Source organism: Colossoma macropomum, unplaced genomic scaffold, assembly GCF_904425465.1.
Source record: "Colossoma macropomum unplaced genomic scaffold, Colossoma_macropomum, whole genome shotgun sequence".
In the NCBI taxonomy this organism is placed as follows: domain Eukaryota; kingdom Metazoa; phylum Chordata; class Actinopteri; order Characiformes; family Serrasalmidae; genus Colossoma; species Colossoma macropomum.
The window spans coordinates 46,503-108,324 of record NW_023494873.1 but is presented as its reverse complement, the minus strand read 5'-3'; the positions used below and the strand labels follow the sequence as shown (position 1 = coordinate 108,324).

At 38.5% G+C, this 61,822-nt stretch overlaps 2 protein-coding genes across 2 annotated transcripts in view; both read left to right on the top strand.

Moving 5' to 3' along the window:
* Positions 1-1,698: 1,698 nt before the first annotated feature.
* LOC118800356 (scavenger receptor cysteine-rich type 1 protein M130-like) lies at positions 1,699-43,996 on the top strand. Its single transcript, XM_036560557.1, has 20 exons — positions 1,699-1,939; positions 3,062-3,370; positions 4,624-4,926; positions 5,091-5,399; positions 9,996-10,024; positions 10,480-10,777; positions 25,857-26,171; positions 26,850-27,164; positions 29,499-29,640; positions 29,753-29,889; positions 32,725-33,039; positions 33,365-33,670; positions 38,024-38,338; positions 40,950-41,108; positions 41,238-41,306; positions 42,684-42,746; positions 43,233-43,310; positions 43,490-43,552; positions 43,671-43,733; positions 43,947-43,996. The coding sequence occupies exons 1-20, from the start codon at positions 1,699-1,701 to the stop codon at positions 43,994-43,996; spliced, it is 3,879 nt and encodes a 1,292-aa protein (XP_036416450.1).
* A 15,275-nt stretch (positions 43,997-59,271) lies between these two features.
* Positions 59,272-61,822, top strand: part of LOC118800355 (putative DMBT1-like protein) — a 3,360-nt gene continuing 809 nt past the window's right edge. The window contains exons 1-3 of the mRNA XM_036560556.1: positions 59,272-59,335; positions 59,535-59,845; positions 59,986-60,328. Coding sequence (XP_036416449.1) covers positions 59,272-59,335; positions 59,535-59,845; positions 59,986-60,328 — 718 coding nt within the window. The remainder of the gene's footprint in view (positions 59,336-59,534; positions 59,846-59,985; positions 60,329-61,822) is intronic.

Here is a 61,822-nt window from a genome sequence, read left to right as displayed (position 1 = left end):
TAAAAAGTCTTTTATTTTTTTTTCAAACCCATATCTGAGTCTGTGCTAAACCATTATATATGTCATACCATTACTTGCAGAAACTATTTAGCTTAGTATGATATGCCAGCTGGTGGAACTTCACGGTGAAGATGATGAATGCTTAAACTTCTCTTTCCTACTCTGGGAGCAACCAAGTATATTAGATGTGGGGGAGGGGGCTGCCAAGTTATTTTCGTGTTTATTATATATATATATATTAAATTAATATATATTTCTGGTATACCATTTGTAATGGCAGTAAAACCAATACTTTTGTCATTTCTATTGTAATATAATTATATTATTAAAATAACTATTTTAATAATATGTAAATTAACACATTAATATCAGTACTAATAGTGCCTTCCATGTTCTCTGTTTTTCTAATTTTAGAAGTCAGGCTAGTTGATGGTTCTCGCTGCTCTGGGAGAGTGGAGGTGCTTCATGGAGAGACCTGGTCCACAGTGTGTGATGCTGACTTTGACCAGCAGGATGCAGAGGTTGTGTGTCGAGAGCTGGGCTGTGGGCTTCCTGTGGAGGTGCTGGGAGCAGCTGCTTTTGGCAGAGGGGAGGGTCAGATGTGGTCAGATGAGCTTCAGTGTAGAGGAAACGAATCTCAGATTCGCTTCTGTCCAACATCATCTTCACTCAAACACAACTGCACCCATGAGAATGATGTGGGTGTGGTTTGTGCTGGTAAGCACTGAATTTACCTTAATAAACATCTTAATTTCATTTTCCCTGTGTGGTTAAATCTAACATTTTACTCCCTGAGGTATTTAATATCTTTCCACTCAAAAAGATTTTTTAAATCAGGTTTTGATTTATGAAAATGTTCTGAAGAGAATTTTGAGGAAATTTTAAATTTAATTCTTATTTTCTCTTCTAAAGGGGAAAATCTGTTCTTAACCAAGCATGCTTGTGACCTCATTCATCCTTTCTAAATTTCAACTGAATCACTGAATTTGGCAACTTTTCAGGTGATCCATTCAACTATATTATTATTATTATTATTATTATCATTATTATTATTATTATTATTATTATTCATAATAACTATTTAATCAATTTGTCAGAGTCGTTAACATATAAATTGACAGAGGCCTAATAGAACAATATTTGAAAAATGTAAAGACTAGAAATGGTTTGACATGAAAATGAGACAGAGATCTATAAAAGCAGATAAGATCTTCTTCAAATATGATGCCTGACAAGCAGGAAATGAAGCAGGATGCATATGTGTGTTTATCATAATCTATTGAAAATAACAGAAGAAAAATGCAGGGAAAAGAGAATCTAAGAAAACAACAAAGAGTGAAACAAAACTAAAGAACCAAAGTAAGGAAACTGAAAAATAATAAAACAAAAAAAAAAGAACAAGATAATTTGCTAATAAACACAAGAATAAACAAAAGGGCAACTAAGCTACAACATGAAAACAACAAACAATGCCAAGCAAACACAAGACAAAAACAAGGGTTATACATACTGGCAAATACCAACAAGAAACACATGATAGTGATTACTGGGTTACACAGAAGAAACAGGTGAGCGGTGCGACGACAGGACAGAGTTAAGTAGGGAGCATGAACCCTGAAACATACAAAGGCACATGGCAAAAGCATGAAGGTTAACAAGAAGGGAAAACAGACAAAGACAAGAACATGGCAAGACAGGATGGTGGAGCAATGCAGCACTGGGTCTGAGAGCACCTCTCAGTGCTCCGGAGCAATGGGACCAATAGCTACTTTGCAGGTGCTCTCTGAAGCACTGGGTGGCACTGTGGGGCCAGAAACAGAGTCCAGCAAGTCAGGGAACTCAGAGTCTGGCAGGTCAGAGGCCTCAGAGGCCAGCAAGTCAGAGAAGGCTGCACAAGGAGCCGACTGGAGCTGTCTTCGGGTGCAGGTGGAGAAGCGTTGTCAATAAAAATAAAAAACATTTCTTGTTTCAAAGCAATAGTAACATCAATAATTTAACAGTCATAAACTATATTGGCCCTTTTAACACATATTCTTCAAAAATGTTCTGTATTATTCTCTACTGTACATGTATTGGTAACATTTTACACTCTTGTGCAAAAAACATAGGCCAAGCCCAAAATGGCAAAATACTAAGATATAATGGTCTTAACAACAAATCATTAAACAAACAGATAAAGTAAGTTATTATGGTGTAGCTTTTCCCTTTGATTTCTTTAGAAGTGGGTAAATTGGAACAGTAAGAACTAAGCACTAATGAACAATTTATTTACGTCTATAATAATATTTTAATCAATGGTGCTAAATCATTTGCAAAAAATAGGACAAATATTAGAATTAAACCTCTTAGCCGTTAACTACTAAAGTCTCATGTTAACATTCAGTAATGGTTTAAATATTATTTGAGATAACAACTGAATCTCTTGATAAAAGTGGCAGGCTGTCAGATACCTGTATGATTCAATGGTTGCCAAAATTGCTCCTGGAATTTTCCTGCTCCCTATGTTTAGGTGTTATACTGTTTCGAATGTTCAGGGCTGGATTGTATGTTTTTTTCAAGCGATGCCATGGAAACCCACTCTTGGTTGTCTGGTTGTTTAGCATTCTTGCAAAGCGATCATTAAACGACAAAAGTAGTTTAAGCTAACAGCTCCAAAATGAAATACAGATTTAAATGTTCAGATTTGAATATTTATTCTCTAAATTTATGTCATTGATACCTGAGTGAGCCAGAATGAACCTGTGTGGTTGTGTGTCAAATTGTTTAGACTTTCTCACTAAGCTAACACTAGCTTTCAGGGCTAATGTTTAATGGGGCGGCCACTGGACCACGCTAATGTTCAACCACATTGGCATTGCCGTGGGACGTGAGGACTGATGTAAAAAGTTCTCTTTCTCCCTTTTATCTCACCCTTATCTGCCCAGCTGACACTGGTTTGTCATTGACAGCTTGAGTTCAAAACGCTTACCATGGGTGTAGTCAGCCCTTAATGTAAAACACTAGAGTCATTTACAGATGACAACATAACAGGGAGAAAATGTTTTTTCTTTCTGTTGTATAGCTGGTGTGCGGCTGGTGGATGGAGACAGTCGCTGTGCTGGGAGAGTGGAGGTTCTTCATAGAGGACAGTGGGGAACAGTGTGTGATGATTACTGGGATATGAGAGATGCTGCAGTGGTGTGTAGAGAGCTGCGCTGTGGAGAGGCTGTAGATGCACTGAGTGATGCTCACTTTGGTCCAGGATCAGGACCAATCTGGATGGATGATGTGGACTGTAGAGGATCAGAGTCAACACTGAAGAACTGTAAATCACCAGGATGGGGTAAACATAACTGTGATCATTCTAAAGATGCTGGAGTCATCTGTTCAGGTATGCTGCTATATTTTCTTATATTTTTAATGGTGTGGGAGTTGTGGCTAAATTATTGCTATTGACTAAGGTAAAAATAATTTGTGATGAAAGGGAAACAAATCCAACAGGGCAAAAGAGTATTGCATATATATATATATATATATAATATATATATATAATTTTCTTGGTATCTAAAGAAAATTTGATTACTTACATTCGGTGGAAGTCTGTCTCAGCTGTCTGTCTCAGCTGTCTGAACTTCTGTGATACAAAATATAAACAAAAACATTTACAAAGTTTAATAATAATATAAAAAGGCTTAAAGGAAAGATATCAAATGAAAACCAAGAACAGGAATAATTCTCACCACATATAAGATCACAAACAACAATGATAAAACCTGTCTATCTGGAATTTACACCAAATTAGATTCTTGAGAGTTTACAGCATCTCGAGACTTGCCACCATTCCAACATTGCAAGAGAAGCTGAAAGAAGCTTATATTAACACTCAAAAGTGTGTCCTTGTGTTCAGAGACTTTGCCCCAGCTGGTATCTTGCTTTAAAAAGGCTCCACTTTGTGAATCAAAAAAGGCAGAAAGAGCTGCCAGTCCAGAAGTTTGCATACGTTGCCTCATCTTCTGATGGGTAAGAACTGCACTAAGTTCAAATTGGGGTCAGCTGAAAGGTCAGAAGCGAGCGTTCTGACTCCAATGACTAGAAGTCAGAAAGACCTTCAATTCGCAACTTCAAAGAAAGCTTGAGGTGCTGTCACTATTAAGAGGATTAGGTGTGGGACACTCCTTGTCACACTTCTTCCACGTGGGAGAGTCTGGGGTCATCCTCCAGTCTTTACTGTGACCCTTAAGGTTTCTTTGTGATACTGGAAAAAAATTGTAAGGCCATATCATGCAAGTGGTGTGTCCCACAACTTTGAAGATCATTCCAATGTCTCTGGCATGATTTTACCTTTAAATTAAGACAAAAGATGGCATGTTTTGTATATTACACACACACTTAAGGGAAAAATAAATTACACATCCCTACAACATCATCCCATTTCACATTACATGATATGTCAGATGATGCTCTAAATATCCTTTAAAATTTTTGCTTCGGTGCTGCTAATGGGAAATTACTTTTTTGTTAAAATGAGACATTCATGCTTTTTTCCCATTGAACTCTTTATATCCTTGAATCGCTGTGTCCTTTCGCACTTTCTCCATCTTGAAACTATGAATAATCTGACTCTGTTCTCTCATAATATTTCAGGAGTCAGGCTGGTTGGTGGTTCTCGCTGCTCTGGGAGAGTGGAGGTGCTTCATGGAGAGACCTGGTCCACAGTGTGTGATGCTAACTTTGACCAGCAGGATGCAGAGGTTGTGTGTCGAGAGCTGGGCTGTGGGCTTCCTGTGGAGGTGCTGGGAGCAGCTGCTTTTGGCAGAGGGGAGGGTCAGGTGTGGTCAGAGGAGCTTCAATGTAGAGGAAATGAATCTCAGATTTACTTTTGTCCAACATCACCTTTACTCAAACACAACTGCTCTCATGATAATGATGTGGGGCTGGTGTGTGCTGGTAAGAAATATATTTTTCATAGTTGCTCTTGTATTCCTCTGACTGACCCCATGTTTGAAATTAATTTAGGATATTAATTTTCTGTCCGCAGCTCTCTGGTTGTGCATGAATATAGCATCTTTCTGCACCTCTCTGCCTCTTTCCCATTTGTCTCTTGTGTATAGGCAGCATGCGGCTGGTGGATGGTGGCAGTCGCTGTGCTGGGAGAGTGGAGGTTCTTCATAGAGGACAGTGGGGAACAGTGTGTGATGATGGCTGGGATATAAGAGATGCTGCAGTGGTGTGTAGAGAGCTGGGCTGTGGAGAGGCTGTAGAAGCACTGAGTTACGCTTACTTTGGACTGGGATCAGGAAAAATTTGGATGGTTGATGTGGACTGTAGTGGGTCAGAGTCTACACTGAAGAACTGCCACTCAACACTTTGGGCTAAACATGCGTGTAATCACTCTAATGATGCTGGAGTTTTCTGCTCAGGTAAGTTACTCTAAACCGCAATTACTTAACACAAAAACCAGTCAGTCACACAGTTATAATGAACATTAATTTACCCCTTTTGCGCATCTTTGAATTTATAAATTATTTTGAAATCTTATACGTAAATATACTTACAAACTTGTAAGGTGTAAAGGAAACACCAAAGTAATATATTATACATCTCTGAAACTGTACTGGAGAGATGGACCACCATCCTTTCAAAAGATATGTACCTCAATTTGTGTTTTGATGATGGAGGGGAGTCTGTTTAACACAGTCTGAAATCTCCCATAGGTGTTCAGATTTAGGTGACTATGCCATCAAACCATTTAGTGACCCCTCATGCCTTGTGGATGGGAGCATTGTCATCCTGGTGGAGACCACTGCCATCAGGATTAAAATGTTTCTTCATAGGATAAAGGTGATTAGCTTAGTATTGACTTGCAGTGACCCATCTCTCTGTGGGGACATGTGGACTCAAATCATCCCAGCAAAATGCCCCCCACAGCATAACAGAGTCACCAGATCCCCTCACTTAGTGGCACGCGCAGACTTTGGTGAGGGCAGGGGCTGAGGTGTTTCAAACGGGCATTTTGTTAGGGGGCACTTTTGGAATAGTGCATATCAGGATTTTTTTCAGTATATGAAAATACTGTATAAAGTCCTGTATGCAGATCCAATTTTAATTATGCAAATTCAAGAGCATTTTTCTTGTTGTAACAACCAAGTAACAAACCTATGTCCAAATAAACATAATCCCAATATAATATTCAAGATTATTTACAATTTATGATCATATTTAGGTCACCAGTAAAATGTATTATTATTATTATTATTATTATTATTATTATCATTATTATTATCATTATTATTATTATTTAGAAAAAGAAAACGTCCTGGTTTTATTTTCTGGCTCAATTACTACTTACCCAACCAAACTGTGCCTGCTCTCCTGCGACAATTATAAGTATTATAAAGGTTTTGCACAGTGGCATATTAATCATTTAGGGCACCAAAAAGGGCACCATTCATTTTGAGGTCTGACTCTTGAAGAACAGGGTAAAAGGGGGCTAACAAAGTATGAAGAGAAACAGATGGACAGTTTGTAATTGTAGAACTATAAAGTCCACCTAATTGGTAAGTGGACCCTATAAAATAGACAGTGAATGTAGAAACAAGGCATCTTACAACAAAGGTATTGTTGTATATATACAACACCAAAAAGAGTTGGGGCTGTAGGTAAAATGTAGATAAAAACAGTGAAGAAAGCAGTGATTCTTAAATTTACTTTGACCTGTAATTAAATGAAAACAGTATAGAAATTATTTAATGTTTGAGTGTCTAAAACACTGTAAATTAGGCTAAAAAAACATCTTCAGCAGGTGGTGCAATCATGTTTGGGTATAAAAGGACCATCCATGAAAAGCAGAGTTCTTTATGACAGAGGATGGGTCAAGGCCCACCCCTTCGCCCAAAAAAAGTGTTAACAGTTTTAGAACACTGGGACTCATTCACCAACTGTTCTTCAAACTCACTTATGCAGTTTTCATGAAGATTCTGACTTTCATCAAGGCTTTCTAATTTGGGATTTGTTCTTAGATAACATACTCTACACACACTCAACAGCACAAAAGTGCAAAATAGTGTCTGTGAATCACAATCAGAATCACTTTATTTCACCTTACGCATACATGCATGTGCAGCTGAGACATATAATCAATGACCAACAGTTGTTTTAATTAATAAAATGCCAAAATCTTCAACCATGTGTCACGATAGGAGTAATTTAACCTATTTTTACACTCGTTAAAAAGGGGTCAAAGAAAAAACAAAGTTTAGTTCAGTCTCAGTTCTTGGTTCTAAATTGATGGCTTGATGGATCAGATACATAAAATTAACCAGAAAAACACTGTAAAATAATTGAGTATGATGAATTAATGGATCTGATAACCAAATGGGGCACAGATATGAGGGAGTCACCTGATCTGAATTTACTAAGAGGAACAAAAACCCTGCAGAGAACTAACCAGGCACCAAACTGAGCATATGTGAGAAGTGCTTTGCCTTACTTTCTCAGTGAGTGGTCAGTTGGAAACACTGTCCTTGGTGTGGACTTGGAGTATCTGCTCGTTTGGTACTTCAGGCAGTTACTTCTACCCTTTGCACAGTGAAATATGGACTATAAAAAATGTGAGATAACATGACACAACTGTGGTGGTCAAAAGGGCGGAAGGACACTCTCCTTTTAGCTGCCTCTGAAAGAAGCTGCAGTAGACATGGTTTCAGCAGATTCTGAGAGGACCGTTTTAGACTCACTCTGCTCCACAGGCAAACTTCTCTGAAGAGTGGACACCAGTTTGTTTCCACTCCCTCTCTCTCACTGTCCAGACAGAAGGTTCTGCACCTGAATTACCTCTGGCCAAACAATAAAAATTCTTAACTCTATCAACTTGTGATAGAGTATAGAAAGAAATACGATGAGTACTTTCAACAAAAACAGGCAACTTCAGCTTCACAGATCTGGAAAAGAAACGCTCAGTCTCTTTGTTCTTAACTTCTTGACTTTCTCTGAAGTTCTTTTGACTTTTTCCAAACTTCTTTTTGTACTCTTCCTTCTGAACCAAGTAAAACTCTGGATTCTAAGTTGAAATCTACCTGAAGCCACTCTTTTGGGTGGAGACAGGGCAGGGATACAGAGGTTCTCGTGCATCATGTTAGTGAATATTTAATTTCTTTGTTTAACCACGTCAAGTTGAACAAGTTTTGTCAGTGACACAGTCTCTCCTTAATTCAGTATTACAAAACACTGAATGACTACTTCTCTGTGCAGTGATTAACAAAATAGACTAAGACAGTAGTGCAAAGACAATAGACAAAAGCACAAAGACAATAGGTGCATACACAGTGTGTACAGATATGGGCATTAGCAGTAAATGTAGGTCAGAAGGCAGAATTTAAATCACCAACTATAATTATAATACTATAATAAATAAATTATAATCAATATGTAAACGTGTGCAGTTTACAGCTTAGGTGTTTATAGTGTATTATGGAACATAAATGGTCATAAAGATCGATGTGGTGTCAGTCTTTAATCCTTTGATGGTCTGGTATGCTAGACTCTCTGGAGACTCTCTGAAGAAGTCTTCCCAAAACAATGTGACAAACAACACTGTGGAGAGTGTGTTTGTGTGTGTGGGGGGTGATGAACAAGAGGTCAGCACTTGGAGTGTAGAGGCTCTTACTGAGCACAGGAGAAGATCTCTGTTGTTTGAGCAGCAACAACTTGACTGTTGCTCATCTCTTTGGATTTTTAGACTCTTTTAAAGCTAGGCTATCTATCTGCTCTGGGCTTAGATCATGCTTAATTTTAAGCTTTCCCATCTGTCTTTGACTTTGATTCTTTGACTATTACTGGAGCTGGTTTGATAACAGTCAGCTTAATCAGAGCTGTCTTCACTGTCACTGGAAGAAGACTCTGAAGAGGAAGACTGCTCCTCTGAAAGGATGGGGTACAATCCTTTCTACCTGGTTCAGCAAGTAATTTTTCTCTTTCTAAAGCAAGTCAGCTTCAGCTTGGAGGACTGATAAGAGGCACATTTGTAACGGAGCATTACTTTGTTGATTAAATTATGTTTAATGAAGAATTTCTTCAAACACAATTTATATAACGTTTGCTTTAAGTCACCTTCAAATTAGCACTCAGACTAGTCAAATGATCAACCTAAGAAGAAAAAGAAAATTAAACAGGTGAAAGATTAAATTTCTCGTCTTTGTGCTGTTTTCAATTGAATATACAGATCAATATACAGATCTGCTTTCAGTTTTCATTTACATTTTGCTTACTGTCCCAGCTTTTTTAGAACTGGGTTTGTACAGATTACATCTCTTTATGGGATTTAATTTTATGTTGACAACTGCACCAAGAGATATTCCTTGTATACCTGGTACAAAGCAAATAAAGATTTTGATTCTGATTCTAAAGTAACAGTCATTGAATGGCTGCTTTTTACTACAGTTTCCAGCCCAGTTTAATGTCTTTATCAGAGATCTAAAAGCAGATATCACTTTAGTTACTGTACCTTTTGAAACACTAGTCAGTCTTTGTGAGTTAAGCTCCTGCCATCCATGCCTCTTTCAAATTCACTGAGATCAACTGCATCTGCTAAGCATTTTAATATGTTACAGAGCATGGTAGGATTTGAACTACTGGGGTGTCTGATAGCCTAGTAGTAAAAAATGTGAACCAGCAACCAAAGGCACATGTTTAATTACCAGGACTGATTAGGTATATCTGGTTGTGCCCTTGGGCAAGACCTCCCTTTGCCCCAGGTGGTGCTGCTGTAGAGTCAATATGGGACATAACATTATTGCATCATACAATACACCAGTCTGGAAGCATCTGCGCTTGTTATGGGTTTTCCTTTCATTTGTCATCTGTCTGTATGTCCCAGTATTTGCTGTTTTTGTTAAAGTTCATTTCCCAATATATTTAGGGTAAAAAAAATCCACTAAATACTTTGTCATTAATTTTATATTAGTTGTCATTGATCATCACTGTAAAATGTCCTCTTTTCTCCCTTGGTAATATTGTAGGAGTCAGGCTGGTTGGTGGTTCTCGCTGCTCTGGGAGAGTGGAGGTTCTTCATGGAGAGACCTGGTCCACAGTGTGTGATGCTGACTTTGACCAGCAGGATGCAGAGGTTGTGTGTCGAGAGCTGGGCTGTGGGCTTCCTGTGGAGGTGCTGAGACCAGCTGCTTTTGGCAGAGGGGAGGGTCAGGTGTGGTCAGAGGAGCTACAGTGTAGAGGCAACGAATCTCAGATTTACCTCTGTCCAACATCATCTTCACTCAAACACAACTGCTTGCATGACAGTGATGTGGGACTGGTGTGTGCTGGTAAGAAATGCATTCACAATTTATCTATAAATTATACTTTATTTCTTTCTTTTATTTGCAAGCAATTTTTCTTTGCATTATTTAAAGGTGATACTGTAGCATTATAGAGCTGTCTTTCAGGTTTTGTATGGTGTTCTCTCTCTCTCTCTCTCTCTCTCTCTGTTGTACAGACAGTGTGAGGTTGGTGGATGGTGGCAGTCGCTGTGCTGGAAGAGTGGAGGTTCTTCATAGAGGACAGTGGGGAACAGTGTGTAGTCGTGGTTGGGATATGAGAGATGCTGCAGTGGTGTGTAGAGAGCTGCGCTGTGGAGAGGCTGTAGATGCACTGAGTGATGCTCACTTTGGACCAGGATCAGGACCCATCTGGATGGATAATGTTCACTGTAGTGGATCAGAGTCTACACTGAAAAATTGTTCATCATTAGAATCAAGTAAACATGACTGTGATCATTCTAAAGATGCTGGAGTCATCTGCTCAGGTAAACTATATTCACATATTAGAAATAAACTGACTATAGAAAGATTTTCAATGATTAAATTCACATTTTCTACCTATTAAACTGTTACTATAGTTATGAATCATTCTTACTTATAACACACTTGTTTTATATATATATATATATTATTACAGAAAAGCATTGCAGTATTGTTTGCAACTGTGAGAGTAATGACCAATACAGAAACAGCAAATCACAAGGTGTAACTGTAGCCGCTACACACAGTACAGGCCAGTGAAAGAAGGTTACTTGGAAATGCTTCAGTCAAAGTTTCAGTGAACTCACAATATTGAATAGAATTGGAAAGCAGATCATCCCAGTTAAATAATCCAAGTACAGGTAGCAGCAGGAGGACAGTCACACTTGGTGGACCTCCCAAGGGTCCACCAACCGGAAATAGTGCATAACACAGATGGGGAAACTGGTTCTCCCACTGGTATTACTGTGGAACACGTCATTCAAATACATGCAGTCCTGATCCTCTGAATAGTGATGGTTTTTTGTTACAAATTTGAAGCCAAAAAGTTTTGAATAAAACTACCATACAGAAAACAATCACATACAATGTGAAAAACTTTTAGTAAGTGGCTTTAAGGTAAATTTATCTTATATTTAATTTATTGATGTCCTACCATAAATACATTCAGTGTAAAGATCAGAAAGGTAACTAAGTTGTTTTTTCAAATCTGCTGACAATTAGCTGTTGAGTCAAGTCCTCAGCATATAACACTAATAGTTCCACTGTTAGCTCTTCTGAAGGGGCACCCCTCATCACTCAGAGCCTCTGCCTGCCTCATGCATCTCATAATGTGCAATTACAAAATGGTGTCACTGGTTGGACAGATGTAAACATGATTTCCAGAATCAGTTTGTTTGGAGGCAACAAATTAATTTTTGCTTATGGTACCAAATAGGCAAGATACAACAGTAGCCACAGTCACTGATGCACACTGCTCAGTTGTCTCTGGCACTTCTATGTATAGATTTCTATATTCATACAGTGCCCTCCACAAATATTGGCACCCCTGGTAAACATGAGGAAAAACAGGCTGTTAACATCATTTTTATTGCTTATCATTTCTTTCAAAATATTATCAAACATCTAACCTTCTTTTGAAGTTCAGTGACTAAAAAAAGAAAACCTAAATCTTATCTGGAAATAAATATTTTTGTTCAATATTTGTGTGCCACAATTATTGGCGCCCCCTCACTTAATATTTTGTGCAGCCTCCCTTTGCAAATATAGCAGCTCTGACTCTTCAGCTGTAATGCTTAATGAGACTGGAGAACACATGACAAGTTATCTGAGACCATTCCTCCATACGGAACCTCTCCAGATCCTTCAGATTCTGAGGTCCACACTGTGGACTCTCCTCTTCAGCTCGTTCTGCAGGTTTTCTGTAGAGTTTAGGTCAGGGGACTAGCTTGGCCATAGCAAAACCTCAATTCTGTGGTCAGTGAACCATTTTGTGTTGATTTTGAGGTGTGCTTTGGATCATTGTCCTGCTGAAAGGTGCAAACTATGGCCCAGTTGGCTGAAGCAGTCAGGTTTTGATTTTTTTTTCTGCTGATACCTGTGATACCATGTATTTGAATGAATTGTCCAGGGCCTGTCCCACAACATCACAGATCCACCGCCATTCTTCATTCTTCACAGTGGCAATGGGGTACTTTTCTGCATATATAAACCATTTTTACAGGTTGGTTTGCTCATGATTACCAGGGATGCCAATATTTGTGAGGAGAACTTTATGTAATGTATGTATTACAATAGCTAAGGTCAGTTGATATTGTAAAAGTGGGATAAGATGAGATAAGGAGAAACACTTTCAGAGACTGGATATATGGCAACAGTTCTCTTTAATCAGCTTGAATTTCATGCACCTTTTAAGTAATACAGCATTACTTTTAAGGCAGTATTTTCCTGCATTATGTATATAGTAGTATGTATGTAGACACCTGACTATCTTGAGCTTTTTGGTCATCCTATTCCAAAACAATGTGAATTAATTTGTAGTCAAAGCTATAACTGCCTTTACTGTTCTGGTAATGTTTTCAACAAGATTTTGGAGTGTTTGTCTGTGGGAAGTTTTTGCTCATTCAGTTAGAAGAGAATTTGTGGATCAGGCACTGTTGTTGGACAAAAAAGCCTGGCTTACAGTCAACATTCCAGTTAATCACAAAGGTGTTCGGTACAAGTTCAGGTGCTTTTCACCACTCCAGCTGATGCTTGGCATTGCGCATAGTCATTTTAGGCTGGTGTGCATTTGTGGTAAAGGACATCTTATGACAGTGCCACATTTAAAGTCTCTGGTCTCTTCAGTATTACTCATTCCATTGCCAATATTTGTCTATAGAGAAGAATGCATTATTATGTGTTTTTATAGACCTTTCAGTGGCAGAAACACCTGAACTGATGTCAGCATCATTTTGGCCATGTAGTGTGTATATATGTATAATTTGAACATAAAGCGTTGTAAAAAAAAACAAAAAAAAAACGCTCACATCCAATACAGTTGTGTCCCGGGAGGGGGAGTGATAGGGAGGAGCTAAAAACCTGACCTCAGCCCTCCCAGTTATTTTATTCGCCCCTGGTTAAAATACAACCCCATTTACAAAGAAGTTGGGACGCTGTGCAGAATGTAAATAAAAATAGGATGCAACGATGTGCAAATCAAGTGAACCATATTTTTAAAGGAAAATACTACAAAGACAACATATCAAATGTTGAAACTGAGAAATTTTATTATTTTTTGAAAAATATTTGCCTGTTTTGAATTTGATGCCGACAACATGTTCCAAAAAAAGTTGGGAGGGGGGCATGTTTACCACTGTGTTTTACCACCTCTTCTTTTAACAACACTGAAAGTGTTTGGGAGCTGAGGAAACCAACTGCTGTAGTTTTGAAAGTGGATTTCTCAACAGTTCTGAATCTCCTATTTTGTATTTTTCATCTCATAATGCGTCAAATCAGTGAGTGACAGGTCTGGACTGCAGGCAGGTCAGTTTAGCACCTCGACTCTTTTAATACGGAGCTATGCTGGTGTAATACATGCAGAATGTGGTTTGGCATTGTCTTGCTAAAATAATCAAGGCCTTCCCTGAAAAAGACGCAGGTTTTGGCAGCATTTGTTGCCAAAACCTGTATATTTCGTTCAGCATTAATGGCACCTTCACAGATGTGCAAGACACCCGTGCCATGTGCACTAATGCACCCCTATAGCATCAAGAATACTGGCTTTTGAACTGTGCACTGATAACAAGCTAAGTGGTCTTTAGCCCGGAGGACACAGTGTCCATGATTTCCAAAAAGAATTTAAAATGTTGATTTGTTGGACCGCAGGACACTTTTCCACTTTTTCCACCTCAGTCCATTTTAAATGAGCCCAGGCCCAGAGAATGCGGCAGCATTTCTGGATCCTGTTTATATATGCTCAGTCTTTCACCGAATGGTGAACCCCTCCCCATCTTTACTGCTGAAAGACTCAGCCTCTCTGGGATTCTTTTAAATACCCAATCATGTTACTGACCTGTTGCCAATCAACCACCAGGTGTTATTTTTAAGCATTACACAACTTTACCAGCCTTTTGTTGCCCCCGTCCCAACTTTTTTGGAACGTGTTGTTGGCATCAAATTCTAAATGGGCATATATTTTTCAAAAACCAATCAAATTTCTCAATTTCAACATTTGATATGTTGTCTTTGTACTATTTTCAATTAAATGTAGGATTTAAATGATTTGCACACCATTGCATTTTGTTTTTTTTTACATTTTACACAGCGTCACAACTCTTTTGGAAATGGGGTTGTACTATTAATTATCAGTTACGTGCATATTCTGCTTCTGATGGATTCCATTATCTTAGTGACAAAATCAGTTACTTTCCATTTGACCTTCAGCTAGTTTCATTAAATCAAATGGTGTTGCAGAAGCATTTATTTTGAATGTGCCCAATCATTTGAGCTCTGAGGCCACTAGAAAATGCTGCAAATGATTTCCTTTGTGAAATCACTTACCAGATACAAAAGCATAACTTTCCTTAGGCGGAGTGAACTCTCTCTCAGGTCCAGCACACTCTCCAACAAGGACAATAGGTCTATTTCATATTTCTGGGTCTTAACCCATTTAATCCCGATTTTTTCCCTTACATGAAAATATCCAATAGTAAACCTAAGAAATAACCAATCACATTTTTTTTCTAATTTTCACGCAATTGTTACTGGTGGTAAAATGTGTTGTATACTGAATTAATATATATTTATTCTATGCAGTCATCAAAAATCTTATATATCTCAGTCTGGTTATTAACACATTTAAAACTCTGTCACTGGCAGTTCCCAGCATTGCCACTAGAATGCAATATCACATCCTAATGTGACTATTTTACATATCAAAAACGCTTATACAACACCAGTTTGAATACTGACAGCAAAGACAAAAAAACAAGTCATCAATGTATTTCAACATTATTACTTTATTGTAACATACACTGTAACATTGTTACATTAGTGCAATGTGTATTGCAATATCAATATTGTAACTTCATTGTAACATTTGAACTTGTACTTTTGTGTAATATCCAAGGTAACATTATCATTGTGACATTTTTGTGCATTTACTAACACTTGTATAGCAGTCATGTGACTCATTCACACTAAGGTAACATAAAGGTAATATTTAGGATAGAGACAGACTGTAGAAACATCAAATAGGGGCCTACACTGAACAAAATAAAATCATAGAGGTAGGCTTCAGAACTAAGTGCACAACTAGTTTGTGCATCACTATTTTGAAATTCGATCAAGTCAGACCTACTGTCATACAGTATGTCTTGAAACAATTGACCTTCTTTTCCAAAAACATTTCAGTCATTTTGATTGTCTTTTTCCCTTCTTTGTTAACGTTTCTCCCTGGAGTCCATTGTACTGCTTCTCCTCACCCTTTATTGACTTTTCTGTTTTTCTTTTATTTCCTGTTTCAGCCCCTTTTCATTCACCTCTATCTCATTCTCTACTGTCCATGGTATATCTTGAAACGCTCAATGTGCAGTGGCACTTTGCATTTCTAAAATGCATAGGTAGTGCATTTGTCACAATGACAGCATCTTTGGTGTTGATGGGCCAGTGGGAAGCTTTGCCATATCTTGTCTGATCTTCAACAGTAGCAGCCAGCAGAGATCTCCTTCAATTGCTCAGTGGTTTTGTGCCAAACTTTAATTCTTCTCAAAGAGAGATTTTTCAGCATGAACAAACCAGTGTTGTTAATATTGTTAATCTTCAGTCTGTCTTACTTCTTGTTAGCTCACAAACAAATTTAGCTTAATTTGCACTGGGAAGCTTGGAAGCAGCGCTAGCAAAATGAATCAAAATACAGCAATTTTAGAGATTTATCATCACAAAAAACAGCTGGAGAAACAGAGTCACATTACATGTACTTCATTTTAAAATTACCATTAAAGTCCATCGTCTTCAGTGGTCTGTGCCACGATGTCAGGGCAGAAAATAGAAACTCCCTCACAGCGTCCATTGAATTCCCACATGTTAGATCACGTGATCACCACGCACTACACCACAGACACTTATAATACTGTGTGGGGACTTTACTTACATTTAACTGAATTTTGGCATCACTCATGATTATTCTTTCATGATATGCATTTTTATGAGTCCATTGTGCTTTTATTGTGTTGCACACCCCACTAAAGTTTATGAAAAGCTAAAACAGTTCCACTAGGAGCTGCTGATTTTGATGAGTGACACTTGTTGAGCCAACACAAATGTATTGGAATTCCTTATAGAGAATACAGAGATTATTGTTTTGATGAGCTGGGAGCAGGAAAACACTAAAATGTGCAGGGCAGGTGTTCTCCAGGACTAAGGCTGGGAACCACTAAGTTAATCCAATCCTGTTATTAACATAGTCATTAATGTGCATTTATTAAAAGGCTGAGTGTATTACAGTGTAAGATTAGTAGTTATTCTAAGCATGTATTTGAGTACAAAAATGGTCCTGCAAAAACTGTACAGTGTTTGTAAATATACTAATTATGTACCAGGACTATATTAACTGATATACTATTTATGTGATTAAAGAGCATTTAGGCAGTACTACAGGAACAATTTTAGAACAATTTTAATGTATTTTTAGAGTTCAGTTTAGCAGCAGAGACTATATAAATTATATCATAAGATTGGCAAAAATAACACATAACTAATATACCTAGAATAGATAATCTATGAATATGTATCAAGTACTCACTCGCAAATTAGTGGTTTCAAATTAACATAATTTCAGTATATAATCAATTAAGCACTACTTAAGTGTACTTTTGTCACAAAGGAAAGTCATTTTTCAGGTAGTGTAAAATGTATTACCTTGAATAACAACATATTACAGAGGAATCTCTTTGATGTAAGTATTCAGACTTCTTATTGACATGAGGTAATGTTCTTTTTTCACTGTTAGATCTACATTTGATATATAAATTCTATCATACTATTAACATCAAATTAGCACAAGGAAGATCATTTTTAAGCTTTTTTAAAGTATACATGTATTTTTACATTTACACATTTCAATATGGCCAGACCTCACATTTATCACTAATACCATGATACTGCTAATTGTCAGGTTCAGACAGAATTCAGATGCTTGCAGACCAAACTGAAATAAAATAGGTTTATTGGGAAAAGGAGTATCCAAAATCAAGGTAAACCAGTCCAAAGTCAAAAGCAAAATCCAGAAAAGAAGGTCAAACCAGAAATACCAACAATACTAAGAGGGATAGGCAAAAGACAAGGTCAAAAACAAACAAAGAAATGGTCATACACGGATAAGCAAACTAACAGACTGGAAGGCTCAGTAAGTGTATAGAAGCGGAGGGGGTTTATGTAGTGGAGGTCTAAGCAGAGGTCTAAGAAAAACTATTTCCATTTACAAACTGAACTGGAAGAGTCAGCATCCTGGCTCAACAGACACACTATTACCAAGAAGGTGTAAAAGGGCTGGTAGAGTAGCAGAGAAAGGAGTCATAGCACTAGTTTAAGTGCTGTCTTTATAAACTGTTCTAGAAATGCATTTATGGATCTTGTGCACTACTTGCTGTGTACACTTGCTGTGTTGTACAGTATTAATTACATTAAATCAGACAGTGACAATGTTCTCCTAAAAACATTAGTATAATTTCTAAAATTTAAACTTGTCTACTTTTAGACGTCCTTGAATGATCTTTTCTTGCAATATTTCAGGAGTCAGGCTGGTTGGTGGTTCTCGCTGCTCTGGGAGAGTGGAGGTTCTTCATGGAGAGACCTGGTCCACAGTGTGTGATGCTGACTTTGACCAGCAGGATGCAGAGGTTGTGTGTCGAGAGCTGGGCTGTGGGCTTCCTGTGGAGGTGCTGGGAGCAGCTGCTTTTGGCAGAGGGGAGGGTCAGGTGTGGTCAGAGCAGCTTCAGTGTAGAGGCAACGAATCTCAGATTCACTTTTGCCCAACATCATCTTCCCTCAAACTCAACTGCTCCCATGACAGTGATGTGGCACTAGTGTGTTCTGGTATGTGATTTATTCATTTATTTATTTAATGCATGTAGAGTGGTATCACATTTTAACACATTAAACACATTTCATTTTCAAACCAAGTTGTATTATGACTCCTGATTTGGTCTTGTCATCAGTATACTCCTATATTCTCTCTCACTCTTTCTGTCACAGACAGTGTGAGGTTGGTGGATGGTGGCAGTCGCTGTGCTGGGAGAGTGGAAGTTTTTCATAGAGGACAGTGGGGAACAGTGTGTGCTTATATCTGGGATATGATTAATACTGCAGTGGTGTGTAGACAGTTAGACTGTGGGGAGCCACTGAGTTTTGATATTGCTGCACCAGGATCTGACCCGATCTGGATGAGTAACGTGGACTGCAGTGGATCAGAGTCTACACTGAAAAACTGTGGATCACTGGGTTGGGGCAAACATAGCTGTGTTCATTTTATAGATATTGGAATTCACTGTTCAGGTATGTTTCAATCATTTTTAATACAAAACCTTACTTCTCAAATTTTGAAGTTAGATCATTCTCTAATAGATGTATCTCTTCGTCCATCAATTTGGCCATTGCATGTTCAGCTCACTCAAAAAAACTGGCTTTAACCAGTTTTTACCAGTCTGCTTTACCTTTCAAGGTCAACTTGCCTCTCTCTTCACTGGGTCAGTAGGTACACACAGGCCTCTCTGTGAACCCAGGGGCTTTCCAGTGTCTAGAACAGGGGTGGGCAATTTATTTTCCCAAGGGGCCACGTGAGAAATTGGAACGGTTTTAGAGGGCCAGACTTATATACTTAACTCAGTTCTGCCCAATGCATATATACTGTATACTGTCAGATTGTCAGACTGCAGATCAATGAGTTCAAGCTGGACATCACTGGGTGCATTATCTATGCTGCATGTAAAGGGAGAAGAAATCATTTGCATTTCACTCTCAACTGTTCTGAAGTCTTCAAATCTTCTTGAAAACTCACCATGCAGTGCCCCGAACATGGATGAATACCTGTCGAGGTGATCAGCTAATGGTGTGACTTCTTTCAGGGTTTGTGAGTGAGAATGTTGCCCTCCAGTTGGCTTGAAAGAAACTTCAACTTTCTCATGCAAGTCATCACCAAGCTGTACATTTCAAGTGCAAAGAGGCCCTTGCCTTGCAGCTTGGTATTTAATTCATTCATTAGTGTAGTCACATCAACAGCAGAAGCCAGATCTGCCATCCAGTGTGTATCTGAGAGCTCTGGGATGTCCTTGCCTTTCTTCTCACAAAACTCCTGAATCTGTGCTCTCAAGTACCATACTCTTTTAAGCACCTTGCCAAGGCTGAGCCAGTCTGAGCTGTCTGGTAGCCTATGTCACTATGTTCACTTTCATGCTCCTCCAACAGTGCAACAAACTGTCTGTGATTCAGTGCTCTTGCCCAGATGAAATTAACTATCTTAGTTACAACATCAACAACATGGCTGATTTTTAGCACTGACTTACACAACAACTCCTGATGAATAATGCAGTGCAAAAATATCAATTTCTGTTCTGGGTTCATTTCTGTCGCTTTATCTTCAGAAGTCCAACATTTTTCCCTGTCAGATTTGGACAGCCATCGGTTGTAATACTCACCGGTTTGTCCCATTTTAGTCACAGCTGGATGCATTTACCTCTGTGAACAAATCACTCCCTGCCGTAGTCCCTTTCATTGATGGCATAGCTGCCAGCTCCTCCGTCATCTCCAGGCAACTTCTTAAAAGCTGTCCAACACATTTGCTGACACATTTGAGTGAAGGTGCATAAGCGCACTGACTGGACAGACACAAATTTTAAAACAAAACAGTTGCCTTCAAAATAAAAGCAGTGTAGTCACAGTGTAATAGGTGTCATAGTTACACATTTACTTTTGACTTCTAATTTACCAACAATCTCACATTGGCCGTACAATGCCCAGGTCTGGTCTAGAATCTCCTATGCAGGCAGACTACGGCCTACCATTTTGTGAGAGAATTAGTATTCTCTGTTAGCCAATACTACCTATTTGGTTACTGATTAAGGGAATATTTATTCAAAATCTCTGTCAGTTTCCATTCTTTATTGCTTTCAACTTTTCAAAGAGATGTGCAAGTAGGAAGGACTTAACAGACTGAACGTTAAGAACCAAGTTAGATAGAAGTTAGAGAGAGGGACACAAAAACAAGTTAGAGAGAATTAAGATATCAGTAACTAGTCAAGTCTTAATCATGAGTTTGTAGTATAACTAATAGCAAGAATAATCACTTTACTGGGAGAGACACAAAGTGACATTTAATTAATTAATTAATTACATTAAATCAGAAGATTACATATGTGATAATTAACAGGGTTGACACATAAGTACTTGTTAGTTCTCATGTTACTAATTTATATGAAAAAACACTTATCAGTTTATTATCTGTGTATTATACAACAGTTCTGGCCACGCAAGGTGATTGGTTGAGAAGCGTTCTAACCGTGCTGTTATGGTGAAATAACAGCACGGTTAGAAAGCTTCAGTTTTTTTTCACAAACACTATATCACTCCGCTGTCTCTGAAGATGAGACTATACTAAATTCCGAAACTGTCATTACCACTAAGCAAGGTTTTCAGTCGGCAGCTGTGACAGAAGAACACCTAAACAACCTTCAATCAGCCAAAAATGAACTGAATACCATTCACCAAAGAAAATGTACTGTAAGATGCTTTACAGACTGGTACGAACAAACCATAAATATTGATCTAGCAAAAATGACTGATCTAGCAAAAATGACAACACTGAGCTAAACTTGATATTGTGGCAGTTTTATGGCTCAGTCTGTACTTTAAAAGGCGTGGCTTACAGCATACTGTGCAGCAAGTGAGTGGAGTTCATTACTCTGATGCAGCAAAAAGCTGCTTGTTAAGGAACAATAATTTGGCGGAAGGAACTTGTCACATTAAAACATACTGAATGCCACGTTGATGGCCCAATTTATTTATTTCTTACTTACTTTATTTATTTAACTGTTGTATAAAAGCAATAGAACACTGAGGTTGTGTGCTATCGCGAATAACATCACGGCTGTGATGATCTTCGGTACTTGCCTTCAGCTCATGTCTGCGACCAAATCACAGCGGTGATATCGTTTTGCGATAACTCACTCCCTCTCGTGTTCTATTGCTTAAATAAACAGCAGTTAAAACACAGTTAATGAGTAAAAAAGCTGTGTACAAATGGCAAACTAAACTATCAGTTTAAAGTGTACTCAACTACTAATTACTAACTAATGATTAATGAGCAGTGAATTACTATACAAATAATATTCAAATATTTATTAGCATATAATTATCAACTAATTTGCGACCCTTCATGTAAAGATTTACTGTTTGCTTTTGTCAGTAATGGCTTCTTAACAGCTACACATCCTTTCAGACCTATAGTGAGTCTTCTCAGGATGAACAAAAATGTGTTTCTTATATCTGAAGCTGGAGCTGGATTTTCACTGATGTCTCAAAGACGTAAGCTTTAAGTACTGTTTATCTGGAGAGTTTTGGAAGTCTGCCTGGCCTTGCATGGTTGTTAGGATTCCTACCTTCTCTATAACTTTTCCTTCCTTATGGAATTGTATTATTTTAGATCTAATTTGTTCAGAAACATCTCCTTTAGCCATTTTGACGAACAAGAGAAAGAAATTTGTGGGGCAGCGAAGGTGTGTTTGGGTAGTTTCTTCTCTGAAGGAGAACATAAGTAAGAGCTTTGGGAACAGCTTTTTTTGGGAGGACACAGCTGTAATGGAAAAGTTAAAGTGGCAATAAGGTGCACAAATGCAAAAGTGGACAAGTTATTGTATCATTTTATGTAATATGTATAATTTTAGCGAGAGAGAGAGCGAGAGAGGCAAGAGGAAAAAGAAAAGGTCCCAGTGCTCTGTGAAGCCCCACTGGGCTTGGGTGAGATAATAGACCTTCACTGGCCTCTCTGGTCACCAGATCTGAATCTAATAAACTAAAACTACACTAGGAGTTATACTGTAATACAGTGAGAAAGTTTTGCTAGTTTCTTTTTAAGTTTAAAGTGTGAGGTGTCCACTATGGTTAACAAAAGCTACAGCTCTGGGGAAAAAGCTGTTTTGATGGCTTTGATGGCCCCGATTGTCTATACAGAGGGAAGTGACTGGACTAGGTGATGTCTGGGATTAGAGGGGTCAGCTGTAATTTTACTAGCATGCTTCATCACACTGCTGCTATAGATGTCCTGAAGCACTGGCAGATTACTTATGTTGATCTTCTCCACTGTCCTGATTATGCACTGAAGTTTGGAATGTTCTTGTGAGGTGGAGAAACCAAACCAGATGGTTATGGATAATGTGAAGATGGACTTGATGATCGCTTTGTAGAGCTAGATCATCAGGCTCTGTGGCAGGTGGAATTTCTTCAGCTGTCTCAGGAAGAACATTCTCTGCTGTGCTGTCTTAGTGATGAGGAACATGTTCCTCTCACACAGGCTCCTGGATATGGTGGTGTCCAGGAACTTAAGTGAATCCACATTGGAAACAACAGAGCCATTGATGTTGAGTGTAAAGCCTGAGGTCCACCGTCATCTCTAATCGTCTTTTGCATGTTGAGGAGCAGGTGGCTGCTGCTGCACCAGGAGATGAGCTGCTCATCTTCATTTCTGTAGGCAGGTCACCATTGGCTATGAAGCCCAACATGGTGGTGATGTCTGCAAAAGTCAGGATCTTCACAGCTGGCTCCTTGGAGGTGCAGTCACTGGTGTAGAGGTTGAAAAGAGGGAGTGAGAGCATACAGTCTTGTTGTACTCCAGTACTGAGCAACCAGGTGTCTGATATGTGTTTTCCTAGCTTTTCTATATATGTATTTATTTGTGCTGGAATGATGATAGAGGTTCAAAGCATGTGGGAACAGAGGATGGATGAAGAGGCTAAGTCTGGCCCTAGAGCTTTTTTTTTCGCCTAGAGATCTAGGATAGGGCAGGGCTGGGTACTGGGACAGAAAGATTGATAATTATGACTTCCACTTTCAAATCTGCAGTACAAGAGGTCTTTGATGAGCTAGCAGTAGTTCAGGAAAAGAGAATTTTTCTAACCTTGTAGTTGGTGATCTCCTGTAAGCCTTTCTAAGCAGAAGTTAAGACATTAACAGCCAAGCTGCCTTTTTGCTTAATTGGGTATTTTTTCTTTGCTACTTTAATCCTTTTCTCCAGCCTGTATTTGGCCTCTGTATAGAGAATACTGTGCCCTCTCCTGAATGCTGCATCCTTTTCCCCCTGAAGCAGTCAGTTCATTATTGGACCAGTATGAGCTTAAAATACATTACACCAGCAGATTTGCACCACTCCAGCCACATTATTGCAATTGTTATCATTTATGACCACCAAAATAGCAAATGGCCACAAATGGGCTTGCATTCAATCAAATAAGAAATTCAGTGTTTATATAGTAAAAAGACTGCACTTATGCAGGCATGACAAGGCCTAAATAAATAAATAAAACACATGCGCACACACACACACACACACACACACACACACACACACACACACACATTAACTATGCAAAACAGAAATAGGAATGAATAGGAATTGTATTAAACATTTAAAAGTAACTTAAAGTAGCATGAAGCATAAAGTCTCATTTAAAACAGAATAAATGCATTTATTACCAATTTTAAAAATTATTTACACAGAATTACACAAGTATTTTATATAATGTTTATCAAAGTCATTATGTGCAGGTATGAGTAATGACACACATAAAACCCATTAACACAGTTTTCTACATCATTTTTTCCATAATCTATAAAAATATAATTCATTCAAACATCAGGCCCCTAAATACAATAAATACAATAAATCAAATAACTAACAATAGTGTATAGTGTATTTTTAGTATAATAATTGTCATTATTATAATAATAAACTTATTATTATAATAGTAAACTTATAATAATGACAATTATGGTATCATACACAAAAGATAGAAAAGTAATATTTACAGTAGTCTCTCCTGAGTACTTTCCTTTTCTCAAAAGTTGCCATGGAATGATGTGTCTTACTCAAACGCTAAAAATTAACCTTAAAGAAGTCATAGCTACTTTTTTAATTTATTTGTTATTGAGACATAATTTTCTTAATTCAGAAAAAAATGTTTGAATGAAATAGGATTAGTCACTTTTAAGAAAATATGCAGTAAATGGGTGAAATGGATTTTAGTTTCTGAACAAACGCTGCATGCACAATTTAACAATTCAGAAATGAGGAAATACTAAATATTGCATAAACAGTGCATAAATTCATCAAAAATGTTCACATTATAAGATTACACTTAACAGAGGAAATATGCTCTGATATGAATCCATTAACCTGCTGTGGGAGTTTAGTATCATGAATCTAGTAAATTATTATTCTTATTGCAATATTATTATTGTTGCGTTTATACCCATTGAATATTTCAGTTCACTTCAGTCATTCTGTAAGCAGTTATATTCAATATTTAAAATGTGATTTAGAACTAAATTGAGCAAATTAAAGAAACATTAAATTAAACAAGCCTAGCAGCTGTGAAATTTTCTTAAAATGTTTTGGTTGAAGTGTTTAATGGAAACACATGACCTGCTAGGTACTAGATGAATTGATACTGAATGACCCAAGTGAAAAATTGCAATATTGCTTTGATTTTAAAAATACAAACTGAAATAAACTCAACATAGAAAAGTAAGAAGTCTAAATAATTTCCCTGAATTTAGGGGAAAATCTCTGTCCCCTGCCTCTTCCCTATTCTCTGCACGCTCCTCTTCCCCTTACCATATCACTACCCCATACTTTCACTACTACTCAGACTTCTATTAATGCAAACAAAATTCTCGTTATATGTAATTTTTTTTCATGCAAACATTTACACAATGAACAACTGTGCCAGTGTGAATGTGGAATGAACATTGCCGACTGACAAAAATATAACATATGATTTGCATTTCATAGTTGAATAAGGACTGCGTCTATGCGATGTTGTGTGTCCAATGTTTTGCTAATTGTGCTCTATCAATTCTTTCCAGACACATTAATGTAGGGTTTTGAGGCAGTATATTAAAACTGAGTTCAGACTTTTGGAAAGTGCAATTGACAAAAATGATAACATTTCAAGCCCAATTTTGAACAAACATGGAAATTAAAATTTCCCTCCCTCCTGATAACTTCTGATCAAACTGACTAACAACATAAAATCAAAACCTCAAGTTACACAGATATGAGTCACATGACAATTACAATGTATAACTATTGCTAGGAACAGTTTTTCCTAAAAATAAATAAAATAATTGTTCATTACTGCCCTTGTTTTTTGGCACATAAAGTCAATGCCTATTTAGAATCTGGATATCCACTATAATGTCAAAATCTACTGGACACAACCTGTAAACTTTAAGTAGATTCATGTGGAATAAAAACTGTCTAAGCAAATATCTCCTTGTGTACTTCTCACTTTTGTTTGTGTTATGCACATGTGTTTTGTGTTACATCACACACAGGTCACAGAAAGCCCAGGCTTACAGGTGGTCCTCATCTCTGCTCTGGGAGAGTGGAGGTGCTTCATGGAGAGACCTGGTCCACAGTGTGTGATGCAGACTTTGACCAGCAGGATGCAGAGGTTGTGTGTCGAGAGCTGGGCTGTGGGCTTCCTGTGGAGGTGCTGGGAGCAGCTGCTTTTGGCAGAGGGGAGGGTCAGGTGTGGTCAGAGGAGCTTCAGTGTAGGGGAAATGAATCTGAGATTACCTTTTGTCCAACATCATCTTCACTTAGACCCAACTGCTCCCATGACAATGATGTGGGACTAATATGTTCTGGTTAAGTATAATATTTGAGCTTTTCAATGTTGGATATTAATCAGAGTTGAAAAATGCAAAAACGTTGTCACACATGCTAGGAGAAATTAATCCTGTGTGAATGTAAATAAGATAACAGTCACACATGTAGTTGACCTTTATGTGTATATTTTGTTGTGTCAAAGTGCTCATGGAAATTATCATCAGTTACTCAGTCAATTCTTCATGAACTATTTTAACTTTATGTGAGCAATACTGAGGAACATTTTCTGACTGCCGAAGTGATCTGCTCAGTGTAAATCAAATAGCAGTGAAGAAATGCAGACGTTTGTAAACAAGGGGCCTTGCGAAACTTAGTTTGTGGTTGTTATTGTCATACTTAGAGGCAGTAACAATTTAGGATTTTCCGTTTACCTGCTGAAAAAAAGGTCTCTGGAATCAGGAGTAGAGACACACATTTCCCATGACATTTTTTTTTCATATTTCTTTAGATTTATACTTTTTGCATTATTTTATGTAGTTTTTATCTGCAATAAAATTTTTATTTGTACATCAGTACTTTCATAACACCATCACTACATGTTCAACAATTTTTAACAACCTGGCCCTGTTACTTACTTACTTCATGTTGTGCTATAGTTATTACTGTACCTGCATTTCTGTTTAACTGCTGTTTTAATAAACTCTTTGTGTTCTCAGGTCACACTCAGGCTCGGCTGGTGAACGGCTCTGACTCCTGTTCTGGTCGAGTGGAGCTCCAGTACCTCAGTGAGTGGGGCACAGTGTGTGATGTAAGCTGGGATATGAGAGCTGCCAGTGTCCTCTGTGGTCAGCTGAAGTGTGGGAGTGCTGTGGCTGTGTTGGGATCAGACTGGTTTGGGGAGGGGAGTGGCCAGATCTGGGCTGATGTGTTTGATTGTCAAGGGAACGAAACACACCTGTCAAAATGTCACATTTCATCATGGAGTCGAACTGCATGCTCTCATAAACAGGATGCTGGAGTCATCTGCAGTGGTGAGTTTGTTCAGCCATGTAAAGAGTGTGAGTGAAAATACAGATATTTTTCACATGAGAATCTAAAAATGGAATATCATGAAATTTGTAAAATCAAAAATCAAAAAAAAAAAATCCTTTCAGGTTCCTCTCTGGCATTTCATGAGGGGCGAGTGCGGTTGTCTGGAGAGATGGAGTGTGAGGGGGAGGTGGAGGTGTACTTCAGGCAGGACTGGAGGAGAGTTCTGCTGGACTCCTGGAGTGAGTCTGAGGCCTCTGTGGTCTGCAGACAGCTGGACTGTGGCTCTGTGATCAGCTTCTCCAGCTCCTCTACATCCAGTCCTGAACACAGACACATGTGTGTGATGGGTTTCAGTTGTTCTGGGAGTGAAGCTCATCTGGGGAACTGCAGCAGCGCACAAGCAGTCAACTGCAGCTCCAGAGAACAGCTCTCAGTCACCTGCTCTGGTATGTATTTTGGAATTAGTTTGGAACACATTAATAAAACTGGCAACCTTAAGCATATTATTTTATCGTCTACTGTATGAAATTTACATTTTTGATGATTTATATGTTTATCTAACATTTCAGTAAGCTCATTTTAAAATATGCACAATAATTTAGCACAACCTGAAGGGAAAGTAATGATCGATACTGCACTAATTATCCTACTACTATCAGTGATTCACTGTGTGTAATACGTAAATACACTTACATGCCAAAAGTCATGGGATAGCAGTATGTAAATTGGTGTTGCCTTAGGGGACAGCCTGGGAACGCCCACACTGGTTTAAGTTGTGAAGTGTTATCTTGTGAGTGAGACTGAACACTGGCTAGTGTGCTGATGGCAAGGCAACATGAATTATTAGAGTTCGAACAAGGCATGATAGTGGGTGCCAGACGGATGGGAAATTTAATTTCTGAAGTTGTGCGGGTATGTAACATTCCTCGATCTCGTGTCATGTGTGTACCGGGAATACATCATAGACAGCATTTGTTAGGGGGTCTGAGGCTGGCAGTGGTAGTAAATTAAAAGATGACTGTAAAGGAATTAAAGGGAGAATTTTATTTATTTAGTGTATAACATTAAGAACTTCAATAATAAAAGAATAACCAACTGCTAGATGGTCATAACTCCCCAAAAAGCAGTTTTACACCACCAACCACACCCAGTACAAATATTAAAATACAAGTTCGACTGGGGGGAAACAGTTTCGGTCCAGTTACTCGACAGGTGGCAGAGGCTGATTCGAGAGGATTTATTACCCTTCTTTAATAAAGTTTAAAAATCATTAAAAAGAAATAAAAAGAATATTCAAAGCAACAAAAAATAAAATAAACATAAAATAAAGGCTTAAAGTCCTGGGAGCATTCTGAACGATGCAGGAAGCAGTTACAAGCAGTCCTTCACAGCTCACAGCATGGGTGCAAACACCTGCCCAAAACAAGGAAACAAACTGGCAATAACAAATTCTTTAAATCAAGACTCCCCAACATCTAACTTCAAAGTCTTAGTAGAAAGTAAAGTTCTCAACGGCAGCTTAACAAATAAGAAATTGGCCCATCATCGTTTCTTCACTGTTACTACACACCACTACATTCAGAGACTGTAGAAATAGACCACTGTAGTCATGTCGTCATTTTGTAGTCGGCGCAATGTTCTTATGCCCATATTAGGAACTCCGGGTCTAAGCCCCATTTCTCTATGGCCAGAATGAACAGGGTTTTTGAAAAATTGGCTCTATCACCCCCTGTGTTAAATAAAAATGTTCAGAACCCGATACGTTTTGTCCTGTGAACATTCTTCTCCCGAATACCACTGGATCCTCTGAATCACGAGGTCGTTAAAGAGGTGAAATATGAATATTGCTACATGTGAGCTAAAGCTACTGCGCACTGAATTCACATCATTAGACTGGCAGCCCCCTTAAGCAGGTTATCACCCCCTGATAAACTGATAAAAGATTTAGGCTCTCAGAATATCCTAATTTTTATTTGAATGCTGGAAACTCTGAGGACATTTGCCAGCTTTTTGTTTGACTTTTCCTGTTCCATCGTAAATGGCGTAGTTTTAACACGGATAGTATTTTTGATAAGGAGTTTTAGTCTATTAAAATATCCTACCTAGAGATTTTATTTACGAGTATACCTGTAAATATGCGCTACGGCACAGCCCACTCTGAACATTTTTATTTAACACAGGGGGCGATAGAGATGATTTTTCGAAAACCCTGTTCATTCTGGCCATAGAGAAATGGAGCTTAGACCCGGAGTTCCTAATATGGGCATAACGAGGACTACAGAATGACACAGGACTACAGTGGTCTATGGCTGTAGATACTCACGCCTGTCCAGGTAGCGATCGCAACCGCCACCCGGAGCCTACAGCAACTCGCCAGTGGTGCGTTGCCTGGTCCTCGGTCCTCTATTCGTCCCGCTCATTGGCGCTGCTGTCGTCGCCGCACGCTGGTGATTTCATCGAGGCTCTGGCGTTCAAGTGCGTTCCTCTCTCCTCACCGCTGCTTTCATCGAGTCTCTCGCGGTGCCGCGTTTAACCACTTTCACTCTCTCTCTGTCTCGTAACCGGGCCTCTCTGTTGCATGTGGCAGCTCTCAACTTCGTTCACGTGCTCTCCACGCCGCAACTCTTGTCGCCGCCCGCTTCCTGCTCTTCTCGCTGCACCGTGCTCTCGGGAACTGCCGCCGACAATCGCTCCCTGGCAATCGCTGCTTTCACACTCTCCCGGGTCCCCTTTTAAAATAAAGGTCTCCACCTTCGTCGCATCTCTCTCTATACTGAATCATCCGTCGTTAATGCAAGGTCCGATTTGGACATAATCATTTGGTTGGGAGCGAATCAGTCACACAATACACCTAATAACACAAATCACTCAAATCACACGTAAAGCACCCTGCACAGCAATCCACCACAAAATGACACTACAATACATCCAAGTTTAAACACAAATCACAGCAAAAAAAAAGGAAAAAAAAAACAACCCAGCGTTCACTCCACCAACGCATTACTATCGTAGGAAGCATTAAACTGGCTCCCGAGTGGTGCAACAGTCCAAGCATTGGCCCTATCATTAGGACATTGTGAGTTCGATTCCTGGTGATGCTACAGCCATCTGTGGCTGGGAGTCCAAGACAGCACAATTGGCCTCACTCTCTCTGGGTGGGTAGGCTGGCCCCACCTCTCACCCCATCACTCAGCGTAATGCTAGTCGGTGCAGGCGTCTGTTAGCTGACGTAACAGAGCTGGCAGGTGGTGCTTTATTTTGAGTGGTTCAGCTGTCCAATGCAATGCGTGAGCGACAGCTCGAAAACATGGTGGCGCTTCACAGGTCTCAGAGGAAGCCTGTGCTACCCTTCGCCCTCCTAGTGCTGGTGGTAATGTGTGACTGGGGGAGTCCTAACTAGCGGGTGGAATTGGATATGACTAAATTGTGGAGAAAATTGGGTGAAAAAACAGGTGCTTAATGATCGTGACCGGCTGTGTCTGGCTAGAATAGTCCATGCGAACAGACAAGCGACTCTGGCAGAAATCACATCCACATTTAATGCAGGAGGCCACACATGCATATTCTGCATGTCAGTGCAGCGTTCTTTAGCTTCCATGGGATATTGGAGCAGAATACCCATCAGAGTGCCTCTGTTAATACCATGACACCAGACACAACGCCTCACCTGGGCTCATGAGGTTGCTAACTGGACACTAGAGGACTGGCAACATGTGGTGTGGTCCAATGTGTCATGGTACCAAATGTTTCGGACTGATGGTAGGGTTTGTGTGGGGTGCAGACTCCATGATGCCATGGACCCCAGTTGTCAAAAAGGCACTGTGCAGGCTGGTGGTGGTTCCATACTGGTCTGGGATGTGTCTCATGACATGGGTTGGGTCCACTGGTCAGCCTGAACATGTCATTGATCGTTTCACTGATTGGAGACCATTTGCCCTTCATGGACTTCATGTACCCTCACAATGATGGGATATTCCATTGGATAATGCACCCTGCCATTGGGCCCAAGTTGTTGAAGAGCATTCTGGAGCATTGTGGGACGTGGTGGAGATGTCCATTCGCACCAGAGATCCTGCACCCACAAACACCACAGTGCTGTGGGTGGATCTCTAGACGTTATGGTCTACTTGTGGAATTGATGCTACGTTGAGTTGCACTTTGTCGGGCTAGAGGGGATACTACACAATACTAGTTCTTTTCCCATAACTTTTGGCATGTCAGTGTATATGAAACATATTTAATAGATGTTTAAGTATATGGACACTGTGTACATGTATAAAATATATTATAGCACTCACCGCTGTTAAAGAAGACTTAGTTTATGCAAAGTCTTTGTGCTTTATTAAAGAGCAGTTCACTCTGAGTTTAAACTACATCCTGTTCTCTCAGTCGTCCTCCCTGGATTCACATCTGCACTCTCTCAGCGCTCAGCTCCAACTAACTCTGTTCCTCCTGTTTTAAGGCATAAACACAGCCAGCTGGATAGCCCCACTCTTCAGAATAAGAATCCTCAGCAGAATACACTACCCCCTTACAAAAGTCCCCTGAGGACCACAAAGTTTTTGAACTGAACTGGGAATCACCCCCTCCTCCTGGGATGCATTGGGGTGGGGGACTCCTTAGGCTGGGGAGTCATACATACATCCGTACTGCATGGCACACTCTAGGTCCATTTAGCATCCATGGTTTCTAAGAAAGTCTAGACCTTGGACTTCAGCCTACGTAGGTACCTAGCAGGTTCCGCTTCTGGCTGGGCCACTGTGACTGACAACCTCATGTCCACCAGAGCCGTTCATGGGAGTTCTTTAACGTGGCAGAAGTCTGATATGGACGTTTAAGATTAAGATTAATTGACCCTTATCAGTCCCATAATGGGGAAATTTCACCTCCGCATTTGACCCATCCATGCAGTGAAACACCACGTGCACACTAGTGAATGTACACACACTAGGGGGCAGTAAGCACCCTTGCCCGCAGTGGTGGGCAGCCCTATCCACAGCTGTGGGGGTTAGGTGCCTTGCTCAAGAGCACTTCAGTTATGTACTGTCGGCTCAGGGGATCGAACCAGCGACCTTCCAGACACAGGGCTGGTCCCCAAACCTTCAGCCCATGACTGGACACACCATAACCACTGTTGTTAGTTGCCTGTACTGTTCTTTTTGGCTAGGCCAGCATTTTTGAACTTCTGTCTGATTAGATCACATAATATATGAGCAAAATTGCCTAAAGTTTTATGGGCATTATGTAAAGTTGAAATTTGGCTTAGTTTGACAACATCTGATGAAAAACTTATTCGGTAGTTGCAGAGAAAGTTCCATTATGTAACCTAATGTAAAGTGTGTATCCTGAGGTAAAGAAAAGTCAAGTTTCTGAGAAAAGCATGTTTTTGGCTAAATTTCATAGAAAATGCTCCATTATTTTATTATAATGCCAGAAATTATCATGTGGAATAAATGCATTATGAATCTGGAACAAACAAGTTACTCTTATAGGACAGAACTTGAAAGTCTCTTTTCTTTATGACTTTTATTTATCACTTTTCTATATGTGTAATTTTAGATCACAGCTCCATCAGGCTGGTTGGTTCTGGGGGAGACTGTGCAGGAAGGCTGGAGGTTTTCCACAGCGGCTCATGGGGGACAGTGTGTGATGACTTGTGGGATATTGAGGATGCACAGGTGGTGTGTAGACAGCTGCAGTGTGGAGTGGCCCTCAGTGCTCTGGTACCAGCCCGGTTTGGACCTGGAACTGGACCCATATGGCTGAATGAGGTGGAGTGTGAGGGGAATGAGATGTCCCTGTGGAACTGCAGATTTCAGCTGTGTGGAGAGGATGAATGTGGACACATGGAGGATGTAGGAGTCGTGTGTTCTGGTAAAGTGCTGACTGACATTCTTGTAGATAGTGTAAAGATGTAGCTTATCACAGATGTCATTAAAAAAAAAGCTTTCTCTGAAGCAGTGACTGGACAGGAACAACAACAACAAAAAACATTCTTAACATCTGTTAATTAACATGAAAGGAATGCTCACAATGTGTAAACTGACTTGAAGGAAGTTCATAAAAGCAAAGAATATGAATTTATTTTTTGATTTATCAATAAAAAGTTGTGTTCTGCTTAATTTGTATTTAAAATGTAATATTAAGTTGATTCTGAAATACTTCCAAGATTTAAGAGGAAGAATTCTTCTCCCATCAGAGTTTAAAGAGATCAGACTCACTGAGGGCTGTGAGGGGAATCTGGAAGTGTTCTACAATAGAACCTGGGGTAATGTGTGTGCAAATGATGTGGATGAAGAAACAGTAAGTTTGATCTGTCAAGAGCTGAACTGTGGAAGATCAGGCAGTTTGAGCCAAACCAAAGCAAGAGTGGAATCAGCTCCTAACTGGCTGGGTGATCTGAAATGTAGGAAACATGACTCCACTCTGTGGCATTGTCCATCTTCCCCCTGGAGACAGAACAGCTGTGATAATCTAAATAAGGTGGCCCACATTACCTGCTCAGGTAGGCAGTTTCTCTCTCTAGTAGTAGTGAAGTAGTAGTGAAGATCTGAGATTTGTGAAATCAGATTGGTTGGTAATCTGTATGATTTTTTGGTCTTTAAAGTTGTATTTGAGAACAAAAGAGTTATTTGGTTAGTAAATAAATGCTATTTTTCCTGTACTCACAGGACAGAAAAAACATTCTTTCCTGAGAAACCATCTGAAATGCTCCTCATATCCTAACCAGAGTCAATGCTCAAGTAAGTTCAGAGTTTGGAAAATGAGATGATGTGCTAAGGACAAGTGTTTCTGCATTCTAATGCTCAGTGCAGTCAGGTCCCTAATATTTGAATGTCAACAAAGCTATTGTTATTTTAGCTTTTCACTACATCATATTGGATTTGAAATTAGATATTTAACTTTAATTTGAGCGTATTTACATTTATGTTCAATGAACAATGTAGGAATTACATCCATTTTCATACATACATAGCAGCAACGATTTTATGAACTTCTTTAGTGATAAAATTGAAAAAAATTAGGCAGAAAATTCAGAATACACAATTAAACTCCACAAACCTGCTTCCCCAACCTTGAAAATATTATAATCCCTGCAGAGAGGCTGGAATCATTTACCTTACTGATCTAGTTAAAATAGTCTCTTCCGCAAAATCATCTACTTGTATGTTAGATCCGATTCCTACAGGTTTACTCAAGGAAATTTTGCCAGAAATAACCAAGCCTATTCTGTCAATAATAAACTCTTCTCTTAGCCTTGGGTACATCCCAAAATCTCTTAAACTAGCAGTAATTAGATTGCTGATTAAGAAAGCGAACCTTGATCCATGCAAACTTTCAAATTATAGACCCATCTCGAATCTCCCCTTTATATCAAAGATCTTGGAACAAGTTGTAGCAAAACAATTAAGCTCCTATTTGCATAGGAATCAAATACACGAAAAATTTCAATCTGGTTTTAGGCCACATCATAGTACAGAGACAGCACTAGTAAAAATTGTAAATGATCTATTATTATTTTCTGACCAAGATCATGTGTCCTTGTTAGTCCTCCTCAATCTTAGTGCGGCATTTGACACAATAGACCACTCTATCTTACTAGACAGACTAGAAAACTTTGTAGGGGTAACAGGAATAGCTCTTTCCTGGTTCAGGTCCTACCTCACTGATCACTATCAGTTTGTTAATATAAACGGTGAATCATCTGTTCTCACAAAAGTAAAGTATGGTGTTCCACAAGGCTATGTTTTAGGAACTGTATTATTCACATTATATATGCTACCACTAGGCACCATTATCAGTAAACACGGCATAAACCTCCACTGCTATGCCGATGACACTCAGTTATATTTAGCAAGCGACCCAGATGATAGAATTAAACTTAGCAAGATTGAAGACTGTATAAAAGACATAAAGGACTGGATGTCAAGTAACTTTCTCCTTCTAAACTCGGATAAAACTCTGCTTTTTGGTCCAAAAGCAGCTAGAAACAAACTGTCTTTTTACACTTAAACTTCAGTTTCTCAGTTGCATCAAGCTTATTTGTAAAAAGCCTTGGTGTCATTATAGACCCTGATCTGTCCTTCGACGCACATATAACTAATATTACTAGAACAGCCTTCCTGCATCTCCGCAATATTGCTAAATTGAGAAATGCATTATCTCTACAGGATGCAGAAAAGTTAGTTCATGCATTTATTACTTCAAGGCTAGATTACTGTAATGCCCTGCTGGCTGGATGTCCCAGCAAAAGCCTTAACAAGCTTCAGTTGGTCCAGAACGCTGCAGCCAGAGTTCTTACAAGAACCAGAAAGTTTGACCATATCAGCCCAGTTTTATCAGCCTTACACTGGTTGCCAGTTAAATTTCGGATTGATTATAAAATTCTCTTACTGACTTACAAAGCTCTAAACGGACTCGCCCCTCAGTACCTGAGTGAACTTCTCTCTCACTATGAACCATCACGCCTACTTAGATCACAAGGTGCTGGCTTACTATTAGTACCTAGAATTAATAAATTTACGTCAGGGGGGAGAGCTTTCTCATACAAAGCCCCCCAATAATCTTCCTGTTAATGTTCGGGACTCAGACACAGCCTCAGTGTTTAAGTCTAAGCTAAAAACTTACTTGTATAGTCAAGCCTTTGGTAATTAGTTTTCCCTGTCAGTTCTATACCTGCCAGAGTCTCTGCTAACACTGTAATTTGTGATCGCTCACCCATTACAGAACTGACACTCTGTTTTTTTTTCCTTTCTTTTCTTCACCGAGTTGAACAAGCTTCCCATCCTGTGCGTCTGATGCTGCTGCCTTTTCTGCCTTGATTGGGTGCCACTGCTCGCCAGCCCTCTGGACCGGCTTACCAACATTGAGCCTCCTGCTGTACAACGCCGTGCAAACCTCACCCTCACAACCCGACCCCACTGATGCTACTGCTCTTGCTACATGAACTAATCAAAATTATTCACTTGAACCAATCAATCATTTAAACTAATTCAAATTAATCAATCACCCATTGCAGAACTGACTCTGTGTGTTTTTCCTTTCTTTGCTTGGCCGAGTTGAACAGCTGCTGCCTCTTCTGCCTTGATCGGGTGCCACTGCTCGTGTGCAAACCTCACCCCCACAACCTGACCCCACTGATGCTGCTGCTGCTGCCGCTGCTGCTGCATGAACTAAACTATTCAAATTAATTGTTTGCGCCACCTTTTACCCTGTTTTTGTACTATAATACTTTATACTAACAATGTTTACTATCCGGTGTCGACCAGAGGAGGATGCGTTCCCCTTCTGAGTTTTGGTTCCTCTCAAGGTTTCTTCCTGCTTCTCTTAGGGAGTTTTTCCTTGCCACTGTCGCCACTGGCTTGCTCATGGGGGCTTGGACGCGGATTTCTTTTTGTAATGCTCATTTCCTTGTAAAGCTGCTTTGTGACAACACCTGTTGTAAAAAGCGCTATATAAATAAACTTTACTTACTTACTTACTTACTTACATACATTTTAGGGGCTAAAAAATAATTAAACAAAAGGCGTTTTTGATCAATGGCCAGATGAGTGTTGCACCACAATATATCACATTCATGAAAGCAGAGAAAATGTATAGATTTGATTTCAAGTGTGGCATTTGCATTTGGAATCAAAAATACACAAGCTGGCAAAATTAACAATTTAGTATATTCTTAAAAAGAAAAAACACTGGTGAGCTCAAAAAATACCAAAGGGCCTAAAAGACCATCAAAAATAACTGTGGAGGATGACAGAAGAATTCTTTTCCCTGATGAAGAAAAACCCCTTCACAACAGATGACCATATCAAGAGCAGAGAGGAGGTACGCATGTCTATGTCAACAATCAAGAGAGGACTTCGCCAAAGTAAGTGCAGAGGATTTACCACAAGATGTAAACCACTGGTAAGCCTCAAAAAACAGAAGACCTAGTTCAGGTACAGTACAGTACCTTGTACATCTTATGGACAGATGGGAAGAGGTACATATGGAGAAAGGAGAGAACTGCAAATGATCCAAAGCATATTACCTTATCTGTCAAGCCTGGTGGAGGTAGTGTTATGATGTGGGCATGTATGACTGCAGATGGAATTGGTTTATTTGTATTTATTGCTGATTTGACTACTGAGAAATGCAGTAGAATACATTCTGAAGAGTATGGGGTTATACTATCAGCTCAGGTTCAGCCAAATGCTTCAAAACCCATTGGACAATGCTTCACAGTGCACATGGACAATGACCCAAAGCATACTGTGAAAAGCAACCCAAGACTTTTTCAGCCATCTGAATTCAGTCCAACACTCCAAGAACAAGTAGGAAATAATGACAGCTGCAGTTAAGGCCTGGCAGAGAATCCCAGGAAAGAAATTCAGCACCTGGTGATGTCTATGGTTTGAGCTTTCAGACAGTGATTGACTGCAAAGGATCGGCAACCAAGTATAAAAAATGACAGATAATCTTTAATTAGTTTTTGAGCCCGTAAAAATTGGGGCTATGTATGAGAATAGTTGCAATTCCTAAACAGTTCACCTGATTTGGGATAAATACCCTCAAATTAAAGCTGAAAGTCTGTCAGATTTATTATTTCATTCATTTATTTCAACTCCAATATGCTGTGATAGACTGCTAAAAATAATGCTGATGTATAAATATTTTTAGATCTGACTGTACATTCTTAACTGTTTTTCAACCTCATCTAAGCTTCAATTTTGTGATTGCTGATCCCAGATATTTTTCCCACAGTAGCAGTACACATATACTGAATTTTACTATATTGTATATTGTTGTGAGTTTTGAAAATGCAGTAATTATCACTGTTGTTGTTGTTGTCTCTTCATGTGTGATGTGTGTGGTGTAGAGCACCTGCCTCTCAGGCTGAATGGAGGAAATGGAAGCTGCTCTGGGAGGCTGGAGGTGTATCATAATGCTGAGTGGGGCTCTGTCTGTGATGATCAGTGGGACATCATGGACGCTAAGGTGGTCTGCAGGCAGCTGGGCTGTGGGCTGGCGCTGAGTGCTGATGGGAGTGCTGTCTTTGGTGCTGGTGAAGGGCCTATCTGGCTGAACAGAGTGAAGTGTAGAGGGAATGAGATTCACCTGTGGGACTGTCCTCATTCCCTGAAGAACCACACTGACTGCTCCCACAGGCAGGATGCTGGAGTCACCTGTACAGGTCAGAGGAGTCTGGTAACTTACAGTATTGTTTATCTCATCAACATTTTTCTACTGGAGTTTATTATGGATAGAAAATAATGTTCAGATAATGTTAAAAAGCCTAGAAAGGGCCTGTACAAAGCATAAAAAAGGAAGTTAAAAAAGTAAATAATTAATTAATTAAAATGATTTAAAAAAACAGACAAAACAAACATTAAAAACACAACCATAGTGGTAGGTGTTTCACATTATTAAGTACCATATGCATATTTTAAATACACTGTTTCTAATTACTATGTAGTTACACATTAACAATACATGCAACAATAATTTTACTTCATGTGTTCTTGTTTAGTTACATTACCATGCGATGTCACAAGCATTCTACTGTAGTGAGATAAATGTTAGTATGCTGCCGCCTGCTGCATAAACTAAGACTAATCTAATTAACCATTGCTCCACCAGTTTTCCCCATTTTGTACTACAATGCTTTATACTAATGCTGTTTTGCTAGCCGGTGTTGACCAGAGGAAGATGGATTCTTGGTTCCTCTCAAGGTTTCTTCCTCTTGCTCTTAGGGAGTTTTTCCTTGCCACTGTCGCTGCTGGCTTGCTCATAGGGGCCCAGACCCGGATTTTATTGTAACGATGCTTTGTGACAACAGCGGTTGTAAAATGCACTATGTAAATAAACTTTGACTTTTCTTTGCTTTAGTAAAGTTGTCATTTCCTGTACAGATGCAGGGTCAGTATTCTCATAGTATGGGTAATTACACAATTGCTGGTACATTCAGAAAAACTCACCCCATTATGCATGTGTAATTACATAAAGGAAAATAGACTGTTACAACTATCAAGACACCTTGTGATCTGCAATCGTTTAACAGTGAATACATCATTAATTACATTGTTGTTGCATGTATTGTTAATGTAAATACATAGATATCAGAGACACAAAAGGTTTGTTGGTGTAAAAGCAGATTTTTGAAGTTAAGAGAGTTGCAGTTTTTTAGAGGAGGTGTTAGGCAGCTCCACATTGAAGGTCCATGATGAAAGAGTGTAAACCAGGGGTGCTCAGTCCTGGAGATCTGCCTCCCTGCAGAGTTCACATTCAACATACCTGCAGCACCTAATAGTCAGACAGCACTGAAAGACTTCATCGTCTGGATCAGGTGTCATAAATTAGAGCTGGAGTTAAACTCTGCAGGGTGGTAGATCTCTAGGACTAGGATTGGGCACCTCTGGTGTGAACTGTCCTGTGAACTAGTGTGATGTCCTTAAACATCTTGGTGGAGGTTATTAAAAGATTCCATGGAATAATATTGGACTTCATTCTTGTCTTTTTTCAGTTTTTGAAATAATTTTAAAATGCCTGTTGCTCTTTACATTGTTTGTGAATTTCATGATGAATGGACCAAAATAAATGATGTAAAATGACTTGGAAAAAGGTCTGGTTCTATTGACTTACATTAAAAGTAAAGTAGGTTTTTTCTTTTTCCTGTAAAGTTATCATTTTGGAGATACAAAGCTTTCCTCTAACAACAGTGATATATTTGAAAGTGGTTAATTTCATACACTTTGAGTATTTGAAGGTTTTGAAAGAGTAGAAGGTTTTAATAGAGCTCATGTAATAATTAGCTGAAGTGACCACAGAACATTCTGAGCAATATGTAAACAGCTGATGTTGCTTTTGAAAGTACTGGGCCAGATAATGTGACAGAAGTAAAGATAAATCAATAGATGATATGAGTTAAGAAGTGTATGTAAGTGTATTTGCCAATATTTTTGCTATTTGTTTGAAATTAAGGAAATGTGGAGTCAGACCTGGATAATTCTATTTTGCTGCCATCATGGTGCTGCAGTTTTGAATGTTCCCATGCTGTATGTCATTGAAAGAGAGTCTGAGGTTGTAACCCTCTTGTTCCAATACAGCTCTTATAGGTAACTTGTATAACTTCTAAAGAGTTTATGAGTTGTATATCTAAAAGCGAATTACAAACTACAACTGTATCTTTATTTATCACCATAATAGTTTTAATGTTCTTTTATGTTTGTTTGGTTGTCTTTGTTTTTCTTATCATGAAAAGCAGAAGTGAGGGCAACATACAGGAGTTGAGCTCAGTCCTGAACGAGGTATAGAGAGTGGGGCTGGAGATTTAGGGTCTTTTCGGGCTGCAGGCCCATCCTAAACTGAGGAGGACCATCCTGGAAGCAGCTCAGCATGCTGTTACTCAGTTACTCAGCTGGTGCAGTGTGTCCTTCTGGTCTCGGTACTGAGCTCAGGGGGCACAGGCTGCAAGACAACGGGACCACTGAAACTGCAATTATTTCCGTTCCACAAAAGGCATTTCTCTGTCTGAAAAGGTCTCTGTCCAGAGTGGCTGAAGTGAGATTAACTCTCATACCAGACTAGTTTGCCTATGAGTGACCACAATGGTAATATTGAAAGTGAACTTTCAAATAACAGAAAGTGATTTTTTTTTTTACAGATTTATCTGTATCCCCCACTGTTACATCCCGAATAACTACCATTACCATCACAGGTACTGTTTTTATACATTTCTGTGATTTTTTTAACCTTTTCTAAGTGTAATGTTTCATGAAGTTTCCATTCTGTATTTTTATTTCCAGCTGGTCAAACAGAGAATGAAGCAGTTACTCCTCCACAAACTCCATCACCAGCTGTTTCATCCATCTATCCAGTGTCTCTCCTGGTTCTGGGAGTGCTGCTCTTCCTGGCCTTAGTGCTTCTGGTTGTGCTGTTTTACCAGAACAGAGTGCTCAGGAGAGGTAGAAAGATTCAGAGATCATCTACAATCCACTTTCTGTACATTCTCTAAACATCATTAGTCCTTCAATCTGTCATCAGTCTTCTCTTCTACTGAACTGGCTCCATGTTTCTCTCTGTCTCCCTCACAGTGCTCTCTAAGAGGAGGCATAAGACTCTGACTGAGGCAATCTATGAAGAGATCAATCAGAGAATCATTGGTAAGAGAATGACTAAAAAGGGTAAATGATGTAAAGTATTCTACTGGAGGCAATCCTAATGAGCTCCCAATGATTAGAGAAAATTGTAGATATCCCTTTTTATGTCTGCTTAAAAATGCTGGAGTTAGTAATCATGAAGTTTGTGAGAATTCCTGCCTAACATTGGTTGAGCTGGTTGCTGCAGGCTGGAAAAATTTTATGTGACAAGTAGTAATCATGTAGAAGGTTAAGAGCTTCCTAAAGTTCCTAAATAGATAATAAAAATAAACATCATTGTCAGTACAATTAGTTGATAATATGCAATTGGAACTAATTGTTCCTGGAAACATGTAAGATGGTGGATCATTCTCAGCACTGCAGTAACACTGATGTGCTGGTGGTGTGTTAGTGTGTGTTGCGCTGGTCTGAGTGGATCAGACACAGCAGTGCTGTAGTTTGTAAACAACTCAGTGTCACTACTGGACTGAGAATAGTCCACCAACCAAAAATATCTAACCAACAGCGTCCTGTGGGCAGCATCCTGTGACCACTGCTGAAGGATTAGTGGATGACCAACACAAACTGTGCAGCAGCAGATGAGCTATTGTCTCTGACTTTACATCTACACGGTGGACTGACAAGGTAGGAGTGTCTAATAGAGCGGACAGTGAGTGGACACAATGTTTAAAAACTCCAGCAGTACTGCACAACACACACTTACACACTACCACCACATCAGTGTTACTGCAGTGCTGAGAATGATCCACCACCCAAATAGTACCTGCTCTGTGAGGATCCATGGGGTCCTGACCACTGAAGAACAGGGTAAAAGGGGGCTAACAAAGTATGCAGAGAAACAGATGGACAACATTCTGTAAGTGTAGAACTAATATGTATATATATATATATATATATATATATATATATATATATATATATATATATGATGAGGAGGGCTGTGCCAAATACTCACAGAAACTTTATTTTGCATTAGTATGAAGCATAATAACTGGTATTATTTTGTAATAGCTGACCAGCTTAGCTGCTACAAAAGAAGATAACAGTGACAACAAAGATGATGAAAATGGTGAGACTTTAACACAGCAGTTAACTTGCTGTCTTTGCTGTTAGTTAGCAATGCATTAGCTATTAGCAGTTTTCAGAAATAAGTGACTGGACAGAGAGAGAGCCTCACATTCTTGGCTGGAGATTCCCCTCCCCGTCTGTAGAGGTCACTCTTTCCTGAGTTTTAATGGCTGACGGCTCACCTAAAGCTTGTTTTCTTTTTGCTCTCTCTATATATGGCTTGTACTTTGGCTAGGGCACAGTTCACTGTGATTAATAGGAGCTTTTATGTGCTTTTGTTTGACATTGACATTCTGAGTGCATTTCTAACAGGAAGTATCCTCTCTGAAGAACAGCATTCAGGATATGAGGATGTGGATGAGGAGCTTCTCTCAGGTAAGAGGACCAGAACACGTGTGTGTTAAACTCCATTCAACTGATAAATATTAGAATTGTAATTAATTGTAAAAATGCTCAAATAATCAAATGAATCTTTAGCCAGGACTTCCAGGCTTGTATAGATGGTTGATTTCTCTTCTGTAGCTGATTAAATCTGACACTCTCGCATTAGTCTTCAAAAAGGCTGATGACATCCATGCATAAGATTTGAAATATGCATGTTTCTCCTGAAGTTTGAACATATCACAGTTACTACTCCAGAAATTAGCTTCTGCAAGAGCGTCAGGCTGATGGAGTGACGTAGAAACTAACTTTCTTATTTTTCTTCCAGCAAAGGCTGTGAATGAGGAAAAGGCTGAATATTATGATGATGTCTCCAACCGTAGCCTGAAAAGTGGGTGCCTTTATAGAGGTCACTTCATTCAAAGACTTTATGACAAGATTAATTAACTCTTTGTGAAACATGTTTTGTATGTGATTTAGGTGAGGTGGGAACTAGAGACACTCCAGAGAACTATGATGATGTCATTTCTGCTGGACAGACAACGGCTAGAGAAGCAAGTGTGTTGCTGTTTCGTAATTCTTGCATTGAAAAATCACTCGTCTGTATTGCAGCAAAGCAGCTTTGGTTTGGTTTGAGTAGAATAAACAAATGTCGGTATTACAACTGATAGAGTAGGATTTACACATAGAGAAAATGATCAGAACTAAAACTGACATTTATTTCCACATTTTTACAGAGAGCAAGGTGGAGATTTATGATGACGCCATTCCTGCTGGAGAGAATCTACACATTACAGCAGGTTTGTTTCTCAAAAAAATGGAAATTCATTTGAACATATCGTGAACCAGCATTTGTTCACTAACAAAACCATATTTATTCTTCATGGTATCATAATTTTTCCACATATGTTTGTACAGTGTACACACCAGAGAACTATGATGATGTCATCACTCCTGGACAGGATTTTGGTGATTCAGCAGGTGAGTCTCCTTTCTACTTTATTGAGGTGGGAGTTTTTTTTTTCTTGCTCTCTCACACTTCATTGCAGAGTGCTGTTAGTTAAACTTGGATTTGCATCACTGTAACGTTACATACATGATGAACTACACTGCAATGATAATGATGTACATATGGAGTGATATCATGCCTGTGTTTAAGATGTTTGTCACTTGTTCAACAACTTTTACTTTCAGGCTATGATGATGTGGTAGAGGTGTCTGAGAAAGAGGGACAGACCATCTGACAGAGACCCAAATAATATATCTGCTCAGGAAATGACATTTGAGCTTCTTAAACTCAGCCAAAGATTAAACAACACCAGATGCTTTTATATTGTTTTTGAAGATGAAAGTTTGTACTCTTTGTGACTGTGCTGTTTTTTAATAGTGAAGAGCACAATGTTCTCTTTAACTAATTCCATTCTAAACCACTTTGCTTTCTTTTTCAAAAAAAAACAAAAAAACATTATTAACACAAATTATAAAGAAAAACTGCTTACATAACATTAGCTTTAATTTCGTGGTCTGTAAAAGTTATTTACATTTAATTTCTTGCTTTAGTCATTTGCTTTGTTGCTTTTTGTAGCTGCTCACCAGTCAGGCTACACATTCTGTATTATGCAAGTGTTTATTCAGTTCAGTCTTGATTGCATGGAGTAATAAGTGAATGAACAGCTCTCCACATTTCACTCTACAGAGCAGAGATATAGGAAGGTGTTTTAAGTTAGAGGTGCTGATTAATATCATGATGTTGTCCTAAATAGTGTTTTTCTTTTCCATTTGAATTGTATTGAGAAGATACAAGATGCAGCTGTACTCATAAAACCAGAGCAGCACTCACAGGTGATGCTCAATTTGCTGTCTCTGCAAATGAGCTGAGCGCTGACCAATCAGATTGTTGATTTAAAGAGGAATGCAGCTTTTGTTACAGCCATAGCCAAACTAGATTAGATTTTCAATTATTGAATATTGTGTATGGGATAGTAATGTCTTATAGCACCACCACCTGGAGAGAAAGGAAAAACATGACTCCATGAAGCTGCAGTTTGAGTGACAAAATGTTCAACAAAAAACTAGATCACAAACTGCTCATTTACTTAAGAGCCAAATAGAAGAAAATCTACATAACTCATGCTAGATTTCCACAATTACTGTTCATTACATCTTATATCAGCACAATGAAGCTCACTTTACTTAAAGAGCAGAGAAAATATACAGAACTCTGTCATTACAGAGTATCAGTGTCAAAACCCTCACAACATAAACAGAATAAGTGTCAAAGCATCTTTGTAGCAGTGCTCGCTTTAGTTTAATATTGCAAGCAGTCTCACTTGTGAAGCTGTGTAACATAATCACCATCAAGTGTTTGACATACCAAAAATACACTGAGCTACAAAGTCAATTTGTTTAATGTCCTTTCACCCCAGAAAGTGTTGTGACACCTAATGTCAGCAAAAACTTTTATGCGTTTTAACGTTTATGACAACTGCAGCTTACTGGAATTAGATTTTATAAATGTTTTGTCAAAAAAAAAGTGTATGTCAGCTGTCATGAAAGGCTTAAACTGTTAAGAATTTTTTTAAACTAAATATGTAATTTAATTATTGAAAATGATTTTTATTCTAAATTAATACAAAATGTGGTCATTGCTGAGACTGAATTGTGTTAAACAGTTGAATTTATTATAGATGAACAGAATTAGTGAATGTTTTTAATTAAACAGTAAAATTTATTCTGAACTACAAAGTGTTCTACAGTGTACACACATATGCCAGGGTGGAATCCTCTTGTTCACCATGACTGTCACAAACAGTGGTATAATATGCAGAAAATTATAGCAAGTCTGATAATAAAGTGTGATTTTTTTTGTCATAAAATATTTGTCTTTGTTTTTTTTCTCTGTAGAAAAAAAGTGAGAAATACAGCTAAAATCCTACACTGACAAGCTCTTCACATAATTGATTAAAAATTATAAAGAAAGGATTTTCAAATTCTTTAACCTTTTAACTGCCATATATATATATAACATTACATACTCATTTGAAGGTGTTTTACTTCTGAAAACTTTTTATGTTTTGATTGACATTTAAAGAATTTAACTTGAACATATAAAATTAGGTGTCTGAGCTTTAAAAATCAATGCCTGCACTTAACGCTTCGCGAATGGCTTCTGATGTGTTACATTACACTTGCAGTTTCAATCTGCAGATCAGTAGGTATTCAGGAGCGAGCAGTTTGTTATAATTCATAGAGCTGGAGAAGGATATAAAAAGATATCAAAGCATTTTGTCATTCCAGTAGCAATCAGACAGAACAAACTGCCAGGCAAATTGTTTGAGTGTTCTGCAAGAATCCAACACAAACAGCCCTTGGCAAATGGAGTAAAGGTCCTCATTTCCACAGTGAAACCCAGTCGACACAACTCTGGATTGTTTGGGAGAAAATCACACAGGAAGTCATTGCTTACTTCTAGACACAACACAGAATGCCTGGAGTGTGGTAAAGAGCATATTAGCAAACCAGAGGAAGTTTGGAACAATATTTTGTAGTCTGATGAGACCAACTCTGACCTTTTTGGTCATAATTCTCTTAGATATGTGTGGCAAGAAATAAATACTGTGCCTATGAGGAGAAGAACACCATTCCCACAGTAAAACATGGTGGTGGATCACTGATTTTGGTGGTGTATGTTTGCATCAGGGACTGAAGCTCTGCAGAAGGTGGATTGAAGAATGAATGTGGGCCAATGCCAATAGATTTTAGAACAAAGCCTCGTACCATCAGTCAAAAAGTAAAAAATGAGATGCAGATGAATCCTGCATCAAGATACTGATCCAAAGCATAAAGCAAAGTCAACCAAGATGTGGTTTATAAAGAATAATGTTAAAGTTTTGCCATGGCCATCTCAGTGTCCTGACCTGAATATAACAGAAAATCTGTGGATAGATTTAAAGAAAGCAGTACATTACAGACAGCCCATCAATCTGATAGAACTGGAGCAAATATGTCAGCAAGAATGGACTAAAATTACACCTGAGAGGACACAAAAGTTGCTCAGAGGATACCCAAAATGGTTGGAGGAGGTTTTAAAGGCAAAGGCTGGACATGCAAAATACTGGACAGCTCATGAAGAGTTCATTTGCAAGAAATGATTAACGGCATAGTTTTAAAAACAAGCTATCCTCATTCTTAACACATAATGAATTCTGAATATTTTAAAAACTGTGGGGTCAAAAAGATTTAAATAAAAAACACCAATTGGTTTTATTATTGCCCCAAACAAATAAAAAATAAAAAAATTAATTGCTTTTATTTTGGTGAGGACATTAAAGGATTAAATATGTTTTGTTACAAAAGCTGTTATTGCCCATTAAAAAGGCATTGCCAGTTCATGTTTCCCAGAAGAAACAGTCAAATGTCAGTGCTGTTCTCAAGGAGAACCTGATAAATCAGTTCAGCAAATCATTGTGCAGTATTTGAGTCAGGTGACGCAACACTACTGCGAACTATTTTAGGCAGAATCTCAAATGGCTTCCTTCTCCCTACAAAGTGCAGAACGTAGGTCTTAAAAAATGACTACTGCATCTGAACAGTGCAGAGTCTGTCTAACAAAGAACCACTTTGGATTGAGCCATGTGTGCACAACTCACTCAGCGCACTACACAGGGAGCAGTGAGCCATTTCAGATTCAGCCTTAGGATTTTCCAAGGTATCCTAAAGATGAGCTGTTTCTGTTTCAGTTTTCAGCCCTTTACCTACTTGTTTTATAATAAACACTTATATATTTGATAAGGATGTAAAATGACCTTTGTGTCCAGTTCTCACTGGACAAGCCTGTGAGGGAGGGTGAGGTGAGGTTCATTTGATCCCACATCAAACTTAGCCTCGGCTCGTCCAGAGATAAGAATCTGCAGACTTTCTGGATTGGAAAAGTGCACTGATCCTTTCCGTGATACCCAGGAGGATCAAAGAAGGACTGACACTTACGGCCGGGCCTCTCATTTATTACCCAAGCACAATGTTGAACGTAATTATAAGCTTCATTATGCAAGGCCATGCAGAGACCCTTAGAGGAGCAGGTGCTCAAAGTTAAAATGGGGCTCATGGACTTAATAGGCAGAGCCAGCACTGCTGATAATACGTGTATCAGTCATTAGGCAGATCAAGCTAAACCGTATTATTCAGTAGAGCTTTCAGTTTTGTACAGACAGCAAGTGTAGGACTTTATAACTGGACGAGTGTCCAGGATTGCTTCTTTTTTTCTATTTTTAAAATCAGTCAAATATAAAGTAACTGTGCATAAAAATGTGCTGATTTTTAAAATAGCTTATATAATTTACTTATTTTCCTTTCAACAATCAACATATGTAATTTCACCAAACCTCAGCATACAACTGCACGTGCATGTATAATTTCCAAAGTATTGTTGCAAAGTAATATTTTATTAATAACACTGACATTTTTGGCAAGAGGTTTATAATGTATGTCATGTTTCTTTGTATGTGTGCTATTTGATGGCAGATACACTTGTCAAAATGTTAAGTGATTTGAGCTCTACAGTTTAACCAGTGAGTGAATGTCATGGTGACATAGGTTTGATTGCAATTTAAGCAAAAGGCCTTCCAAGACCATGTGAGTCAATGAAAGTGACAAGAAGGAGATAAAAACATCAATGTATTTTTATGCCCATTTTTTTTTATTTATTTATTACCATTAATTTACTGCCACTAAAATCTCAAAAACAAACAAACAAAAAAAACAATGGGCTTGTTTAAATGCCTTCACCATGTTTAATTTCTGGTCTCAGTAAACCAAAAGAACAGGCTGCTGTAGCTGCATTACAAGCGAGCAGAACCACACATGATTTCAATGGATTAGTCAGTTAGTCTCAGTCTTTAAACAATTGATCATGTGATCTTCTGCTTTCTGGTAATTTAAAATGTTCAACCACATCAACTTTTGCAGGTAAGAGTGGACACTCCACATTGAACATGCTGTGCTTAACCATCAAAGACCCAAAACCGGCTACTCAGTCAGTTATTAATAGGCTGCCCCTCTCTGTGTACCCCTGCATACGAAAATGATCTAAATGTAAAACTACCACAGACTGACTATCTGCACTGCATCTGTGAAGAAATGATGTTGAATCTGTCTTCTCACCACTGTCACCTGATAACAAACAACATCTCACTGATGCAGTCATTTTGAGAATCTTTCCACTCAAAATTCCCAAAAATCAACAACCTCCTGAAATAAATCCTTCAGAGCGCAGAGCACACCCACTGTATCCCCAAACCACAGTAATGACTTAAATCAGTGTTTCTCAGTCCTGGTCCTGGAGGCCTACTGGTCTGCATGTTTAGTGTTTACCCTGCACTCAACACACCTGATCCAACTAATCAGCTCATTTACAGCCCATTATAGACTTGAAGTGGCAACGTTACGAAAAGCACTAAAATGTTTAGGGCAGTGGGTCTCCAGAACAAGATATGAGAAGCCCTGCCTTAAATGACTCACACGTCCCTATAAAACTCTTTTCTGTCCTCCACTAGAGTCTCCTTCTTCCTTTAATCTCCTTTTTTTAAACCATGGTCCTTCTCTCTCCTCTGCATCTACAGTGAAATACACTTTACTGTAATAGCGTGAAGCTAAAGTCTGTCCTATATCACAGCATATTTATATCACTGTGCTAATTCTGTATCTGATGTGGTAAATATGTGATCTGCTGATAAGAATCTGTTTGGCAGCTGAAGCTGTTTATCCTTTGAAGTTTTTGGTTTAGTGGAGGAACAGGAAGCTGCATAACAGCAGGTGTGTGTAGGGGAGCAGGAGAGAGAGAGAGAGCTGGGGATGTGGTGAGGGAGTAGAGGGGGAAGAGAAGAGAGTCAAGTTGAGTGGTCTTTATTTATCATTATGTATCGCTGCATGTTTGTACATTGGAAAAAATGTCTGCCTTCAGGTCCATTTTACAACACAAACAGCAGCACATTACACAGAACTACACACCTGCACAGCACCATAAATACACAACAGTAATAAACAGTAAGTACATAAATATTAAATATACAGAAATGAAGAATTTCATAGCAAAACTCATTATAGACCAGTTTGAATCATTCTATTCAAAAACTCTTTAAATATACAGCAGTTTGGAGTGAAATTCTTAAATAATAATGACACTCTGTGTGTACGCGTGTGTGTATGAGTAGTATATAAGTGTGTGTTTGTGAGTAGCTTATCAGTGTGTGTGTGTGTGAGAGAGAGAGAGAGTAAGAGAGAGAGAGAAAGTAATTTATCAGGGTGTGTGCGTGTGTATATGTTAATACTTTATACATTGTGTGTGTAGTTCATCTGTGTTTGTGTGTGTGTGTGTGTGTGTGTGCGTGCGTATGCAAAGTTTTTCAGTCTGTGTGTGAATAGTTTATCTGTATATGTATGTGTGAGTAGTTTGAGTCTGTGTGCTTTATCAGTCAGTGTGTGAGACTAATTTAACAGTGTATGTGTGTGGGTGTGTGTGCGCGCGCTTCTGTGTGTTGTGTGTGTGTGTGTGCGTGCTTCTGTGTTGTGTGTGTGTGTGTGTATGTGTGCTACTGTGTGTTGTGTGTGTGTGTGTGTAAGTTATCTCTGTATGTGTGTGTGTGTGTGTGTGTGTAGTTCATCTGTGTGTGTATGAGTAGTTTGAGTTTATGTTTTGTTTGTGAGAGTAATTTATCTGTGTGCCTATGTGAGTTGGTTATCTATGTGTGTGTGTCTATGTGTGAATGAGTAGTTTATCATTGTGTTTGGGTGAGAATAATTTATTAGTGTGTGTGTGTGTGTGTGTGTGTGTGTGTGTGTGTAGTGTGTGTGTGTGTGTGTTTGTGTGTGTGTGTGTGAGATGGTTATCAGTGTGTGGATCAGCTCTCTGCAGGTGCAGCATTAATGCTGTATTACACTGGAGTGTTTCCTTTCTGAAGTCAGTCTCCTGTATGTTGCTGTGTTTCTCACCACACTGCTGTGAGCGTCTCTCCTCACACACACACTCTAGAGACGGAGGTGGAGTTCTGTTCATCAGTGCTGACGCTCTTTTGATAAATATGGAGGAAGAAAAAAATGCCTCCTCTGATTTGTCACTGAAAATGTTTGATGATTTCCTCTCCTCTTTCTAATAAGGTCATAGTGAGTGTGATTGGCGGCTGTGGGGAGCTCTCTCTCTCTCTCTCTCTCTCTCTCTCTCTCTCTCAGTTTCTTCAGTCTCTCTGGGGGAGTGGAGGTGAAGCTTGTTCTGCTGAGTTGAACGGACTGTGTGCAGGTCAGAGGGAGATGGACAGCTGTGTGACTCTCATTCTTCTGTCCTCCACAATCACACTCACCACAGCTGGCAAGTAATTATAGAAATTATTTACACCTTAACAAATCACATTGAATACAATAACTGCTATGGTTTCTTTCTTTCTGTCTTCATTACTTTCTCTCTCTCTGATATATAGACACTGTACAGCTCGGACAAGGAGGCAGACGCTGTGCTGGAAGAGTGGATATTGTTCGTAAAGAAGGGTTTAGAACAGTGTGTGATGGTTTCTGGGATATGAAAGCTGCTGCAGTGGTGTGTAGAGAGCTGGGCTGTGGAGAAGCTCTAGATGTACTGAGTGATGCTCAGTTTGGACCAGCATCAGGAGCAGTACGGGAATATGGAAGTGTATGTAAAGGATTCGAGTCTTCAATCAATCAATGTGGAGGAAGAGATGTGGAAACAGATAAGCGAGTCTGTGATCGTACTAAAGCTGCTGGAATGATCTGTTCAGGTAAACTGCAATAATCCTCACTTTGAAATGTAATGGATGTTATTGGTGGCTCTGTCTTGGTCTATGTTTTAGTTATGTACTACATACATTTTAAACTTTTTGAATTACAGCATTTGGAACATTACTATTGACTTTGACACTTTGACACAGACTGTATATAAATATCAGTAACACTTAAGAATATGATTTCTCAGTAACTATGTGCCAATAAATTATGTATGAATATAGTAATTATCTGAAACAAATAATGTGTTATGCTTCATTACTAATGAATGAACATGAGAAGACAATACTTGTTTCCTCACTTGTTCCCATGGGATAAACGAAAAAAAAAAGATAATAAATAATATATAAGATAATAAACAAATATTCTGTAAGTTCTTTATCCTAAACAGTAACTAATTTTAACTAATATATTATCTAACATTACTTAATATAGTTACTAATATTAACCAGCGTGATGGATGTCCAGGGTTTTTCCTGCCTTCTACCAAATAAGCGCCTCCGGTGACTCAGGAGGATAAGCAGCTTAGATGATGAGTGAGCGAGTAATATCAATCAGTATGCTAAGATTAAAAAACTAAGATTAAGTAATTTCATAACTACTATTAATTAATACACTAACTAAGTTGCAATGAAGCAAAAACACATTAAATGAACACATTGAATTTAGTAAATATTCTTGCTATAAATCATTAAATACAACAACAATAATAATAATAATATTTAATTTAATTATTTGAATAGAATAGAATAGAATAGAATAGAATAGACAATATTGTTACAAAAATTGTATCTTCAAAATGGTCTCATTGGTATCAAATGTGTCACTAATATAAAGAAATAACATAAGAACTGTATTTCTGTGTTAGTGACATGAATTATCTGTTAATAAATTTACCGATTTATTGTTACATTTTCCTCCACTGTTCAGTCTTGTGTGGTCTTTGGGCTTCACTGGACATTTTTCTTCACCTCCACATATTCAGCTTCCTCATCATCTCAAGAGCTCTTTACATTTTCACATTAATTACTCCTTACTTCATTTTACTTAACTGTTAACTATTACTTTATGTTCCCTCGAAGTAGAGCAACTTCTTCCACTAATATACTAATTATGTGGATCATAACTATGAGAAGCCTATAAACACTTCAATGTGAATCACAATGTTGGCTCTTTATTGACACATATTGACAGCCTGTATCATACGATTACGCTATTATATTACATTTTAAGAGTTCTTTCTGGAGTGATACCGTCAAAACCCACTCATGGATCCCTAAATAACCTATCATTAGATGAGATGTTCAAGTGTGCAGGACACATTTTAGTACAATAGTAATAAAAAAATGGTAAACCTGTTTGGTTTCTTGTTTCAAATACTACAAAACAAACAATAACTGATTATGTTTTTTTATTTTTATTTTTTGCATTCTTTGAGGGGAACAAAAATAGAGAGAATTTAACGTATCAGTAATGACTCATGTCTTAATCATGAGATTCTAGTAGGTTATGATTAGTAGGGTAAATAATCACTTTACTATACTTATTCAGTAACTAAATAATAACTAATGCTTAACGAACTGTTACTTATTTTATAAATGATAACTAATAACACATTATCATAACTAATTAGCAGTAGTAAGAGTGTTCATTTAAAGTGTTAGCAAAACAATTTGAAAGCCGGACTTGTTAGTCCACAGCACACATTTCCACATTGTGTCAGTCCATCTCAGATGAGCTTTAACTGAGAGAAGTCGGCGGTGTTTCTAGATGTTGATATATGGCTTCTGCTTTGCATAGTAGAGTCTTAACTGGCATTTGTAGATGCAGTGATGAACTGTGTTTACTGACAAGGGCTTTCCAAGCTTTTCCCAAGCCCATGTGGTCATATTCATTACAGACACAAATCAGTTTATAATGCAGTGCTGTCTGAGGAGTTGAAGGTATCGGGTGTTCAGTATTGGTTTTCAGTCTCACCGTCTGTGCACAGAGATTTCTCTGGATTCTCTGAATCTTTTAGTAATTTTATGGACTGTAGATGGTGAAATCTCTAAAATCCACCAGTCATGCATTTAGAAACATGCATGAACTGTTGAACTATTTGCTCATGCACAGTTTTTCACACAGTGGATACTGAGCCTTTAATGAATGCTCATCTTATACCCACACATGATAGCTTCACTTGTTACCTATTCATCAGTTTACTGTGGAAAGTTCCAAAACAGGTGCTTTTCATTATTCCACAAATTTCCCACTTTTACACTGGCCCTGTTTCATTTTTTTGGAATGGATTGCAGGCATCACATTTGGAATTAGCATATATTTACAAGAATTGATACAGTTGATAAGCAAAAATATTAAATATCTCTTCTTTTTGCTTCTTTTTTTATTAAATACCTGTAAGTCGATCTCTTCTCTGTTTTTATTTGCACTTCATCTACCTAGTGACAACTTTTTGGGATTTGGGATTTCAAAACTCATAACCGCATAAAAGCTCACAATTTTTTGTTTGTCTAAATATCACATTTATTTACGTCATATACTTGGAACTCTCCAAGCACAGTATGTGATGTGAACACTGCATAATAGAAGTGAAACTGAGGTAAAAAGTAAACACAATGACAAATACTTGCAATGTGTTTCTAGGCATGTTGAAATCTGTGCTCAACACACTGAAAGGCTTTCAATTACCTGCAGAAACTCTTTAGCTTAGTATGACATGGGAGATGGGACAACATGAGCGTGAAGCCAGAGAACTTTAAACTCTTGTCTCTCGATTGGGGCACAACTAAGTAACCAACTATGGAAATATATTAGTAATATTGATATTTGTTTTCATTATAACCTTTGTTATGTCACTAAAAAAGTACTTTTATCATGTTTGTTATTCATATTGTTATCATTAAAATTATGAATGAATGTAAGTTAATGTAAGTTAACACATTGATATCAGTAATAAAAGAGCATTCCATGTTCTCTGTTTTCCTCATGTTAGAAGTCAGGCTGGTTGGTGGTTCTCGCTGCTCTGGGAGAGTGGAGGTGCTTCATGGAGAGACCTGGTCCACAGTGTGTGATGCTGACTTTGACCAGCAGGATGCAGAGGTTGTGTGTCGAGAGCTGGGCTGTGGGCTTCCTGTGGAGGTGCTGGGAGCAGCTGCTTTTGGCAGAGGGGAGGGTCAGGTGTGGTCAGAGGAGCTTCAGTGTAGAGGCAACGAGTCTCAGATTCACTTCTGTCCAACATCATCTTCACTCAAACACAACTACTCCCATGACAGTGATGTGGGTCTGGTGTGTGCTGGTAAGCACTGAATGTACTTTAACAAATGTCTTATTTCTAGTTTCTTCGGGTCTGTGTAGGTATATTGTTTTCATTTATCAAGGTACAAACAATGTAAATATGCCCTTAAAGGTACAACAGTGGTTGTTTCAAGGCCCAACTGTGTACCTTAAATATCTTAGCTTACCTTCATACGTAAAGTTTTTAATTGGAGTTTCACTGACTAACTAGCATTAGCATTACATGCCAGCTATAGTGATTGTTAGCTACATAGAATTAGGCAAGATTTTTCTTTCTAGCTGGAGATGATCTATGTGTGAGTTTTGCTGGCAGAGTTACATTTACACTTGATCTGTTTTGCAAATGATGTGATGTTATCTTTGCACTTCTCTATTAAATGTTGAATACAATTGCTTTATTTAACAATTGTATGTATTTAACATTCACAGCATGAAGTAGATCATTAGGGGGGTTCCACGATTGGGGTGCCATTTAACCTTCATAGCTGAAAAATGTAACACTGATTTTCAACAGTGAATCTAAGAAAACATGTATTTAACTACTCACAAAATGTGTAAATCCATCCCAGGAACATATAAACTTTTTATTAGCTCTCTTATAAAATACTGACACCAAATCAGACAGGCTTGAAAGTAACTCACTTTTAGCATATAATTACTCAATACATAAAATGTAGTTAACAACAGCATCCACTACCAGCAGCAACTTTCAGAGTGTATCACAGAATCACAATATAACTGAAACTAAAGAAAAGAAAAAATAGAAAATGTACTATTCTATTCCAGTGATCTAAAGGAACTATGTTTTCCAACCTACAGGGTAGAAAGGGCTACTTTAAAAAATGTATACCATTACAGATTACTGACTATCTGTTGAAAAATGTAATTGTGACCTAAAGATAACTATATTAAAGTAATATAATCTGATGACTTTCCTTTGCTTTGGATTAACTGTCTCCTTGAACTTCTATACTTAAGTAAAGACAAGAGAACAACAAAAGGCAAAAATAAAAACTGCACTGTTTTTTGAAACAGAATAATAGATTATATTGTGCCTCACACAAATGGTCACTGATTTCATGTTTAGTGAAACAGCCAGCTAAGTGGAGTAATATAGGGATGTTTTAAACAAATTACTACAAATTTGTACATGCACACTTGTCAGCAGTGAAAAAAGGTGACAAGGTTCAGAAATCAAGGCCACAGGACAACAGGAAAATGAAGGAAGATTAAAAGTGAACACAGGGAAACAAATAACTGCTGAAGTTCATTGAGCTCAACATGCAAATGCAATATTGTTACAAAACTGTACTGCTCTCTTGTGATTTTGCCTTATTTGTTAAAAACCGGTTGCTTACCATACAACCTCAAAAGATCAATCTTCCAGCCCTGCCAGAGGGAGGTGTGACAACAATAATTATGTAGACAGACAATTTTAAAAACTCTGAATGACCATCATTTGTGTTCTCTCTGATAAAAGGCTGTACTGGCTCACAAGGTTTCATGTTGGGGCATCGTGCTTGGATGTTTACAATTTGTAGACACTCCCTAATCAGCTCTCAGTGGTTTCAGTTCAAAGAGATCAACATGTTCCATGAGTTTAAAAAGGCATTCACTTCCCTTTAAGAGGGAGCTGATTGTCTTAGTTACAAATAATGACCATTTACACAAATGAACATTTTGCTCTCATCATTCAAAAACTATTGGAGAAGGAACTTGTTTATATGAAAACTAAACTGACTTCACTGCTCACGAGACTGCACTCTCTTTTCACATTTCAGAACTGTTAGGTAGGGAGCACACACTCTAGTTAACGCAAAGATGAAGCAGTAGACGCACACTGTAAGCCCGGATAAGTTGAATTTACTTAAAAGATTTGAGGAAACCGGTTGCCTTAAAAAAATGAAGTAATGTGTAATGAAAACTTCAGTTAGAATAACTATAATTTTTGAGTTAGGCTAACATAAACATACATTTGCGCAACTCATAAATTCTAATTATTTTAATTTAATGTCTTGAAATTGCAATTTAACTATATGTTTCATTAGGCAATTGAGATTTTCTTTCTATTTAAGTGATATTAACCACTTTGCCAAACCCCGAAGGATTAACCTTTACTGTGAACATGGTCACTGACCAACGCAAATGCCCACTCATCAGCAAAGAGAATGACAACCTTCATTCTTAGCTAACAACACAATGTCAGGCAGCTGAGTAAAGCATATGTAAAAAAAACATTCACCTGACGAAAGGCAACCTGGGTGGAACAAAAGCACACTGACGGTGAGTAAAACAAAGGAAAGAAACACTCAGTATGCAAATAGATGGAGCCAGGAGTCAATGGGAAAGAAATATATGTTTTATCTAATTAAATTGTGTTAACAAAACAAATATGTAATTGTATTTCACAGCTTACTTAGTTTCACTCAGTTTCACACATTTGTTCAGAAACTTTAATGAGAAAGAAACAATTAAAACCAACAGAAATGTCATTTTTTGAATATGGGGTTTCAAAGTTGCCATAGCAACAGACTAAACTAAATAGCAAAAAATTAATTCAACTCAAAAATGTCATTTGGGTGTACAAAATCATCAAAAAACATTCCCTTAACTTAAAATTGTTGAGCAATGTGTGGGATATACTGAGTTTTATGTACAACTGACTTAATTTATTTGAGTTAAAACAAAATGCGGGTTTACAGCGCATAAGCGTGCAGATCTTGTCTGCCTAGAAGGCGAACAGCCATGAAGGCAAAGGCATCATATAGAACAAGAAAAGAATACGCAGTGTTGCTACTGATTAACCTCTCCTCCATCTTGGATTTTCACTTGTCTTCTGTCTGTGTCCGCCTATCGTTTCTATTGGTTGATGTGCCTCCACATTAGAATCCATTGCAGCAAAAGTTGAAATAGTTTGAACTTTTTGACGATGGAGCATTTTTTTTTGTTGTTGTTTTTTTCCATACAGGCACATTTCTAGTCCAACAAAGATAACGCCTCTAGTTTGTAGGCACCCTTAATGTTAGCTCACTCAGCATTAACATCTGGCAAGTTAACATTTGCAAAAGCTAAATGTATAAGTCAAACTGTAGAATTTCATGGAATCAGGCCATATATAAAAGCAGAGTTTAATGACTGGTACAAATATCTTCAAGAAAACACTGCAGATCTCAGTTCCGGCAATAAAAATAAAATACTTTTAAAGGTTCTGTTGATGAGCTGAAAAAAACATCATGAATCGTTGTTGTGGGATTCTTCAGGAATCTGATCTGGCAGCAGAACCCTCCTCCCCTCCTTTTCCCCAAGTTAAAAACTCTTCAAATCTACACAATTCACTGGACCGGTTTAGCATTAAAAATGGGGAATTTTGACAAAAGGCAACAAGGCTGCAGGTTTGTGGTTTGAATGTAATGTATTTACATTACAGGAAATACCTGTAATCTGATTGTTGTTTTTCTGTAACTGTAATGAATTATAATTTCCTTTTTCATATCCTGAGTACGGATGCAATTACATGTATTCCATCACTACCATGTAGTGTCAACCTATAATGGATGACTTTTGAAAAAGGATATTGAAGCATGAGGTGTTAAGTGTGAACATGTGGCCAAATAAGAAAGATCAGGTAAAGTAAGCATTTACAATATCTGTAACTGTGAACCAGTTACACACAGCTATGCTCAATCTGAAACACTTTTGACATTTTTGCTTTTCCAGGTTTTTACGATTGCTTGCACACTAAATTTAGAAATAATGCATATTTAGAGTACAGAAGTCAGTCCAAGTCATTCTCCGGCCGGGTGACCAGGGTCCTTTCTGTATGGAGGTTGCCTGTTCTCTCCGTGTCTGCGTGGGTTTCCTCCGGGTGCTCCGGTTTCCTCCCACAGTCCAAAGACATGCAGTGTGTGTGTGTTTGTGTGTGTATTCAGTCCAAGTCACATTTTGTAAAGACAGTATTCAATATCAGATCTTCAAAAGAAACACCACTGATGCTTATTTTTAAATCAGCTGCATATAGCAAACATGCTTGTTAGATCAACCATAATAAACCAAATAAAAAGGACCATGATTTTTCAGTCTACTCAGGCTTTTAGCAGAACTCAGTAACACTCAGATAAATCTTCACATTGATTTATCTGTCTACTCTGGCTTTAGCCAGAATAACGTTAGGTAAAAAAAATAACAAAACAAAAAAAAAAAACTTTTTTAAACATATTCTAAACAGAATATATTACATAAACACAACACTTGATTGGTAAGTTTACAATTAATCATGTAAGTGTCCAGATAAAAGTATATATACATGCCGCTTTCCCTCCTCCTAAATTTAAGAACTTATCTTTGGACATTTCAAAAAGTATTGCAGTGTGGATAAAATCAGGGTCAGGACCCAGAATCTTCAGAGCCATCCAAAACAGCAAGTGAGGCACAAAAGATGCCTAGTCGGCAGACCAGCACCAAATATGGCCAGCTAATCCACAGCACACTCCAGTCAGAGGGCAAGATACCCAAAGATCAGAAAAGGGTCAATATAGAGGTCCTAGATATAGAATTTAATGTAGCTTCAATTTTATTTGACTTGATTTAAAAAAACACAAAGATAAAGTAACTTTGCAGGATGTACATGTGATGAAGTAGCATATAGAGCAAAACCTTTGTTTTTGTTTTTTTCTTTCTTTCTGTCTCTCACTTGTACAGGGAGTGTGCGGCTGGTTAATGGGGGCAGTCGCTGTGCTGGGAGAGTGGAGGTTCTTCATAGAGGACAGTGGGGAACAGTGTGTGATGATGGCTGGGATATGAGAGACGCTGCAGTGGTGTGTAGAGAGCTGCGCTGTGGAGAGGCTGTAGATGCACTGAGTGATGCTCACTTTGGTCTAGGATCAGGTTCAATCTGGATGGATGATGTGGACTGTAGTGGGTCAGAGTCCACACTGAAGATCTGTAGATCAAGAGGATGGGGAAAACACAAATGTGATCATTCTAAAGATGTTGGAGTCATCTGCTCAGGTGTGCTGCAATGTTTTCATATATCATTAAGGATTGAAAACATAGTATATGCTTATGCAGGCCTTGGTAGTTAAAAAGAATTAAGAATTATCCAGTGCATTTTAATTAAAATAAATCTGAATAACCACGTTCTCCATCATAGGAATATGTCACTTTGTTTCTGTTCTCTCATAATATTTTAGGAGTCAGGCTGGTTGGTGGTTCTCGCTGCTCTGGGAGAGTGGAGGTGCTTCACGGAGAGACCTGGTCCACAGTGTGTGATGCTGACTTTGACCAGCAGGATGCAGAGGTTGTGTGTCGAGAGCTGGGCTGTGGGCTTCCTGTGGAGGTGCTGGGAGCAGCTGCTTTTGGCAGAGGGGAGGGTCAGGTGTGGTCAGAGGAGCTTCAGTGTAGAGGCAACGAATCTCAGATTTACTTCTGTCCAACATCATCTTCACTCAAACACAACTGCTCCCATGAGAGTGATGTGGGTCTGGTGTGTGCTGGTAAGCACTGAATGTACTTTAACAAATGTCTTATTTCTAGTTTCTTCAGTTCTGTCTAGGTATATTGTTTTCATTTATCAAGGTACAAACAATGTAAATATGCCCTTAAAGGTACAACAGTGGTTGTTTAAAGGCCCAACTGTGTACCTTAAATATCTTATCTTACCTTCATACGTAAAGTTTTTAATTGGAGTTTCACTGACTAACTAGCATTAGCATTACATGCCAGCTATACTGATTGTTAGCTACATAGAATTTAGGGTTTTTTTCTGTTAATTTTCTGTCTGCATCTCTCTGGCTCTGCATGAATACACTAACTTAATTAAGTACATGTCCTTGTATCTACACTCATTATCCATTTTATCTCCACTTACCAAATAGGTGCACTTTGTAGTTCTACAATTACAGACTGTAGTCCATCAGTTTCTTGGCATAATTTGTTAGCCCCCTTTTACCCTGTTCTTCAATAGTTAGGACGACCACAGGACCACCACATTTGGGTGGTGGATCATTCTCAACACTGCAGTGACATGGCATGTTTGTGTGTTGTGCTGGTGTAAGAGGAACAGACACAGCAGTGTTGCTAGAGTTTTTTAAACACTGTGTCCACGCACTGTCCACTCTTTTAGACACAGGTGTAAAGTCAGAGATGATACCTCACCTGTTGCTGCACAGTTTGTGTTGGTCATCCTTTAGTCCTTCATCAGTGTTCAGAGGATGTGGTTGGTGGACTCCAGCAGTGACATTGAAGAGTTTAAAAACTCCAGCAGCACTGCTGTGTCTGATCCACTTGTACCAGCTCAACATACACTAACATCTCACCACCACATCAGTGTCACTGCAGTGCTGAGAATGATCCACCACCCAAATAATTCCTGCTCCATGGTAAGTAAGTGTAAGTAAGTACATTTTATTTATATACCACATCTATTCCTTCACCAGCACAGGCCACTGAACGGCTAATAAAAGCCAATCAATAAAAAAGCTTGGATTTAAAAACAGTCACTGAGGATGTCTGTCTAATGTCAAAGAGCAGGCAGTTCCAAAGCTTTGATGCAGCTACAGCAAAGGCCAGAGTTCAAACTGAGACCTTAAATATAAATATACTGAAGGAGCACATTGTTTTGCATATGGTCTGTGTGTGTGTGTGTGTGTGTGTGTGTGTGTGTGTGTGTGTGTGTGTGTGTGTGTGTGTGCATATATTCTCAAAATTTGACTCAGTCAAAAATCACCCTGAAAATTATTGTAAGAAACTGCTGGTCATCCAGTTTTTCATGTGTTTGATACTCTCATTGGGACTTCTTCTAGAACAAATGTAACTTTTTCCAATTACCAAATTTTAAGGGAAAGTACAGTTATAAATCATCTGCATACCTCAGATGATATATTATGCTGACATATACCATGTCATAAGGAAAGCATATATACTGAAAATAGAGCAGGCCCCAAAATAGACCCTTGTGGAATGAGAGAGAGAGAGAGAGAGAGAGAGAG

Coding starts and splice junctions, on each gene's coding strand:
- LOC118800356 (XM_036560557.1), top strand. CDS start 1,699: ATGGTGGAGCAATGCAGCACTGGGTCTGAGAGCACCTCTCAGTGCTCC. Junction 1,940..3,061: donor GGTGCAGGTGGAGAAGCGTT/GTCAATAAAAAT, acceptor TCTGTTGTATAG/CTGGTGTGCGGCTGGTGGAT. Junction 29,890..32,724: donor CTGCTTTCACACTCTCCCGG/GTCCCCTTTTAA, acceptor GTGTAATTTTAG/ATCACAGCTCCATCAGGCTG.